Source organism: Malus sylvestris, chromosome 13, assembly GCF_916048215.2.
Source record: "Malus sylvestris chromosome 13, drMalSylv7.2, whole genome shotgun sequence".
NCBI lineage: Eukaryota > Viridiplantae > Streptophyta > Magnoliopsida > Rosales > Rosaceae > Malus > Malus sylvestris.
The window spans coordinates 29187428-29247480 of record NC_062272.1 but is presented as its reverse complement, the minus strand read 5'-3'; the positions used below and the strand labels follow the sequence as shown (position 1 = coordinate 29247480).

Here is a 60053-nt window from a genome sequence, read left to right as displayed (position 1 = left end):
AGTGTTAATTAATCAATCGTTTTGATGGGAAACGCATTGTATGAAATTAATTTCAACGATCCAACCGTCAAACGTGTTTTTATATGCTTCAAGATCTCATACGCCAAAAATGGCAAAAGACGAACATGCAGAGATTAAGTAACAAGACAAAAAATTTCGACGGTTATAAACAAAAAATCACGATTTAATGGTAGTTTTAACTCCGATTTTGATGATTTTTTACAGATACACTCCTTGACCCTATATGAATACAATGAACTAACTCGATCGTCAATTTAAAGTATTTACACAAGTGGATACCACAAAAGCTTAAGTTATACTTAATGAAAATATAATTGAACTCTAAGTGTTAATAAATCAATCGTTTTCATGGGAAACGCATTGTATGAAATTAATTTCAACGATCCAACCATCAAACTTGTTTTTATATGCTTCAAGATCTCATACGTCAAAAATGGCAAAAAACGAATATGCAAAGATCAAGTAACAGGACAAAACATTTTGACGGTTATAAACGAAAAATCACGATTTAACGGTAGTTTTAACTCCGATTTTGATGATTTTTTATAGATACACTCCTTGACCCTATATGAATACAATGAATATATTCGATCGTCAATTTAAAGTATTTACACAAGTGGATACCACAAAAGCTTAAGTTATACTTAATGAAAATATAATTAAACTCTAAGTGTTAATAAATCAATCGTTTTGATGGGAAACACACTGTATGAAATTAATTTCAACGATCCAACCGTCAAACTTGTTTTTATATGCTTCAAGATCTCATACCCCAAAAATGGCAAAAAACGAATATGCAAAGGTCAAGTAACAGGACAAAAAAATTTGACGGTTATAAACGAAAAATCACGATTTAACGGTAGTTTTAACTCCGATTTTTATGATTTTTTATAGATACACTCCTTGACCCTATATGAATACAATGAATATATTCGATCGTCAATTTAAAGTATTTACACAAGTGGATACCACAAAAGCTTAAGTTATACTTAATCAAAATATAATTAAACTCTAAGTGTTAATAAGTCAATCGTTTTGATGGGAAATGCATTGTACGAAATTAATTTCAACGATCCAACCGTCAAACTTGTTTTTATATGCTTCAAGATCTCATACGCCAAAAATGCCAAAAAACGAACATGCAGAGATCAAGTAACAAGACAAAAAATTTCGACGGTTATAAACGAACAATCACGATTTAACGGTAGTTTTAACTCCGATTTTGATGATTTTTTACAGATACGCTCCTTGACCTTAAATGAATACAATGAATATATTCGATCGTCAATTTAAAGTATTTACACAAGTGGATACCACAAAAGCTTAAGTTATACTTAATGAAAATATAATTAAACTCTAAGTGTTAATTAATCAATTGTTTTGATGGGAAACGCATTGTATGAAATTAATGTCAACGATCCAACCGTCAAACGTGTTTTTATATGCTTCAAGATCTCATACGCCAAAAATGGCAAAAGACGAACATGCAGAGATTAAGTAATGGGAAAAAAAAATTCAACGGTTATAAACAAAAAATCAAGATTTAACGGTAGTTTTAACTCCGATTTTGATGATTTTTTACAGATACACTCCTTGACCCTATATGAATACAATGAACTAACTCGATCGTCAATTTAAAGTATTTACACAAGTGGATACCACAAAAGCTTAAGTTATACTTAATGAAAATATAATTAAACTCTAAGTGTTAATAAATCAATCGTTTTGATGGGAAACGCATTGTTTGAAATTAATTTCAACGATCCAACCATCAAACTTGTTTTTATATGCTTCAAGATCTCATACGCCAAAAATGGCAAAAAACGAATATGCAAAGATCAAGTAACAGGACAAAAAAATTTGACGGTTATAAACGAAAAATCACGATTTAACGGTAGTTTTAACTCCGATTTTGATGATTTTTTATAGATACACTCCTTGACCCTATATGAATACAATGAATATATTCGATCGTCAATTGAAAGTATTTACACAAGTGGATACCACAAAAGCTCAAGTTATACTTAATGAAAATATAATTAAACTCTAAGTGTTAATAAATCAATCGTTTTGATGGGAAACGCATTGTATGAAATTAATTTCAAAGATCCAACCGTCAAACTTGTTTTTATATGCTTCAAGATCTCATACCCCAAAAATGGCAAAAAACGAATATGCAAAGATCAAGTAACAGGACAAAAACATTTGACGGTTATAAACGAAAAATCACGATTTAACGGTAGTTTTAACTCCGATTTTGATGATTTTTTGTAGATACACTCCTTGACCCTATATGAATACAATGAATATATTCGATCGTCAATTTAAAGTATTTACACAAGTGGATACCACAAAAGCTTAAGTTATACTTAATGAAAATATAATTAAACTCTAAGTGTTAATAAGTCAATCGTTTTGATGGGAAATGCATTGTACGAAATTAATTTCAATGACCCAACCGTCAAACTTGTTTTTATATGCTTCAAGATCTCATATGCCAAAAATTGCAAAAAACGAACATGCAGAGATCATGTAACAGGACAAAAAGTTGACGGTTATAAACGAAAAATCACGATTTAACGGTAGTTTTAACTCCGATTTTGATGCTTTTTTACAGATACACTCCATGACCCTATATGAATACAATGAATATATTCGATCGTCAATTTAAAGTATTTACACAGGTGGATACCATAAAAGCTTAAGTTATACTTAATGAAAATATAATTAAACTCTAAGTGTTAGTAAATCAATCGTTTTGATGGGAAACGCATTGTACAAAATTAATTTCAAAGATCTAACCGTCAAACTTGTTTTTATATGCTTCACGATCTCATACGCCAAAAATGGAAAAAAAACGAACATGTAGAGATCAAGTAACAAGACAAAACATTTTGACGGTTATAAACGAAAAATCACGATTTAACGGTAGTTTTAACTCCGATATTGATGATTTTTTATAGATACACTCCTTGCGCCTATATGAATACAATGAACTAATTCGATCGTCAATTTAAAGTATTTACACAAGTGGATACCACAAAAGCTTAAGTTATACTTAATGAAAATATAATTAAACTCTAAGTTTTAGTAAATCAATCGTTTTGATGGGAAACGCATTGTACAAAATTAATTTCAACGATCCAACCGTCAAACTTGTTTTTATATGCTTCAAGATCTCATACGCCAAAAATGGTAAAAAACGAACATGCAAAGATCAAGTAACAAAACAAAACATTTCGACGGTTATAAACGAAAAATCACTATTTAACGATAGTTTTAACTCCAATTTTGATGATTTTTTGCAGATACACTCCATGACCCTATATGAATACAATGAACTAACTCGATCGTCAATATAAAGTATTTACACAAGTGGATACCACAATATCTTAAGTTTTACTTAATGAAAATATATTTAAACTCTTAAGTGTTAGTAAATCCATCGTTTTGATAGGACACGCATTGTACGAAAATAGTTTCAACGATCCAACCGTTAAACGTGTTTTTATATGCTTCAAGATCTCATACCCCAAAAATGGCAAAAAACGAACATGTAGAGAACAAGTAACAAGACAAAACATTTCGACGGTTATAAACGAAAAATCACGATTTAACGGTAGTTTTAACTCCGATTTTGATGATTTTTTATAGATACACTCCTTGTGCCTATATGAATACAATGAACTAATTCGATCGTCAATTTAAAGTATTTACACAAGTGGATACCACAAAAGCTTAAGTTATACTTAATGAAAATATAATTAAACTCTAAGTGTTAGTAAATCAATCGTTTTGATGGGAAATGCATTGGGCGAAATTAATTTCAACGATTGAACCGACAAACTTGTTTTTATATGCTTCAAGATCTCATACGCCAAAAATGGCAAAAAACAAACATGCAGAGATTAAGTAACGGGACAAAATATTTTGACGGTTACAAACATTAAATCACGATTTAACGATAGTTTGAACTCCGATTTTGATGATTTTTTTTTTTGACAAAAATATTTTTGATTTAAATTTTAATAAATATTGTAATGAAATTCTAAACTGAAGGAATTATTTTGAGAAAACATGTTCATTTGAGCAACATCATATAGCATGCAATTAACAATTAAAGGCGGAATCATGCTTGTATGCACTCAAAAACAAAACATTACCATGAAATTCAAAGCCTAGTAGATTGGTGAACCAATAATCAACTCAAAACAAAGTGAGTTGAAATTAATACCTTTGTAGATTCCTCTTTGCATAAGCAAAGGCTAATCACCCAAAGAGATAGGGCCTTCATTCCTTGCTTCTTAGATCCATGGATTTGGATGGAAGAATAGGTTCTCCAAGTTCCCAAAATTGAGAACCTCTAAGTCTCTTCACCAAGGTTAGATTGTAGAAGAAATGAGTGACCTTGGAGTAGTAGGATTGCTAGATGTACCCTCCAAGGTGTTGGCCTTTTTAGAGAGAAAATGGAGAGACAATTCTCACCAATTTTCCCCAAAAATAAACCCTTTTATCACTTAATGATTATTTAGTTATAAAGTCATTTATATAGTCACTTCTTTAAGTGACCTAAATAACCAAAACCCTAATTCATCACACTATGGCGGGCCATTTAGGGGATTTTGGGCTTTAATGAATCTTCATTCATTAAATTGTCATACAACTTAAGTTAATGGGCTTGACGTTCGAAGCCCATTGGGCCTTAAGGTCCAAAACTATCCCGAAGTCTTTAACGAACTTATTCGTTTGATTAATTAACATATTAATTAATCCTTGCCATAAATAAATGATTAAACCATTTAATCATTCTTACTCATTTCCGTTTAATCTTCAATCTCCACCTTTTATGGTGTGCGATCCATTAGGTTCCTTTTAGCGAGGTAGTGGGCGATTAAAACCATTTTACATCGATTGTGAATTGAAACTATTTTCAATTCTCCCTTTAGTGATTACACACGTTTAGGGCTTCCACAAACCATGGTTGACGCCTAGCAGCATGTCATGATTACCCAAGCTAATCAGAAGAGGATAGAGAACCTATTCAGTTCGGGATTACAAATGCAATACGGTCCTTCTCTAATCTAATACTCTTGACCACATTGTTTGGTATGATAGTTTATTTGTTCATGTCTACTATCCAATGTGAATCGTTTGCTTATATGATTTCCTTGAATGTGATTTGGAACACATTCCACAATCTCATTCATACTCTGGCCAGAGATTCCAAATCATATCATAGAGTATTCTCCCTCAACTGTTTGAAGGTTAGAGATCCCTTGTTGCGCATTCACTTGTCTCCATGACTAAGTGGCTTAACCCCAACGATGCCGTGACACCCCGAGGGGGTGAATTAGACATAATCAAAGATTAAGGACTTAACCACAAGACAACTGTGATGCCTCAGGTCAAATGACTACTTTGCATTATCCCAACCATGAGTTCTCATGTGACATGGAATATAAGAACTCTTCGTTGATCACGTTCAGTGAACTCATTCTCTATTGAGCACCTACGTACTTGTCTTGATGTCACACACACCAATGACTCGAGACTAATCACTCTCCCTGAGAGAAGACATAGTACGTACTGATCTTAACGGACTGTCAACGCCCAATTGACAATCCTATGATCAGGAACGTTTAGGATGTGTCTACGAAAGAATGGTCTCATGAATCTAACTTCATTAGATTACATTCTCCCAATCACATATTCCTTGGACTTTATCGTTTAAGCATATAACATTTATATGAGACGGCTCAAACAATAATTTGTGCCCTTTATATGTAAAACTAGATTAGTTTAACATGTGAAATGTCCGTAAAGTATCATCACATGATTGGCTTTAGGGCACATTTCCAACATAAACAATAAATAATAAACCCCAAAAGTATTAATCAATATATACTATGTTGATTGATACCCACCAAAAGTATTCATCAATTTTGAAGGACCAACCAAAAGTATTCATCAAAAGTATTCATCAATATTGCAACGATGAGAGTGGTTCATTAAAATAAACAGGAAGACAAACTCCAGACAAGTCCTTCCCAATATTATCTTTCATAATCGACCACAAGCCAATATGCTTCTCTTTCTCCTTGGGTTCTGGCAAATCATCCCTCTTTTTCACATATGGTTATTTAATTGTCTTGATCTCCTCAACTCCATGCAATCGATCAGAAAAGAAAGAATCTCTTTCAAATATACAACAGGAAGCACTTCTTAGAGCATCTGAAGACAAAATAATTCATATCAAATTATGTATCTTTACTTAAACCAAAAGAAAGATTCTCTATCGTATACCATTTCCCAAGCCTTCTCATATGTGAAAACAATGAGTTCAACAAAATACTAAGATAATGGAAAGATAACTGACCACTAAATCTCCCATTCCCCTGTCCGTATGACTCACGCTCCTTTGTTTCATCCACTACTGTAGTTTCCAGCTCTATTTTTTCTGTCTGCAAAAGGAAATTTAGATAGGGATTTACTTTCCGACTAGCAAGATTTCGACCACCCCTTAGTGATTAAATGCACATGTATAAAGAAGAAACTTAGTGATTAAATGCATGGAAATACCTCTAATTGCCTCAATGACTCCAACAACATCACATGTTTACGCTGAAGACCCTTCATCTGATTTTGAAGCTCTGACACTTCTAAGAGCATAATTGACTCGCAGTCTTTGATTACCGGCTCACCAATTCCCTCCTGTGCTAATCTTAGTCTTAGCTTCTCTATCGAAACAACTATATCTTCCGAAGGTACCAAATCATTGCTCGTAAACACTCTAGGGAAAAGATCTTTAGCACCGAGCAGTGCCTCAATCCATGTAGCTCGATCCTCTTTGGTCACACACCTCAAGTGAAGAGTTTTAGTTCCTGTGAATATGGACAGCCGTTTATCATCTGATTTGTTGGTACGAATTAAAGAGACCTGTAAACCAGATTTTGAATCGCTAAACTTCTTCATATATACTATTGATGAGATGCTAATAAACAGATTTTGAATTGCTCCCAGAGAAAGGCTAGAGAAAGATGCCTAAATGCAATCAACAAGACTTCAAGGGATCAATCATGGCAACGAGACAACAACAAGAAAGCATCAAAATTTACGTGATTAAAAACCATTGGACCAAAAGTTAAAAAAAAATAAAAAAGGGAAAATTTGAAACAAAAGTAACACCACCAATATATAAATAATCAAATTAGTGCAGAAAAGTTAAACCAAACAGATCGTAATCGAAGACGAACAGAAAGGCCAGGAATACCTACGTTTTCAATGCTTAAGGTTGACTAGTAGAGACAATCTTGTTTGAGAAAACAGGTGAACTAAGCAGCCTAAAACACGACAGATCAAAGTAACTAATGTTTTTTGCAAGTTGTGTCACTTTTTTGCTGTTCTTCTACATGTAATTGAATTCTAGAATCCAGCTTTACATATAATCAACTAAAACCCAAAGCAAAAAAGAAGAGGCCATAATCCCTTTTGATCATTGAGCTGAAATCACTGGACGATTAATCAACTTGAGAATCCAAAAACACAACAACCCAAGAGGAAAAACCATTCAAAGAAGGAAACCCCACAAACAAAACAAGGAATAGATAGAGGGAAGTTGAGTGCATACCAGCAAGATGTGAGAGGTGGGTCTTGGTGGGTTTTCTTTTCTCTGTGAGCTTTGGAAGCAGAGCGTCAATGGAGAAACAGAAATGTTATATGTGAAAAGGAGCCAATATTATCCTTCATAATCGACCACAAGCCAATATCGTCAAGATTAGTCCCACATTTGAGCGGCTTAAAATAGAAATGTTATATTGCCAGAATTTTAGGAAGTGTAAGTGTGGGAGTCTAAATACTGTGAAGCTACTATATTTACCTTTTCAATGGCCACTTCAATACGTTTTAACAGGTCCCTTGCACTGGTTTTCTGTGAACCACGCAAAATGCAGATACCAAAATTTAAAATCTGCTCAACATCATCCCGAGAATCAAGAGATTCGCAAGCAAGTAAAAGCCTTGTGACATATGAAACCAAATTTGTTTTTTCATCACAGCCCCGACAATAGTATTCAGAATCCAAGCCAATGCTTGATGCGAAATATATAAGCACACAAATTAAACCCTCTTTTTATCAAATGTAGTAAAGTATGTAAGTAGGGATCGTTCTAGGCCGGGGATTAGGAGGGATTGCTAAATCACTTGGAAACTGACTTGAAAACGTAAAAACAAAGTTTAAAACACTAAACTAGACTCAAAGAATGCAAAACTATACTTTAAAATACTAAGATAAACAAAAAGATTCAAAATAGCAACCAAAGACTCAAAACTGCCTTAAAAACACTTTCTGGGCAGTTTTGGGACTCTAACACAAACTTGGACGAATTTTGGTTTTCTAATGAACTAAAACACTTAAAAACATAATCTAAGACAAGTTCTAATTAATATGACTCAAAGAAATAAGATGGGGTTGATTTTGGACGAAAATAATTAAATTAAGATAAGAACAAAGTAAACAGATTCTTAGACAAATTTGGGTGAATCAAAACACTTAAAACACACAAACTAAAGTGATTACTAACTAATCTAACACTTTGAAATAAATGGGAGATTGGTTCTTGACGAATTTAAAAACAAAACAAACTTTGTAAAACAAAACAGATTGTAAATGAATTTGAATGAAACTTATGGATGGAAGGCTAGCTAGGAGGTTCTTCTCCACACATGTCACACTTGCATACAAAACGATTTCCAGTTGCTTTTCGATAAACTATGAATACTCAACGCCCCAAATTAACCGTGAATTGCACTAATTAACCCTCAGTTTTTCCACAAGTTATTGGGTTGGATGATTGCATACGACAACCCAAACCATTCCCTACAAGTTCCCTACATGAATTGCATAATAGAGATACAAGCAAGAATCATTAAGTTCTATGAAAAACATAAGCATTGACAAGGCACTCGTTACTATGATTTGCATGAAACTTATGCCAAGAATTTACTTAACATGATTATGACTAGCAACCTTCACTACTTGTGAATATAAGTTCATAACGATTAGGTGAAAGTCCCTTATATTCTAGCGTCAAATTCATGCATGAAAATTAAGCGTGCACCCTCAACCAACATACACAAATCAGTTTTTATAGGAACGGATAAGTAAATTGAATTCACAACTTATGAATCACAACTGGATGTAATCAAATCATATTGCAAGCATGAACATAGTTTCGAATCACCCCCTAACTAAGAGTGGTTTAGTTCCTCATACTCACAAAGCAAAGATGCATAAATTTAGACATTAAAAACAAAGATAGAAAACACCTAGAAACGCTCCAACACTCCCAAGGCTTGGGCTTAGGCACGGCACCAGGTTTCTTCTTCTTTCTCCTTCCTTGCAAGCTGCGGCACTAGAGGTTTTGGACAGGTTTTGGGTGGTTTTTATGGTGTAGAATGGATGGGGAATGATATGGAAATGTTTAGGGTTGATGGGTGGTATGGCTAGGGGTGATTTTTGGCTGAATTTGGAGAGAATGGTGGTGGAAAACTCACGGCAAGGAGCAAGGATAAAATCTGTTCTTGTTGATGAATATGGGAGGTGGTATTTATAGGCTTGAGAGAGGACCACTCCATTTCCTTTGCATGTGCAGCTTGTGTGGGTGTGAGTTGTCATGTTTCCCCTTTACATCTACACACACATGCTTCATCATTTCAATCACCAAACACCCACATTTTCTGCCCATGCCATGTGCTCCATGTGTATGCTTTCTTTGCCATGTGTTTGCTGCCATGTTCTTTGCTTTGCCATTACACTTGCACACACACATGTTTTTTTGCATCATTTCAACCACAAAACACACACATTTTCTGCCATGTTTTCCTTTACATTTACACACACATGCTTCATCATTTCAACCACCAAACACCCACAATTTCTGCCCATGCCGTGTGCTCCCATGTGTGTGCTGCAACATTCTTTTCTTTGCCATGTGTTTGCTGCAACAAGGGGTTTATTTAAAGGGATAAAGGAAATAAAACCCTAGGTTAACTAGGTAAAAAGAAATTAAGTCTAAAGCTTCTACAATTTAGGGAAAGAAATCAGAAATTTAAAGGAAATAAGCTAAAAGGTGTGGCAAGGCTTTAAAGTAGATTAGGAAAGTGTTTAAATGCAAGATTTAGGAAAGAATGACTCTTCCTTGCACGACAAGGAAGAGTAATGGCAAGGGTGGAGCACATGGCTGGTTGCTTATTTTTGAACACTTCGTTCTTTATTTGTCTTGAATCCAATTCTTCACATCATCATTCAATCCTATGCTCATTTGATCTTCAATTTCGTCCATCTTCTTACCTCCAAGCATATGCAATCCATTTGATGCACAAAAACTGCTCCAAACGACTCCAAAATGCACATGTATGCATACTTTGTCCTTAAAACCTGAAAACACATAAAAGTGACTTTAAACACTAAAATAACTAAAGAAACACAACGTAAACGTACGAGAACAAGCCAATTAAGTCGCATAAAAATGCTCCTATCAATGCTTACTCCTACAGTGCCAGCCATGTAACATCGCAGGGCACAATCAATGTGGGCAGCATGCTCACATATGCTACCATCATGCATCAATGCTTCGCATCGAATGTAATCATAACCTGCACAGGATGAGTTTACAGACTTGCAACAAAGAATGCAACAACAATCACGGCAGAACTTAGTCTATGTGGACATCTACACCTGATCCAAATGAAGTGAATCCAAAATGAACATGTCAATTCATAATAAAAGCAAATGATTACATGCTAAAACAAAATGCAGCTTCAAAACCGAATGAGCATAAATACTAACATATCTGCATAAATATGACCTGATCCAAATGAAGTGAACAAACATAAGTAAATACATAGAACTCTGAATAATTTAGTCTATGTGGACATCTACACCTGATCCAAATGAAGTGAATCCAAAATGAACAAGTCAATTCATAATAAAAGCAAATGATTACATGCTAAAACAAAATGCAACTTCAAAACCGAATGAGCATAAATACTATCATATCTGCATAAATATAACCTATAACGAGTATAAATAACTTGTACTTCGTTGTTCAGATTGGTAAAAAATGGAAAATACCTTCAAACGATCACGATCATATTCTTCCCGTGCCTTTTTTAGTTTGACTTTGCCTCTCCTCAGCCCCCTGGTTGTTTCCTTTACAAGTTTATATTAATCCTCATCTGAACTACAGTAATAACTCTCGCTATCCTCACTACTATCATTTTCGGATTTCCATTCGTCCTCATCTTCGTTTGCCTCTTTCGGTGCATTGTATCGCGGCAGATCACCAAGGTCAATTGATATTTCGAATTCGGGAACTCTAGCTACTTCAAATGGTTCTTGGACAACATTAGTATCCCATAGTGTTTCTTCACCAATTTCTATCAAAGATGAAAACTGTTGGTCAGCGATGTTGTTGTTGTTGTCATCATGATCTAGTTCCGGAATATCATATAGCCCTCTTCGATCAATCTTCTGAACAACTTTCCAACCATTGCCAGCTTTAGGATCGTCTAGATAGAATATTTGTTTCGCCATAGTTTCCAAAATGTATGGGTCTTCATCGTACCAACATTTGGTAGTGTTTACTGATAGTAAACCATGGTCTCGCTTAACACTTGTTCAGTTATGTGGGTTTGTATCAAACCAAAGACACTTAAACAGTATCACTTGACATTTGTCTTTGTAAAGCAATTGTATTACACTAGTTAGTTTGCCATAAAAATCAATGTCTTCACTATCGCCAGCACCCGGGACATGGACACCACTATTTTGAGTACATAACTTGTCATCACGTGTTGCCCCCAAGAAATTGATCCCGTTGACATGACAACTTGAGAACCATTCAACGTGAAGCGGTCCTCTCGCCAAGTTATATAATTCTTCATCGAAAGATGGTGAATTCAATTCTTTCAATTTGTTCATCTAATATAACATATACAAAAAGTTAACATGCTAGTGTAACTAAATTTAAAGACGGCCATGAACAATTTGGAAAAAATGCTCAATTCAAAACACATACAACTTACATGTTTGTGAAACCACGAAGGAAACAATTCACGGTGCTTCTTGGCATATAAATGTGAAGGATGTTCCCGCTTTATCAACTGTTCATGTTGTTCAAGGTATGGCAAAGCCTCGTCACAATTGTTGAGTATGAACCAATGCGCTACCTCCATGTCCTTTTTAGTAAACGATTCACCTTTTACAGGATCGCCGAATGGTCGCGCAATTTGGGCAAAAACATACAGTTTCTCTTTTCTGACACCACTGTCATTATTGCGTTGAGGGCGATTGAAAGCTGTCTCAACATCTTGAAGATACATTACACAAAAAGTAAGTGACTCATATGCGACCCATGCTTCCACAAGTGATCCTTCGGGCTTTGCCTTATTTCGGACAGACTTTTTCAACTCACCAAGATATCTGGACAAATAAAAGGTATGATACAAATTATTCAAAGAGTTCGTTGATCATGAATCTGTTATATATATATATATATATATAATATATTCATATATATATATATATATATATGCTTAATGAAGTACCTTTCTATTGGATACATCCATCGACAATTGACTGGTCCTGCAAGCAATGCCTCGTATGGCAAGTGAATCATCACGTGAATCATACTTGTAAAGAAAGCTGGAGGATATATCTGTTCGAACTTGCATAAGACGTTCACAATGTCGTCCTGCAATTGTTTAACATCCGACTTCCGCAAACACCTTGCAGTTAACTGTGAAAAAAATCTCGATAACAACACTATTGGTTTCACCACATCAAGAGGCAATAAGTGTCGAATACTAACCGGTAGAAGGCATTGGAGTATCACATGATAGTCATGACTCTTCATGTTTGAAAATTTACACCCACTTACGTTCATGCAATGCGAGATATTGGAAGCATACCCATCTGGAAACTTTATAGAAGAAATAAAGTTGAAAAACTCTTTCTTCCCATTCGGCTTAACTGTTAAAAAAGGATGGCCTTTCTTCAATGTACCACCAACTTTCTTCATCCACAAGGATGATCTAATGCCCATTCGTTCCAAATCGAGGCGAGCTTCGATCGTGTCCTTTGTTTTTCCTTCAATGTCTAGAATTGTCCCGACCAAAAGTATCAAACACATTTTTCTCAATATGCATAACATCGAGATTGTGTCTCAATTTTAACTTTGACCAGTACGGGAGATCAAATAACTTACTCTTGTGCGTCCAATTCAGATGTGTAGTTGGTCTGGGCTTACTGACCCCTTTGCCAAAATGACCAAATTCCAAACGATTTAACTGATCCAAAATCTCATCTCCGGACCATTCTCTTGGTCTTGGTTGAGTCTCTTTTGTGCTGTGGAAAGCTTTATCGTTGTGACGCCACTCGTTGTCCTAAGGGAGCCATCTACGATGACGAAGATAACAAACTTTTCTCGCATGCCAAGACGATGTTACGTTCTCCTTGCATATTAGACATGCCAAATAACCTTTAGTCATCCACCCAGAAACCATTGCATACGTGGGAAAATCGTTTACTGTCCACATCACTGCTGCTCGCATGGTAAACATATGCCCAGTAGATTTATCGTATGTATGAACACCGTTTTCCCATAAATCTTTTAGCTCATCAACTAATGGTCGCAAATAAACATCAATGGACTTTCTTGGATCTTTGGTAATTAATACAATCAACATCATGTATTCTTTTTTCATGCACTTCCAAGGTGGCAGATTATAAGGAAACACAACTACCGGCCAAATGCTGTGGGTTTGGTTTAGAACCCCGAATGGATTAAATCCGTCGGTGGCAAGTCCCAATCTTATGTTTCGCGGGTTAGCTGCAAAATCAGGGTACATCCGATCGAATTCTTTCCATGCCTCTCCGTCTGCAGGATGCCTCATCACATCATCAGTTACCCGTCTTTCTTTATGCCATCTCATATCGGTTGCCGTATGCATCGACATGTACAATCGCTGCAACCTAGGCTTTAATGGAAGATAACACATTACTTTTTGTGGAATCTTGGTCTTTCTATTCTGCGATATCATTTTAAACCTCAACTCATTGCATACAGGGCATTTATCCAACTGTATGTTCTCCTTATAGAACAATATACAATTATTTACACATGCGTGAATTTTTTCATACCCCAATCCGAGACCCTTCAACACTTTTTGGGCACTTTTATGATCTTCAGGTAAACAATTGTCCTTTGGAAGCATCCTCTTGATAACTCCCAAAAAGTAATCAAAACACTTGTTTGACAAACGAAACTTGATCTTGCCATGCATCAACTCCACAATTGCCGTGAGCACCGAAAAGTTCTCGCAACCCGGATATAATTCTTGCTTGGCATTTTTCAATAGTTTTTCATAGTTTTTGAATGCCTCACTGTCCATGGTTGGACGACTGTCATCTCCCCCTTCCTTATTGGTGTTGGTCTAGGCGTATGGATAAACGTCATTTAGAATATCCATAACTTGTTTATTAGGATCCACATTAGATTCAACAGTCTCCACTCATGTTATGTATGAAGATGAAGGTTGGTCTAATCGTTCTCCATGATGATACCAAGTAGTATAGGTCTCCATCATCCCATTTCTTACTAAATGAAATCGAACATTTTCGAATGTCTCCCTCATTGAGTTGTTACACCTCCTACACGGACATCGGATATGAGTTGAACCTAGGTTGTGTCTAGTTGCGAATTCAATGAACTCATCTATTCCATCCAAGTACTCAACAACACATCTATTATGATTCTGTATCCACCGTCTGTCAATTTTGTCTCCAATCCCAATAAAAGAACAAGAATTACAACAACTTCAACTATTGTGTTGTCACCTTATTCCTCCGGTAAGGGCCTTATCCCATTCAGGAATGCACAGTTATGTGCCGTAATTTACGATTCCAATGGATGAAATTTCGACGCGGGCAAATTTCGACAGCATCTCCTTACAGTTCTTCAAGTGCACGCCGTAGATACATAATATCCACAGTGTACTCGAAGAACATCAGGAAATGTTACCAAAATTTCCACTATAGAAACCTAATCCGTGAACCGCAAACTACAACACATAACTATGAATTCCCAAACTGTCCAAAAAATGGGACAATTCAAGAATTAATTAGACCGCAATCATGCTTTTGCATCCATGCACGAAATCCAACTAATTCTCAAACGGGAAACTAAGCTTTTCTTGAAAAAAGTGTACGAAGTTAAGTAGTATTAACTTCGTACAACACAAAATAATTTTGTACGTGATGTACAAAAATATGTGCATACAAATAAATTAAATCACAATAACTAGTGAAACTAAATAAAATAGATACAAAATATTAATACTTCTAAACTATAATGTTGATGGCCTTAGTTTTTATTTGTTTATACTAATTATCATAGAATATACATATTCTAGTTAGTTACACTCGAGTAATTTTGGTGGTGAGATAAATGTATTGTTAGAATATGAACACAAGTGTACGCGTATTTTGGCTAGATATTGGTTTTAAAAAATCTTATTGAAAGATGATTTGGTTGTCTTCAAGTTTACAAAGGATTGAGACTAAAAATAAATCCTGAATTACTTACTTGTATTAAAATTGGAAGACGATATTAATTTTCCACAAGGATTTAATAGGAGAATTGTAGCCATCGTTTATCTAAATAGGTATGGCATATGCTCACAAAAATCAACCCCCTCATTATTGAACTAAAACATGTTGTCTTAGCATTGAGAATTTAATAGTGATGATAAGATTAGCTTTGAAGTTCATGGCTTTTGTAGGTTTTCTATATAATTCTTAATTACCTGCGGTGCATTGGATTTACCCTTAATTCAACCGTATAGCACAAATTAAGGAAATTTCAAGGGGAAACCAACATTTCTTACAATTTCTTCTATGTAAATATATAAGTTAACCCATATGCAAAATTAATAAAGATTACTAAAGGGCATAGCAAGTAGGCAAAGGTACCTAATAGGTAAAATTAATAAGGATTACTTCAAAATTCAATCTCACAAAACTCAAACCATTACCAAAAAAGGGCATAGCAAGTAGGCAAAGGTACATATACAAAAATCCCATATGCAACATGAAGAAAATACCTTCAAATTCGTTCTTCAATGATAATTGTATACAAAAATCCTGTACAAAACAAATTTAGTAGTTTTAGTTTGAATTCTCAATTCAAAGTTACATATACAAAATCAAATCACTTACCGGATAGAAAAAGGTTGAGGAAGGGGGAGAATTGGAGAATGTTTTGAAGAGAGATGGGGGAGGGAGGTAGCTGCTGCAACTAGTTTGCAGTTTCTACCTCCCAAACTGATTAAGTGAAGTAAGAAAAGGTCGTTGACTTTGCGCGACGCCACATACGTCACGCAAAACAGCTTTGCGTGACGCATGTTCACCTATGTCACGCAATGCTATTTTGCGTGACGTATGTTGCATCGCGTAAAACCGTTTTGCGTGACGTAAGTGAACATGCGTCATGCAAAGCTGTTTTGCGTGACGTATGTGACCTTGCGTTGCGCAAAGTCAACGAAAAAAGCGGTAAAGCTATCTATATTTGGCGCCAAAATCTTGCGGGACACACAAAACTACGCGACGACAAGTTGCGCGACGTCGGTCTCCGTTGCGCAAAACAATTTTGCGTGACGTAAGTGAACTTACGTCGCGCAAAACACTTTTGCGTGACGTCGGTCTTCGTCGCGCAAAGACCGTTTGCGCGACATTTTGTGTTTAACGTCGCGCAAACATACTTTGCGCGATGAATTTGGTTGCGTCGCGCAAAGTGTTTTTTCTACTAGTGATACTTCCAATAAACTATTCATTTCATATTTCAAGGTTAGAAGTTGTAAAACATTCATGAATACTGATTTTGGGTTTTAATGTTTTCAATAGGTGTAAAGATAAATTTACGTATTGAATTGAGTTTATGAGGGTAGTTTAGAGAGTGAATTTGGGTTTAAAGAGATATTGATAGCTTAATAAAAAACAATATGGATGTAGAGAGTAAGTTAGGTGTAGAAAGAGGTTATATGGGATCAAATAAAATTTCCTATTGGAAATGCCCATCATTCTAGATTCATTGAACCTGCGATCTGGAAGCAAATATGGGGCATGAACACTCTCCCTAAGATCAAGTTTTTCTTCTGGCGAATTGTTAATAATTGTCTTCCAACTATGGAGGCCCCATTCCATTTCTCTCTCCGTGCCAATCCCCTTTACCCCATGTGCATGCAATTCCCAGAATTAGCTGGACGCATCCTTTTTTATGTCCCTGGACCTATGCTGTCTGCTTTGCTCCAGATTAAACTATCGCATTGATCGTCAAGCTGTTGCTTGCTGTTTCTAAGGTCATCGACGGAAACAGTGCTGCTTTGAATAGGGTATTAACTTTGGCTCTCTTTATCTACTGAGAAATTTGGAAAATCGGTCATTGTAGTTTTTACAACTTGGTACCTTCCCCCTATAGAACTTTGAGGCTAGCATCCGTGGCCTCTGACTAGTTCATCGGTGCCTCTACTGCCCACTTTCCGCCTCCCTCCCCCCCCGGGATCTCGTCCTCCTACCTTGTGGTCTCCCCCTCCATCCAATTTTGTCAAAGTTAACTGTGATGGCTCCTGGACTAAATCATATCGGCACATGGGGCTCGGGGTGGTTATTAGGGATACATCTGGCTGGCTCCTGGTGGATCAGGGTGGAAGGGGAACTGCTACTACCCCCTTGAAGCTGAGGCGCGTACTGCTCTCCTTGCTATGGAAACTACATCGAAAATAACCTTTCACAACTAATTCAAAATATCAACGAAGGAACAAAACAGGCTACTTTGACTATTTTTCCCATTATAATCCAAATTTGTAATATCCGCCATCGTTTCCAGTTTCTTAATTGGAGTTGGATCACCCGCCAAGCGAACTCTATAGCTAACTGGGTTGCATCGCATTGTAAAAGAGGGGATGTGTCCGGACGTCTGGGTTCCCAGACCCCCATCCGTTCTCGTTCATATTTTGTCCATCGACGGTCTTCACTGTCCTCACTAGGAAGCTGCTCGGGCTTTGGGTTTTCGTTTGAGTACGGCGACTAAAGCTACGCTTGAAGTCTCGATCACTTGTGCTCTCTAAGCCTAAAGCCTGTTTTCCTTTGTTTTCCCTGAAGTTTCCTCCGTCTCTAATGAAATCTTAATTCGACCCAAAAGAAGAAAAAAAAGAAAAAAGAATGAAGATGCTCTAATAGTTTTCCCATTCAAGTAAAGTTAGTTGAAGTTAGCCATATTGTGTGAGAAAGTGGCCAACCTCTCTCTCTCTTTCTCTCTCTTCATCATCATGGCCATCAGACGCACAATGACACACAGACACAAAAAAAAAAAAAAAGGAAAGAAAAGGCTTATACATCCCGCAAAAGGCAAAAGATGGGAAAGAAGAAAAGTAAAATTCATTCATTCATACCAGCAAGAACCAGATTCAAAGTTGTACAGAGAGAGAGAGAGAATAATAATTCCATAAACAACCACCAAAACATCATTTTAGTACTATTATATGTAAAAATAAATAAATAAAAAACAAAGAAAAGCCTTTTGATGTGGAAAAGAAACAAAGGAGAGGGAGGCTGAGAGACTTCTCTCTTCTTGCTGCTTCCTCTCTCTCTCTCTCTCCCTCTCTCTCTCTGTGTGTGTCTGTCTGTCCTTTTAGTTGTAGCAGCAGCAGCTGCTTTTTAAAGGGATCCGGCCGAGTGCTGTCTTTGGAAGCTTGGTTAGTCGTCTTGGAGGAGGAGGAGAGGAGGATATATAACGTACAGATTCCTTACTCGAATCATCATCTTACTCTATCTGTCGCTCCATCTAATTATCTTTATTTTAATAACTTTTGGGTTTATTTAATATGTTTTATGTCTTGGAGGAGGAGATGCATATAAATGGTTCTGAGTTTTAATGAATTTAATTTAATTATAAGAAAATGAAATTAAAAAAGAAAAGAGTATTACTGGCTGTGACTTGTTATGTGATTCTCCTGTGAATTCTTTCTTCTTGGGATCCCTCCCTCCCTCCCTCCCTCCCTCTTGATTTCATGTTTGTAGGAGTGAGAAGATTGTTTGTTGTTTGGTTTGTCTGTTTTTTCTTAATTTATTATTAAGGAAATTAAATAAGGAACGATGATGATGTCCTTAATTTCTCTTTCAAGGGTGTTTGTATTTGTGTTCAACTATACAATTAATTCACAATTCTACTTAATTACATAGAGGTTATGTACTCAAATATATAGTAGAGCAGCGTAGAAGCACCGAGTTGGAGTTTTGAATGAATCCATAAACTATTGCAAAATGTAACTTTCTCAAAGGCTCTTTCATATTCCTTTCAGGCAGGAACGCTAATGCTAGGAGCATGGGAAAGAAAAGGAGTTGGTTTTCCGCCATAAGGAGGGTTTTCGCGCTGCATTCCAAGGACAAGGCAGCCAATGTAAGAGAATATGGCCTATTTCCTTTTCCAGTGGATTTTTTCTGGATTTATATCACAACTTGTTTGAATGTCTCAAATAAGTAGACAATCCAAAGGTTGACCTTTTGGTAATTGTGGATCGATACGGGCTACATTTTACAAATTTTCTAACTTGTATATAAGTCAATTCTCCAGATGTCTCAGACACGAGTCAGCTGCTGGCTGTAATGAATGTTCTTGTAGTATTTGTACTAGCGACAACTGTATAGCTGGTTTCTTAGTATGTACAATATGATTGTTTCGCTTGGTTAGCGATAATACAATCATAAATTCATAATAGAGTTAGTATGTTCAGTTCAGTTCAGTTTATTCTATGTCTGCAACAAAAGAACGTTCAACTCAATTAGAGTGGTATACATTTTATTTCTACTTCTCAAGTGCATGGTCAGTTTTTTTCTGGTTTTTGAGCGCAGAGGTAAAAAAACATGCAAAATATTCGCTAACTCAAACTAAATCTCATTGTTAATCATATTTCAGGGTTCAGAGAAGAAAAACACAAATGAAAAGTATAAGGGGCTTGGGAAACTAAAGCATGGAGAGACCAATTCGTTCATTCCGCTGTTCAGAGAACCAAGCAGCATTGAGAAAATTTTTGGGGATTTTGAAAGGGAGCAACAAAGAGAAACTTTTAGGCCTCCTACACCTGATGAGCAACCAAGGACCCCGCCTTTTGTGCCTCCTAGAGTTTCTTCTCCGAGGCTTGCCTCACCAAGGGCTCCTTCTCCACGGGCTCCTTCCCCAAGAGCTCCTTCCCCAAGAGTGCCTCCTCCAAGAGCTCCTCCTCCAAGAGATCCATCTCCTAGCATCATTCATCAACATAAGGAGATTAGCTACAGACGTGAACCAACTATAAGGAACCACCATGCCTCAGCTACTAAAATTCAGGCAGCCTATAGAGGTTATACGGTAAGCTTATACTTTTCACCCGTTAGTACTCAAGGGTGGGGGGTTGTGACGTGTAATGTGAGAACTGGACTATAACAGGGTAGAGTTCAATATAGGAAAACCTAATTCCTGTATTCAGTTCATCTAATTGAACGCTTTCTAGTGGTTCTGTTCTTCCTGTGGCCGCATAAGACAATGCATAGGTCCGCCCTGTCAAAATAAATAACTCATAATCGGACATCGAGTTTGGAGAACGTTTTAGGTAAAAGGTACTAGATTAACCAATTTTCCCAAAATGTAGCCGTCAGAATAATATAACGTGATATCTAGAATCTTGTGTTTTGTGTCCTGGCTGTATATCATAAAGTCGCAAATTTTATGTGCATAATTAGTTTTTAGAAGCACAGCAGCAGTTCAAAAGTAAATGGTGTGCAAAGGCTCTGACTAGCAACCAGAGAAGAATTTGTTTTTTTCTACTTTACACGTTGAAGATTTATTTATAAGGTACATTCTGTCCCAGATCATGCTGCATCCTTCTCGGGAAGGTTTTGGTACCATGCGGAGTTGTCTCGGGCAATCACTTGATATGATTACATCTGGATCTGGATCAAGTCTAGGTTTTGATAACTACAGGTTATGAACTTCCTCTGACCCTGTAATGAACTTTGTCTACTTTTTATACAGGCAAGAAGAAGCTTTAGAGCTCTAAAAGGTCTAGTGAGGCTTCAAGGAGTAGTAAGAGGCCAGAACGTGAAGCGTCAGACGATGAATGCCATGAAATACATGCAACTCTTGGTACGGGTTCAGTCTCAAATTCAGTCACGTAGGATTCAGACATTAGAAAACCAAGCAAGACATCAAGTTCAATACAAGAATGACAGAGAAATGGAAAGCACCTTCACTAAATGGAAATTGAGCCAGCCAGTAAGTCTCCATTCATCGGTTTTTTATTCTATTCCTATCTGTTTCAGTTGGTTCCAAACGTTTAAGCTGATAGCTACGCTAGGGGCCCCTAAAACTTATATAAGGTTAATCACTAACGTTACACTCGCACATCCACACACTAACACTTCTTCATTTGTAGGTTAATATGGTAAAAAACTTGGGGCAAACGTGGACCTTGCGCATGTAGACCCACACAATTACGACAAACTAACGTGAAAAAGAAGATTACTTCTTCTGCTAAAAAAATGATAAGTAAACTGTAAACATATAAAAACTCCGCTACAATGTCTGTAATTTGGTTAAGCATAATATATGTATAAAACAAAGTAGTGCTAACAATTTCAATGATTGTGCTCTAGTCTGAGACGGCCAATAACGAGGAATGGGATGATAGCTTGCTAACTAAGGAGGAAGTAGAGGCAAGGTTGCAGAAAAAGGTTGAGGCAGTCATGAAAAGAGAAAGAGCAATGGCTTACGCATACTCCAACCAGGTATTCTTTCTGCACTAGTAACCCAACTGAGCTTCAGTTGGCTTTCGAGCCTTATTCCACCTGCATTCACTTTTCTGTTCAGATAGCAAAAAAGAACAATCTTCTCTTTTATGTTATAGTTTCATACCCTATAAAACTCCTACGACGCACTATTAACAATGGCATAGATAGTAATTCAGTAATGCTGTGACAATATTGGAAAACATTGTTTGAACTTTAACATTTGTATATGCAAATTTTAAGAGTATTTGATTATTTTGTTGAATTGTTTGTACATGAATTGCCAATAGAGAGTATTGTTTATTGGACAATATATCTTCTTCAATGATGAGTGACCATTTCACCGTACAAACGTCCTAATCATAACCATTTGTTCTTTTTATCAGTAACTAAAGATTATCTCTAGAAAAAATCATTTATGCGTGCCGAACAGTTTGATGGCTATGGTAACAAGTAATATCATCATGATGGACTACTAATTTGTTGAATTCATAAGGATGACCGAACATCTTATAATTAAATGAATTTTTAAGGGATGAACGGCTCTAATTATATGACATTTGTAGAGTAAAATGATATTGCATCGTTATTGAAGGAGGAATGGCTCCTTACATGATTGTATTACTAGTTTTCTTTTCAATGCATGGGTTACATAACAGTGGTAAGGTGCACCCACCATTAACTATATCATCATCACTTCCCTAGTGGCCAAGGTTTAACCCACTAATAATATCTTAAGCTTGAAGGTGTTTTATGGGTCAGGTCAGTTGCACAAAGTAGTGTGCCTGCCTCCATTGACCTGGAATTCGATTCCCTTTCCCATATATTAGAGCAGCTTAGCATATCGTTTTGTAAAAGAACAACGAAAAAACAAAATAACATAGTGGCTTAAGGGGTTAATTGTTTTCCTTGATGCAGTCTTTAATGCAATCAATACTTATTTTATTTCTTGACGATGCTTCTTGCCTCCATTGACCTCGAATTCGATTCCCTTTCCTGTAGATTAGAGTAGCTTAGAATATCGTTTTGTAAAAGAACAAAAAAACGAAAGAACAAAAGAACATAGTGGCTTAAGGGGTTAATTGTTTTCCTTGATGCAGTACTCAATGCAATTGATAGTTATCATATTTCTTGACGATGTTTTGTATTTTTGTGTACCAAAAACAGCTGTGGAAAGCTACTCCAAAATCAGGTCAAACACCTATAGCTGATATCCGGTCTGGACAATTTCGGTGGTGGTGGAACTGGTTGGAACGTCAGCTCCCTCCGGTAGACCCTCCTGCAGGAACCAATGCGTTGAAAACTTTTCAGTTTACTCCTCCAAGACTAGATTCAGAGCGAAAGCCAAGCCCCGTGCCCCAGTCAAGCAATCAAAAGCCACATCCTTTTCCATTTGATAACAATCTTGACACACCAAAATCGTCAAGGTCAACCATTAATCTCACAACAATAAAACCAGCACGAACCCCGCCTTTGATTAATACGAGTAGGACTCCACAAGCAAACAGGTTTGGGATATCGAAGTACGCAAGAACACCTGGTGGTGGAGCTGAATCCCCTTTTGGTTTTCCACTGAAGGATGATGACAGCCTCACAAGCTGCCCCCCATTTTCAGTTCCAAACTACATGGCTCCAACGGCGTCAGCCAAAGCGAAGGCACGAGCTAGTAGCAATCCTAGGGAGAGATCTGTGGGGACACCAAGTAGTGAGTCCAAGAGAAGGCTTTCCTTCCCTTTGGCACAAGGCATTGGGTCTTTCAAGTGGAACAAAGCATCTTTTTTCTCTAATAACAAGGATTCCAGCTCTGAAAGGAATTTAGACAAGAACCAGTCTTTGCAATCTCTAGGAAATTCGAGCATAGATTCCACGGTTTCGATGCTGCAGGAGTTGGAAGGAAGCCATTTAACCGATTTGTGTGATTCATTTCCGTTTATTTTTTCCAACTTTTCTTGTACTTGCCATTCATTGTGGTGTTGAGTTTGTTATGAGTGTACGGTAATAGACTTGAGAGTTGCAAAACACTGATGTAAAATGATAAAAAGAAAGGAAATAATATGTGTGTCATGTGCGTGTATTATATATCTGTATAATCATGGTTTGGATTATTGGATGTAGCATGATTTGAATTTTGAAAAGTTTCATAGACAGTTTTATTCTACTTTGCATATCTTCGAAAATTCTTATGACTCTTTTTCAATGTACATAACAGGTGCACAACGTCGCTCGCTCGCCCAGTATACAGTTCTCAGTTGGTTTTGCAAATAAGCAAATATGAAGAATTAACCTTTGCATTTCAGCTCGCGAAGTCAACAATTTAACTTTGTCAAATTCACCTTCATCAGCTTGTCCGGGGGAGGAGGAAATGTGGGCGAATGTCGGGGTGGCACTTCGTACCAATTTGAAATAACTCGCAAACACAAATCGTTTCAACTTAAGTCTAAGAGCTTTTCTATTTAAACTCCATATTCTGTCAGATTTCACTCCACAAAGGCACTTTAAAGTCCAATTTTATCCTTAGTAATACCAACACACCCCACAAGAACTTGAGTGGAATTAATCAGTGGTTGAATGATAGTTAGGTTGAGTTCTGGATAGATAAGGTAAGATTTCGAGGATTCGGATGATTTTTTACAAGGTTCGGAAAATTTGAAGGATCGAAACTTGTGGCTGATTGAATAAGAAATGGATTGAAAGGATAAAGGAATTTAGATTCAGAGTCCTAGTACATGTGAGACACCGCCAAGATAGGGGTTCGATCGATAAATGATTGGTGAGGATAATTCTAAAATTATCATATGGGACTGAGGAATTGTAATTCTATTGGGATTCTACTTCAGCAGGCTTAGGCATCAGTAAATTAATTCGTATAAGTACAAGAGGATTGGCAATGCGGATAGGACCTTCAACTCAACGCACAAATCAATGCTCTATGCGAATCTTCTCAACCTTCCTAAGAAAATACTAACTCCACATCACAAATTCAGTTTGGTTAGACATGTTTAAAGTTGGCAGCCTACGGATGATTACAGTTTGATTAAACAAAATTTTCCGTAGACAACAGCTAAAGGTGACAATTTAGTTGGACAACACTGGAGTCGTAGAATTAGCTTAGTCTAAGAGTTTTGACAATTTGGTTAAATAGTAAGTTCTCATCTTTTGACTGGTTATCTATCCCAAGTCTTTGCCAGCGAGAAGTCTTTTATTCTTTCGTCGCACAAGGTCACTTCATTAGCTTTCTTGGTGAAGTGTAATGTTCTATGGTTGGATATCAAGTGACATTACGAGTATGGCACATCGACGACCGCTAGTATTCGCCCAACCAAGCTCAATTGAGAATTGGCACTCCCACATCATCAATCAACCACCGAAGGATGTAGTTAGCTCCTAGTTAATCACATGCTCGCCATGTAAGTTTTGTAACTTTTAGAGTCAATAGTAAGGTGTTTAAAAAAATTGGGGTTAAATCAGGCGTGGAGTTCAAAACCTTTTGGGAATATATAACTTGATTTGGAACAAAGTTCAACGAGAACAAAATAATCAATGCAATAGTTGGAACAATAGGAAACATCGAGAGGCTATTCACTCACCCATTTTTCCCACCCGTACCAAATGATTCCAGATCCATCCCACAACATAAAATACATTTTGTCACACATAAAGAGTAATTCTGGTTAACTTGAAGTCTTTACACCCAAAATTAGTTCCTAAACTAGCCTCACTTGTAAAAATCCCATCCCAACTCTATGATCCTCTCTCTACACCCACTAATGTGATAACTTTAGGCAAACTCCAGCACTTCATGTCCCCGAGCCCGTCCGGGATGAGCTCATACATATATGATGATAGATTCCACCTAAAGACATTCACAGAAGCGGAAGAGTATTATTCACATTTTTTATACATATATACAGAAACAAGGAGACAATATCAAATTCTATTGGATCATCAGCTGTACAGTATGAAAGCAAATCAAAGTCCCAATCTCCCGCTAAAAGGATTATAAATTTTTAATGTAATATTCATATGTACACTTGGGATTCTTCCATCACGTCAATCTGCCTAGTGCAGGGATCAGGAAGGAGGTGGGGTATGAATGGTGGTGGTACCAGGTAACATGGCTACTGTCACTACGAAGTATTCACAGCCAATAGGGAGACCATACGGGTTCAATCCTGAATTCAAGGTCAACCGGTCGGTTTCCATGTCAGATGTTAGGTTGTTCTCAGACCGCGTTGAACTAGGAGCCAATGGCTTCACGGTCTGCCGTTCGACATGCACAATTTGCCCAACAATGTAGTTAGGTTGATTTGGGAGATGATCAGTAAACAAGGCTACAGATTCAGCAGACAGGTAGTAGTTGGAGCAATTACGACTAATTGCCTCGTACTGCCCATATGTGTTTAGAACAAATGCAGCAATCTCGTGGACTTCCAAGCGGCCGAAAGATATCTTCTCTTTGTTTGCCTGCAGCAAGATTAAAAGTCGAATAACCACCTGTTAATTCATCACTCAGCCAGAACAGAATTCAGGTCACCCTTGATGCCTAGGTGTCAACTCACTAAACCATGAGCAGAGAAAATTACATTCAACCATTTAACTTTTATTTTGGTATCAGGTAACGGATATTTCTTTTCCGTTGAACAAAATATCCCTCTATTATCAATTACCTGCTTCTCAAGTTGATGCTTTGTGTACAAAGTTTTAACCAGCCCCTTCTTCTCTTCCAAATCCTTTCTAAGTTGTTCATTTACAGCTTCAACCTTTGGATACTTGTCAAGCAGCTCTTCACGGTGCCTTGACAAGAAACCAACTCTATCTGCCAGAGCCCGAATACATTTCCGAAATTCAACAGTACCATCATCTTCACTGCCGTTAATAGAACTGAAACAATTCAAAGTATAATCAGAGTCATCTCCCATTGTCAATAACTGAACTAAAAGTATTCATTGAATGGACGTATCCACAAAAATTCCCGCAAACATGGACATCTTTCCATCCATTATAGTACTTTCTAGTGGTTTTTTTTTTCAATGTACTTCTTTCGTTTCTTCTTCACATCAAAATGACCTGCTTTTGTTAAAAAAAATTTCAGGAGGAATGCTATCAAGGTTGCATGAGATATAGTGTCAGACAAGAATTACTGAGAAATACTAGAATTTGTTCAAAACAGTTAAAAGTAATAAGTGGTGTGGAAAACTTACTTGCCCAGAGATTGTGCCAAGGTGTGCAAAGATTCATTAAAACTAGCTACCCCACCCTGGGCATATACACAGCTCCTTAATCTTTCGAAGATGCCACGCATTTTCACAGCAGATGTGCGCAGCGCACTATACTCCGAGGCCCTGCGATCAGCCGCACAAAGATGGGTTTGAGCTTCCTCTCTTGCCTCGTGCAAACAATTCTCCAAGCGAGCACAATTCATCTGGCATGGGCAAAGCATGAAAATATACAATCAGAATATGGAAAAGCTAAGAACTAATAAAGCTAAATATAAGTTTTAACCACAGTTGTGTGCATGTGCTTTATGTAGCCATCAATGACTCAATGAGACACCGTCGTCATAATTGATGATTTTACCAACCACAACAACAACAACAACAACAAAGCCCTTTCCCACTAAGTGGGTCGGCTGTATGAATCCTAGAACGCCATTACGCTCGGTTCTGTGCCACGTCTTATGTTAGATCCAAGTACTCTTAAGTCTTTTCTTAGAGTCTCTTCCAAAGTCTTCCTAGGTATTCCTCTACCCCTTCAGCCCTGAACCTCTGTCCTGTAATCGCATCTTCTAACCGGAGCGTTAGTAGGCCTTCGTTTCACATGTCCAAACCACCATAACCGATTTTCTCTCATCTTTCCTTCAATTTCGGCTACTCCTACTTTACCTCGGATATCCTCATTCCTAATGTTATCCTTTCTCGTGTGCCCACACATCCAAAGAAGCATTCTCATCTCCGCTACACCCATTTTATGTACGTATTGATGCTTCACCGCCCAACATTTCGTGCCATAAAGCATTGCTGGCCTTATTGCTGTCCTATAAAATTTTCCTTGAGCTTCAGGGGCATACAATGGTCACACAACACGCCGGATGCACTCTAACCTTCATCCATCCAGCTTGTATTCTATGGTTGAGGTCTCCATCCAACTCTCCGTTCTTTTGCAAGATAGATCCTTGGTAGCGAAAGCGGTCGCTCTTTGGTACTTCCTGATCTTCAATCCTCACCCCTAACTCATTCGAGCCTCCGTTTGCACTGAACTTGCACTCCATATACTTTGTCTTTGACAAACTTAGGCGAAGACCTTTAGATTCCAACACTTCTCTCCAAAGGTTAAGCTTCACATTTTACCAACCAATAAGAAAAATTTGATTATTATGGTAGAAGTAGAATGAAAAATTAACGCTAACCAGCCTTCACCACAACACCGTTTTTCTCCTCAATTCCTGTTGAAGTTCGGGTTTTCCAGTGCTCTCCCTTCCAACTAGAGGTTTTCAACCACTTCCATATCTACAGTACTATTTTGTTTTACAACTGGTTACAATTTTCTTGAATGTATTACAGTAGTTACATAAATTCTAAAAATACTGTGTAATTCTCACTTCATGAATGTATCATAGTAGTTACATTTATCCTAACATATACCAAAGCTTGAGTCTCATTGTAGAATAAGACATGCTTTTAAAAATATATTTAATAGGTTTACTTCATAAAAATAAAACAAATCACAAAAGGGTGAAATATTCCCGTTCATCTTTTATCATAAACAAAATTAACACCTTGAAATCTCAAGCATTCAACCATGCTTCATATCCATGGAATCAAATCAATCCCTTCAACACCCCCAAAAATTTTGAAAATTTTTAGAATAATTCATGCTCGTAGTAGAGTATTGTAGCTGTATCCCAGTCAACAAAACAGAAAAGTTAATGATACTTCAATTTGAGTATCCAACGTGTTGGACAGTATTGTAGGGGTGTAGGTATCAGATACGCACCCTTCCCTACATTTCGAATATCTGGGGCAACATAGTATCTACCACGACAGCATAATCCATCTTTTTTTAAACTATATATAGATTAAAAAGGGCAGAACCCTAGGGAAATAAAAGTCGCTCATTCTTTGCAAGAATTGTTCTCAAGGAAACAAAAGCGGGCTAGGGATCATAGTTTAGCATTTTTAAATAGCAACTTCTATTCAACAGTCCATATTATGTTTAAAAATATTCAAAAGAAAAATACCAATCAGGTGAATTAAGTTCATCGTGACTTCAACATAAGATCATCTAAGAAACACCAAATACAGAATTTGTGCCACCCACAAATCCACTCGATGTGTGTGTGTGTGTGTGTGAGAGAGAGAGAGAGAGAGAGAGAGAGAGAGAGAGAGGATGTATTTATAAAAGAAAGAACAGAACAGAACAGCCAGATGCATGAGCTCAAAATTTCTGAGAAATGGTCTCTCGGAAAAAAAACATAAAAAAAGTGGTTGAGTCAGGAGTACCTGAGATTCATCAAGGAGTTTCCGATTTGTGTCCAATTCCCTCTTAAGTATAGAAACATCCTCCATAGTAGCTTTAAGCTTAATTTCTGTTTCACTCAACTGGTTTGACTTCTCTGAAAGTGCGGTTTGCAATTCCAACAACAGCTCCGCACTGACTTTGGTGTTCAAGCCTGGGTCAATTGCTGTTTCACACGGTATAACATTAAGAGGTTCAGGCATGCTTTCAGCAGTAGAACTGTTTGTCAGTGACATGCCCAGCTGCCCCACCATCTTTTCTTTCCCATCTTTACCACTGGCCAGCAGTTCTTCACGCCGTAGCTCTTGCATGGATGAATCCAGTGGATGATTTTGCATGGATGAATCCATTAGATGATTTCGTACTGCCGAAGAATCCATCATATTCTTATCTACCCCATCTCTCATTTTTCCAGGTTGCACATTGAACAGACCCAATTTTGCATCCAAAACACTAGAAACACAGGAAACCTCATCCATGGGCTCAGTATTAGATGAGCAAGGCATATGGGCTTCCCTACCACCTATGATTTCTTGCTTGCAGTCATCAACCTTATCAGACAAAATTCCAAATTCAGAGGCATCCTTATCATTTGAAATCTTCTGGCTTTGCAAATACTGATCAGACAGTCTCTGCTCAAGTTCTTGAATGCGTTTCTCATATGAAAGACACTGCATCTGCTTCACCCTAAGCATAGATTGTAGATGCTTTCCATATTCATCTTTCAGGTGCAAGGCTTCAGTTGTCTTCTCTGCGGCACTTTTCAATAAATTATCCACTTTACTATCATCCAATGATTCAAAGTCTACTTCAGGCCAGAATGAACAGATCACAGCTATTGCAGAAGCCAGTTCTGCTTTCAATTTTGCATTCTCAACTTCTAACTTACCTGTTCCAGCAATCTCTACCAACTCACCGCCTTCAAGTAGCTCCTCAGAGTCACAATTCTCAAGGTTATCCAATGTACTCTCGTCAGCACCAACCAAATGACAAGTTTCGTTAGACATAAAATATGAACCTCTAAACGCACTCTTGGAAGACAGTGGAGTCAAGTACTCAGGAGCATAATGGTCAATGTCTGAAATCTCAATATCAAGCAAGCTAGTATCAAAAGGAGCTATGTTGACATCACACTGATTGAGGGTATCATATAATCCCATGGATGCTAATACATCCCTGGGTATGTATAAACTGTGATCTTTCAAAAACTCCTCCCGTCTCCTGACTTCAGTCTCCCTTTTTGTCGCAAGTCTTTCAGCCAACTGTCCAGCCATCCCCATGTAAAGCTTCAAGGAAGCCTTTCGTCTGACTATTTCTGCTAAGCAGGCTCTATATGCAGGGCCAATCCCACGAACCAGTTTTAAGTCCAAAAATAGATCCTCTTGACGCACCATTGCCTCTCTAAAAACAGGAAATTGTAATTTTGCATCTTTAATTATGTAAGAAATATATGCTATCTTTTGCATATAATTATGGAGAAATACGTTCATTTCATTCTTTTTATCCTTGCAGAAGTCGAGGAGCTTAGAAATTGCATGATCACAAGCCTGCATCCTAGGCAGGTGATTTTTATCATGGACATCATACATAGGGCCCAAGGCTGAAACTGCATCATGTGGACAAAGTGAGGATGACAATTGGCAAGACAAGCAATCATCCACGACTTTCTTGACAGTATTTACATCTTTGCTGCATGAATTAAAATTGGTGAATCACTGATATTTAAAAGTAATATAACTAATTTAGTATTTCACAGCAGAAAATTGTTTATCTAAGTGCAGTAGTAAAATTTGAGAATCGTGGTTCCAAAGACCATAATATTCAGAAAGCTTTAGCAGTCCTGGAGGTTTATGACCCAGCCAGCTTCATATCTATTACGACATGCCTCCACCATAACAGGTGTATGAGTACATCAGATTGCTAAAATCATTCAAAAGAATACAAGTTCATGCATATATAAATAAAGAGAATGGCCACTTATTAAATGTCACCATACTAGAAACAAAAGGACAGCCACAAACAATAGAAATTGAGTTCTGCTATTCCCTCCCACTTGTCCTATATTCCCACACACATTAAAATATAAACGTTATTTACAAATTTATCCCCTACAAAATTTCCATTGACATAATGCTTTCCCCAACCTCCCCAAGACCAAACTGAGCAGAAAGGCCTCTTCATCGAAAAAGAGTCTTTTACTCGAGCCTTTCTTGTCATTTCATAAGATAAACTAGTCATTAATCATTAGAAGGTTATGAGCTTTGAAGCTAATGCATAGCATCATAGGAGGAAAATTGATTTAGTGAAAATATGAAGTAACTTCAGATGAAAACTCAACCACCTTATGGCTTTTGCTACCTAAAGGCTGCTGTACCAGCAGGCCCGTTAGTCTTTTAATTTCCTTGTTCTACAAGTATTAGGTTTACTTTTTTTCTTCTTTAAGGATTAGTTTCTTTCCTATTTTATTCGGTTAAGGTCTTTATAATTACATCCTTGTAACTCTTTGGAGACAGTTTTGGACGATTGAATCAAACTTGCTGGATCTTTGCTTCTCTCAAGTTTGTGTGATGCAACCTAACCCTAGGTGTGATGCCTTAGGCCTCTAGGAGTGATTCCTATAAACCCTACTGGTGCGGTGCTAGCAGTCTCTATCCTTTTTCTCATAATTTTCCTTCATCTTTCTTTAAGATTTCCGCTATGCCTTCTTCCTACAATTCATAAACTCAACAACACTCAAATTAGACAACATCCTCCCTTAATTGAGGTTGTCCTGACTAACTCATCTACTTCTACTTCATTAGGTTAAGCACTTATCTAGTGGTAGTTGTTTGTTTTAAGAAAAATCACAAATATTTGTATCTCTGTACAATTCAGTTGAGGAACACTGAAAAGCTTAAGGGTAGCAGACTAGGCAACAACAACAACAACAACAAAGCCTTTTCCCACTAAGTGGGGTCGGCTATATGAATCCTAGAACGCCATTGCGCTCGGTTTTGTGTCATGTCCTCCGTTATATCCAAGTACTCTAAGTCTTTTCTTAGGGTCTCTTCCAAAGTTTTCCTAGGTCTTCCTCTACCCCTTCGGCCCTGAACCTCTATCCCGTGGTCACATCTTCGAACCGGAGCGTCAGTAGGCCTTCTTTGCACATGTCCAAACCACCGTAACCGATTTTCTCTCCTCTTTCCTTCAATTTCGGCTACTCCTACTTTACCTCGGATATCCTCATTCCTAATCTTATCCTTTCTCGTGTGTCCACACATCCAACGAAGCATCCTCATCTCCACTACACCTACGTGTTGATGCTTCACCGCCCAACATTCTATGCCATACAGCATTGCCGGCCTTATTGCCGTCCTATAAAATTTTCCCTTGACTGAACTAGCACTCCATATATTCTGTCTTTGATCGGCTTAGGCGAAGACCTTTAGATTCCAACACTTCTCTCCAAAGGTTAAGCTTCGCGTTTACCCCTTCCTGCGTTTCATCTATCAACACTATATCGTTTGCGAAAAGCATACACCAAAGAATATCATCTTAAATATTAAGTTTGTGATCTTCGCTAGATTGCTCCGGTTATTAGTGTGGATAAGTATGTAAATGGATAGAGACAGGAAGCAAACACAAGATGTACGTGGTTCACCCAGATTGGCTACGTCCACGGAGTAAAGGAGTTCTCATTAATTGTGAAGGGTTTACACAGTATATAGGTTCAAGCTCTCCTTTAGTGAGTACAAGTGAATGATTTAGTACAAATGACATTAGGAAATATTGCGGAAGAATGATCTCGTAATCACGAAACTTTTAAGTACCGAAGTGTAGTATCGTCTTCACTTGCCTTATCTGTCTCATAGGTAGATGTGGCATCTTCTTTGGAAGTACTCTTCCTCCCTCCAGGGGTGGTATCTTTAACTGGTGGAGATGCACAAGGTAATGTATCAATTTCACTTGACGCTTACTTGTAGTTTCAGGCTTGGTCAAGCGCGATACAAACCATGTAGTAGGAGTCCCCCAAGTCGCCGAGCTAGGGGATCTGCTGAAAGAGGTGACAGACAAGGTAAGCAATCAGAGCTCCAAGCAATCAGTCCCAGATCAGAAGTTTGATTTCGAGTTCCGGCTGATTGTTATCCTTCTCCTTATCTTGCAGGTAGCATGAAGGATAAAGAGAAGAAAAGGAGAAAAGGTGATATGAGATACTTTTGCTTTTGAAGAAGTAACTTTCCACAGGCTTATTCTTGAACTGGGCTGGAGGGTTTTCTTGTTTCCGCCAAAGTATAAGGCCGACTGAAGAATTTGAGGGTCAAAACAAGTCCATCAAATCTAGAGTACGTTCGACCCTGCTGATATGGGATACTTTTGCTGTTGACAAAGTAGTGGATGTATCGGCACGTGTTCTGTTGCGCTTGTCTCCACATGCTTCCTTGTATCCTTCTCACTTGCCCTATTTGTTCCTCAGGCAGATGTGGTATCTTCTCGGGAAGCATAAGATGTTGAAGATGAGTACTCAAGAGCAATGTTGTTCCAGGCAATCAGTTCCGAACTGGAAGCTTGATTCCAAGTGCTGACTGATTGCTCTCTTTCTCCTTGTCTTGCAGGTAAGAACAAGGCCAAAGGAAAAGACAGGGAAAAAGCATGATATGGGATACTCTTGCTTTTAACCCTGATGATATGAGATATTCTTGCTCTGGTGTAGCTTGTTTGCAGAGGTATTCTCGGGGGGAAAGAAAGCTGAGTATTTCGAGAGGCTTCGTTGGGAGTGCCCTCTCAGATATGAGGAAGGGTTGAGCATTTTTACAGGTCTGCCTGTCCGTTGAGGATGGAGGTCGACATATATAGGAGTCTCCCTAACAAGGAGTAATACTATTCTTTTACCCTGCTTGGTCATAGCACGGTAGTGGGAGCTGCCAGCTTCATGTATTTTAACTCTGTCAGAGCACTTTGAAAAAATGGTCTGTGGTATCTGGAAAGCTGATGTTACGTGTGAAGATTACAGACAAGCTTTATCCAAGGAGATCTGGCTCTCGAAGTTGAGAAAGCGATGTGAGGATTACAGACAAGCTTTATCTAAGGGGCTCTCGAAGTTGAGAAAGCGGTGCCTCTTCGGTTTTCGAACAAGCAATCCTGTCGGGGATCTGTCTCTCGAGATTCGGAGAACGGTGCCTCTTTGATTTTTGAGAAAGCAATCCTGCTAGGAGTCTGGCTCTTGAGATTCGGAGAGCGGTGTCTCGTCGCTTTTTTGAGAAAGTAATCATGTTGGGAGTCTGGCTCTCGAGATTCGGAGGACGGTGCCTCTTCGATCTTGAAGCAAGCAATCTTGTTGGGAGTGTTTTCTCGAATGTGAGTAAAGGTTAGGCCTGTTTGCTAGTCTACCTTGCCACGGAGCACAGAGGTTGACACACAGGGACTTTCCAATTATCCAGCAGTGGTCCTGTTCCTTTACCCTTGTGGGTAATAATATGGTAGCTAGACCTTCAAAATTTATGTGTCTAAACTTTGTTAGTGCTGTTTCTTTGCTATTCTTTTACCCTTCTTGGTCATAGCGATGTAATGGGAGCTGCAAGCTTCACGTGTCTAAACTTTGTCAGAGATTTTTGGCAAAGTTATCTGTGGTACCCGTGAGCTGATGTTGCTTGTGGAAAGTGGATGATTGAACAGGAACATTCACGTGCTTTCTACTTCACCAGAAATCTTCGACATAATGCCCGTAATTTCCGCAAAGTTGAGTGTGCATGTGACAGGTGCTGACAAGGCTGAAAAAGCAGGTGCCTTTTCGTTTATGAGATCGGCCCTCGTGGTCTCTGAGCAGCCTAGCTTTTGAGAAAGCAAGCACCTCTTCGATTTCTGCAATCGACATTCGTGGTCTTTGAGCAGCCCAGCTTTTGAGAAAGCAAACGCCTCTTCGATTCCTGAGATCAGCCCTCGTGGTCTCTAAGCAGCCCAGCTTTTGAGAAAGCAAACGCTTTTTCGATTTCTGAGCAGGCGCCTCTTCGATTTCTGAAGCTCCATCGAGTGCAGATTTTTATAGAGGTTGGTATTAAGTTCCAAAGCACACTTGAATCTCCACCAGTAGAAGCTCCCTTCTTGCATTTCTAAGATCTTGATTTATCCGACCTCTTTTCTCTTCAACACCTTTGAAAATGTCTGGCCCCTCCGACCGTCGTTTTGACTTGAACCTTGTTGAAGAGGCAGCCACGCCTTCTCCAGACAACATATGGCGCCCATCCTTCTTATCCCCTACTGGTCCTCTTACCGTTGGGGATTCCGTGATGAAGAATGATATGATCGCTACGGTGGTGGCCAGGAACCTTCTCACTCCCAAAGATAACAGACTACTTTCCAAACGGTCTGATGAGTTGGCTGTTAAGGATTCTCTGGCTCTCAGTGTTCAGTGTGCAGGTTCTGTGTCTAATATGGCCCAGCGCCTATTTGCTCGAACCCGCCAAGTTGAATCATTGACGGCTGAAGTGATGAGTCTCAAACAGGAGATTAGAGGGCTCAAGCATGAGAATAAACAGTTGCACCGGCTCGCACATGACTATGCTACAAACATGAAGAGGAAGCTTGACCAGATGAAGGAATCTGATGGTCAGATTTTACATGATCATCAGAGGTTTGTGGGTTTGTTCCAAAGGCATTTATTGCCTTCGTCTTCTGGGGCTGTACCGCGTAATGAAGCTCAAAATGATCAACCTCCGATGCCTCCTCCTTCTAGGGTGTTGTCCAATACTGAGGCTCCGAATGATCCCCCTCCGGTGCCTTCTCTTTCTGGGGCTCTGCCGACTGCTGAGACTTCTCCTAAGCAACCTTTGTGAAGGCTCCCTCTTGTTTGTTTATTTTGACTCGTGTATATGTACATATTTGTAACTTCTTAGAGATATCAATAAATAAGCTTTGTTTCATTTCAACGTATTGTGTTAAATACACCAAAGCCTTCTTCACTAAGTTCTTTGAATTTTTCTTTTGTTGAAGCTTGTATGTTGAAGCTTTGTGAGTGGAGCACGTAGGTTGATGTAGTGTTCCCTTAATTTCCTAAGTAGGGAAAACTCTTCTCGATTGGAGACTTGAAAAATCCAAGTCACTGAGTCAGGTCGGCTATATGAATCTTAGAACGCCATTGTACTCGATCCTGTGTCATGTCATCCGTTAGATCCAAGTACTCTAAGTCTTTTCTTAGAGTCTCTTCCAAAGTTTTCCTAGGTCTTCCTCTACCCCTTCGGCCCTGAACCTCTGTCCCGTAGTCGCATCTTCTAACCGGAGCGTCAGTAGGTCTTCTTTGCACATGTCCAAACCACCGTAACCGATTTTCTCTCAGTTTTCCTTCAATTTCGGCTACTCCTACTTTACCTCGGATATCCTCATTCCTAATCTTATCCTTTCTCGTGTGCCCACACATCCAACGAAGCATCCTCATCTCCGCTACACCCATTTTGTGTACGTGTTGATGCTTCACCGTCCAACATTCTGTGTCATACAGCATCGCCGGCCTTATTGCCGTCCTATAAAATTTTCCCTTAAGCTTCAGTGGCATACGACGATCACACAACACGCCGGATGCACTCTTCCACTTCATCCATCCAGCTTGTATTCTATGGTTGAGATCTCCATCTAATTCTCCGTTCTTTTGCAAGATAGATCCTAGGTAGCGAAAACGGTGGCTCTTTGGTATTTCCTAATCTCCGATCCTCACCCCTAACTCATTTTGGCCTCCATTTGCACTGAACTTGCACTCCATATATTCTGTCTTTGATCGGCTTAGGCGAAGACCTTTAGATTCCAACACTTCTCTCCAAAGGTTAAGCTTCGCATTTACCCCTTCTTGAGTTTCATCTATCAACACTATATCGTCTGCGAAAAGCATACACTAAGGAATATCATCTTGAATATGTTCTGTCAACTCATCCATTACCAACGCAAAAAGGTAAGGACTTAAGGATGAGCCTTGATGTAATCCTACAGTTATGGGGAAGCTTTCGGTTTGTCCTTCATGAGTTCTTACGGCAGTCTTTGCTCCTTCATACATATCCTTTATAGCTTGGATATATGCTACTCGTACTCCTTTCTTCTCTAAAATCCTCCAAAGAATGTCTCTTGGGTCCCTATCATACGCTTTTTCCAAATCTATAAAGACCATGTGTAAATCCTTTTTCCCATCTCTATATCTTTCCATCAATCTTCGTAAGAGATAGATTGCCTCCATGGTTGAGCGCCCTGGCATGAACCCGAATTGGTTGTCCGAAACCCGTGTCTCTTGCCTCAATCTATGCTCAATGACTCTCCCAGAGCTTCATTGTATGACTCATTAGCTTAATACCCCTATAGTTCATGCAATTTTGTACGTCGCCCATATTCTTGTAAATAGGCACCAAGGTGCTCTTTCGCCACTCGTTTGGCATCTTCTTCATTTTCAAAGTCCTATTGAAAAGGTCAGTGAACCATGCTATACCTGTCTCTTCCAAGGCTTTCCACACTTCAATCGGTATATCGTTTGGGCCCACTGCTTTTCTATGCTTCATCTTCTTCAAAGCTACAACCACTTCTTCCTTCCTGATTCGACGATAAAAGGAGTAGTTTCTACACTCTTCTGAGTTACTCAACTCCCCTAAAGGAGTACTCCTTTCATGTCCTTCATTCAAAAGATTATGGAAATAACCTCTCCATCTGTCTTTGACCGCGTTCTCTGTAGCAAGAACCTTTCCATCCTCATCCTTGATGCACCTCACTTGGTTTAGGTCCCTTGTCTTTTTTTCCCTTGCTCTAGCTAGTTTATAGATATCCAACTCTCCTTCTTTGGTATCTAGTCGCTTATACATATCGTAATAAGCCGCTAACTTAGCTTCTCTCACAGCTTTCTTCGCCTCTTGCTTCGCTCTTTTATACCTTTCACCATTTTCATCGGTCCTATCCTTGTATAAGGCTTTACAACATTCCTTCTTAGCCTTCACCTTTGTTTGTACCTCCTCATTCCACCACCAAGATTCCTTTTGGTGTGGAGCAAAGCCCTTGGACTCTCCTAATACCTCTTTTGCTACTTTTCGGATGCAACTAGCCATGGAATCCCACCTTTGGCTAGCTTCCCCCTCTATCCCACACACACTGAGTGATTACTTGCTCTTTGAAAATGACTTGTTTTTCTCCTTTTAGATTCCACCATCTAATCCTTGGGCACTTCCAAGTCTTGTTCTTTTTTCTCACTTTTTTGATATGTACATCCATCACCAACAAGCGATGTTGATTAGCCAAGCTCTCCCCCGGTATAACTTTGCAATCCTTACAAGTTATACGATCCCCTTTCCTCATTAGAAGAAAATCTATTTGTGTTTTTGACGACCCACTCTTGTAGGTGATCACATGTTCTTCTCTCTTCTTAAAGAAAGTGTTGGCTAAGAAGAGATCATATGCCATTACAAAATCCAAGATAGCTTCCCCATCCTCATTTCTCTCCCCAAAACCATGGTCACCATGAAAACCTCCATAGTTGCCTGTCTCCCTGCCCACGTGTCCATTTAAATCTCCTCCTATAAATAACTTTTCCGTCTGAGCAATTCCTTGCACCAAGTCTCCAAGGTCTTCCCAAAATTTCTCCTTCGAACTCGTATCCAACCCTACTTGAGGTGCGTACGCACTAATCACATTGATGAGTTCTTGTCCTATTACAATCTTGATTGCCATGATTCTATCTCCTACCCTGTTGACATCTACAACATCTTGTGTTAAGGTCTTGTCCACAATGATGCCAACACCGTTTCTCGTTCTATTTGTGCCTGAATACCAAAGCTTAAACCCTGAGTTTTCTAGATCCTTTGCCTTAAGACCAACCCACTAAGTTTCTTGTAGGCACATAATATTTATCCTTCTCCTCACCATAACTTCCACTACTTCCATAGATTTTCCCGTTAAGGTTCCTATATTCCACGTTCCTAAACGCATTCTACTCTCTTGAACTCTACCCTTCTGTCCTAGCTTCTTCACCATCCCCCGTCTAATAGGATCAAAGTACTTCTTTTGTGTGTCCTGTGTAAAGTTGATAGGAGCATATGCTCCCAAACAACTTTGAGTGGAGTCGTTCGAAAAGAAGTTTCTATGGCCCCCTTGCTCATTTAACACTGCATCCGGATGCCGATGGAGATATAGCGACCCTTGCTCACTTATCACTGTGCTCGGGCCACACAGCGCCCCACTTACGGGTGACGTCCTATAGCTTTAGTGCGATTTCGTTCTGGATTCATTGTCATAAGGATTCGACGTAACTGTGGAGTGCCAGCTGTCGGCTACCTGACGCCCTCCCCCTCCTCCTTTATCCGGGCTTGGAACCTGCAATGTAAGATAAACTTACACAGGCGGAGTTGGTAGCAGACTAGGCAATTAAACTAAAACAACGCCGTATATGAAATAATAACAAACAAATGATGATCCGACGTACACATGAAAGCACAAATACAAACCTCTAAATTAAATCTGGAATCATGTCCACCATATGTTCTTAACATGAGATATGTTACAATAATACGACTCATGCAACGTAACTGCTAACAAATTCTAAATTCTAAAAACAGATGTGGTTTTCAGCAACAACAAAGTTTTAAAATGATCAAATGAGCCCATTCATAAATAATCTCCAAATGATTAAAAATAACTTGACAGAGGAAGTTGAAAAGACAAATAGACAAAAACGATATATCTGATACATAATTATGACTGAAAACCAACCTCAAAGATTGCATTATACTCTTTTGCTCATGAATATATCTTTGGTGATCCTTAATTGTGAGTTCCAAATGCCTAATGGGCAGTGAAGCCCTGTTAGAAAACAATTCTTCGACTTTCTGCTTTACCTCACTAAACATCTGCTTAAACTGTGAAACCTTATTCTCAAACTGCCTGTGGGAACTGCTACAAATTTCTCCCGCTTTCCTCAAGGTCTCTTCCTTCACAAAATCCGATAGGCACTTCCAAGTGGCAGTCTCTAATGCAGGGTGAAGCTTGACAGATCTCAGTTTTTCTACATCCCTCCAGAGATTGATCAAAAGATCAGAATGACTTCGATGCTGTTGGGAATAACGCTTCATGAATTCTGTATAGGTTTGGTTTATCATTTTATAATATTGATCCAAATTACCCCTAGCAACCTCCACTGCCCTCTCTTGAACCTTCTGCTCCATCAAAAGCCTCTCACAGTTCTCATATTTTACTTGGGTACGACTGTAAATTGCATGACCCTTGTGGTAGTGGTACCTAAATTGCCTTTCATAAGAAGGCAAGGCCTTCAAAGCAGGGTCCAAAGCATCATCCAAAGGGTGAGGGTCATGTGAAGCTGACGGTGACTGGGGGTCAGCAGTGTCAAGAATATCAACTTGCTCAGGTGGAGGGAGCGAAGAATTAGTTTGCAGCCTTGCTTTATTGAATATAAACACTTCCCGACCATCAGCTGGAAGGTTATAAGCTGAAAGCGGCCTCTGTGGCGTAAGTTTCATATCCAAACACAGAACAAGCTGGTCATTGAGATTAATCCCAGCCATAGATTCAATATACCGCATAACTACCTCTACCAGTGTGGTTCCTTCACAATCAAGCTCAAATGAATGCCCATTCTCAGCAATATGAACCAAAAGCTTGCCCTGATGAACCAAACCTTCAGCCGTACTTGAACTCATCTTATCTCAAAACAAAGGATGCTCGACCACAAATTCAACAGAATCAAATATCCAGTACCACCTTATACATACAAGTACAAGGGAAGTTCCAAACCCAAAAGGTTAAATTCGATACCGCTGAACTCCAAGCAATAGAATTGAGCAAGCCACTTTTGTAGAATAACAAGCAACTGGAAAATTCCCGATATATATATCTTCATCCTCGACCGAAAAAAAAAATTAAAAAAAAAACCCAAATTATCACAAACCGATAAATTTAACCCAATTCTGAACAACCCACAAAAGATTTTATCGAAAAAAATTAACAAAACAAAAAGAAGAGCATGGAGGAAGGAGAATAAGCAAGACGTACCACCAAATTCATGAAAATCAGCCAAATCCACATAAAAAAATTGTCGAGATGGTCTCGAATCCTTCACGATCATCAACCCTCAAACAAATTTCAACAAATATAATCGACGACGACGACTTTCAAAACTGAGGAGGAAGAGGAGGAGAGGTAATCGAAAGGGATTGGTTACGTGAAGAAAAGACCTCACCACAAGCACAAGGTTTTCACGAAACCCTCTCCCTTTCACCTTTCACCTTTCACATTTCTTTAGTCTAAAGAAAGCATTGCAATTGACACTGTTGTTGACTGTTCATTGTACCTGAATTTCAGTTTATTTACAAGATTACCACTCGGATGCTTTTAACCAATTTCCACTTAATTTACAAAATTGCCACTCAGGCTTAAAAACCTATTTTTAGCCGTTGGCTGCATTTCACGTTTGACTCGGTGAGAGAGGGGAGGGGGAAATCACGCCTGACAAATTGGAGAGAGACAACAGCTGGGTGTGCCTCTGGCGAGCGGAGAGAGGGGGATAGAGCGACTACAGGAGGGAGACACAGGGCCTGACAGATTGGAGAGAGATAGGAGCTACGGGTTTGGACTGAGTGAGAGAGATATTTAGGTAGGTGCTCTGCCAGGCTCTGTCTACCACTAATCTTGATGCACACGTGTTGATGATCGTGGGAAGGGAAGAACGATGGTAAAGCTGGCCTTTTCCATTTCCTTCTCAAACCCTCATTGCCTCTTCCGTCTCCCACACCCTGCGAGAACGACGGTCTCGCCTCCATCCTATCATCCAGTCGACGCTACGACAAAAACCACCTTGGAGCCAATATAAAGGGGTATGAATTTGGATCTAAAACGAATACCTTTGTATATTTGGTTTTGTAGTTAATTTCACCTTATGGGTTTATGCTGGGTTTTAGTACAATTTTAAAGGGAGGTATAATCTGGTGAGGTTTCTCAAGACCATGCAGAAGGCAGGGCTTTATGCTCACCTTCGCATTGGCCCTTATGTTTGTGTTGAGTGGAACTTTGGGTAATTGTTTTCTCTAGATCTATAATTTTGGCTTTTTTCTTTCTTATTTTTTAAGATTTTCCACTCATTATATTTTCCTCTCCTAATTTTAGAAAAAACGTATTTAATTTTTCTGATTGTCTGGTTTGTAGGGGTTTTCCTATTTGGCAGAGGCAAGTTTTGATTTTTACTTTTCTTTTTTCTCACAGGGGGCTCTCGGAGAAGCATGTAATGGAGACCCCACTTCTGTCATTATCTTTGGAAGTATTTGATGGTCGACTGGATGATCCTATTAGCGTGTCCATACGAGGAGGTTTGTATTCATCTTTCCACTGTTTTTGGAAAAATGTGTAGAAATCATAAAGATGCTTCTGAAGATAGGTAAGCAACAATTTCTAAAATTTTAATGTAATCTTTTTTCATTATGAAGTTGTTCTAATGCTAATTAGTGATTTCAAACAAATTATGTGAAGTGAAAAGTGAAATTTTGTATGTTAAGCCACCACCACCTAGACCAAAAAATAAACACCCGCCACTGCTTTTTAGCCGTCGTCTCCTGCGATCCATTCAAATCTCCGATCGAAACAGGTATTTACTTCCGATTCCATTGATTTCAGATCGTTCAAATTTTCATCATAATTTGCAATCAATCTCCCAAATATGTTGGATTTAGGGCTTTGTATCTGAATTATTATTGAAATTGTGTGATGGGTTGAATGCAGAGAGAAACTTAGGGAAAGATGAGCGACGTATTCAAAGGGTACGAGCGCTACTACAGTGAGCTCTCCGCCAACCTCACCAAAAAGTGTACGGTAGCTGGTGCTCTCAATAGAGGCCAATTTTTTTTTCTCACTTTTCCTTATTTACTTATTTTTGTGAATTTAATATATACATGTAGTTGCGTTATATTTTGGATGATTTATGTTGTATTCAGTTGTGCTGGTGTCCTCTTCAACGATTACTTTTGTCTCGAAATCTTCCGTTCTAGCTCTCCATACAAAACCCAAATCTTTGGTTCTCTCTAACTTCCTCTTTCCTCTTTTTTTTTGGTTGATGTTAATCTCGCGCCGATGGATCCCTTTGATTTGAAATGGTATACTATTGCTACTTCATTTTGCAGCTTTATTATTTTCATTTGATTTTTATAATTTTTTGTATTTTACTTGCATTTAATTTGTTGAGATCTTTTGAATTCGGCTGCTTGAGTAATTAGAGATTTGGTTCCTTGGAGTGTCCTTAGGAGTAGCAGATTGAATCGATGAGATCGATGGCTTTGCCGTCTGGGATTCCGAAGTTGTTGCCGGATTTCCGACGAATTTCCAGCCCAGTTTGTGCGCGGCCTGTCTTCAGATCATAGTGAAGCGAGTTTTATTCAACTCAAGTACTGTATTTGAGTTTTAATTTTGGATTTTTGTTAATTTGGACGACACCCTAACAGTTTGGTTTTGCGGTGAGTTGTGGTGCTTTGTCAGGGCTTTCCCAGCTAAAAGGGGATTTTGCGTTTTGTCTCTTCAGTTGATAAACCTGAGATTTGACAGTAGCTAGAACGCCACTGTTACTTTTTGGGTATGTTTTCTGTCCTACTTTTTCCCAATTTGAATATGTATTCATAGTTGTCGGAATAAAACATATCTGTGGTTTTTGGGAAGAGCTGATGAATGATGGTATCTGTTCCTTCCATGTTAGAAGCATTTCGTGGTTTTATTTCATCTTATCTGCATGATTACTTGCCACCACCTCCGCTGTTTCCTGTATTTTCTCGATTTTTTTTGCCTGAACCAGATCTATCTGATTGGTCTAATTCTTAACTTCGTGTGCTTTAGTCTTAGATTTTGAATATTGAGAAATTTGGATCTTCATGTGATTTACCATGCAGGATATTGAGTCTGTATGACATCAATGAGGAGGACATTGATGGTGTCACTGATCGTTCTCAGCTTTCAACAGTAACACAACCATCTCCACTCCAGATGCAGCTACCCATATTAGAGTTGCCAAAAGTTTGTTCTTCTCCATTCTGTTTATTTGTGATATTCATGTAATTTCAAATCCAGCATAGGGACATTAGATGCTAATAATTGTGTTGCGTTTATCTAGAACCTCCAAGGTGTTTAGTGCTCCTGCCTCCACCTTTCTGGAGTTGTTATTGCGTCTACTTAGTTTGCCTGAGTCGGCATGAAATATCTTAGTTGTATCTTTATGATATTAAAGCAAGCCTATTTATGCGTGTTCAATTAGGTCTAGGTTTCTTCTTTATATAATGTGGTTGTCACATTCGTTGGAATTTCTGAACTTTTTGAGATGTGAGATATCTCCATAAAAATAATGCTCATCATATGACGGGTAATTTAGTAGAACAATATTGATACCGTTGCTTGAGTTGCGGGCATTATGTTTTCCTCTTCTAGAATTGTGACTCTAGGAGCTTTTTATGATTCACCATTTCTGTTTTGCTTCTGTGATGATATTTGGGTTGGGATTCCTATTTCAGTGTCGTTTTCTCCCATATCTATAGGATATCTTTGCCACAATTAATCACCCCCAAAAAAATTAATTGCATTGATTGTTTCCATCACTGGTCAGCGGACACAGGTTCTGTAGATCAGTTAGCATGTTTTGTTCCAATGTACTGTCAGGAACAACTGTTCCTGAGAAGTTCAAGAGTACCAATCAACTTTTAAAGTTTTGGATTTCAAAAGATTAATCGACTCCATAAGCTATTAATAACTTGATTCCATAGAGACACCGGAGGGTCCTAATAAAGCCACTCAATCTGCAAATGTCAAATAAAGGAACTTATAAGTCTTATATATCACTCACCCAACGCATATTACTTTGTCTGCAATGGTACTGAAATATTGGTATACATCCCAACAGTGAGCATACATTTTCAAATATCTGCCACTTCAAGTCTCTGTGTGTGTTGTTTACCCCAGACTTTGCACTTCAATTTGGTTCTGTTTTCTTGATGGTTTGATGCGTTTTGTGTTGTGTTTTTCGGTCAATTGACTAGGTTCATATGATTAATTCCCATGGTTTCCATGCCATATTGGTTGAATTTATTTTAACTATATTTATTTTTGGTGCAGCCATATCCTCATATGAACAACAAGTGGAAGGTTTACAGGACATTAACCAATTAGTTGGGCTATTAGTTCCTTTACTTTGTGGTGTCCCTATTGTGAGTGAAAAAAAATTTTCAGGTACTTTATAGTTAGGAAGATTTAATGATGCTTTTTCTATGTACTTTACTTTATTATGTTTTGATAAACGGAGGTTCAGCAATAGGTTACTGAAATTATCACTTATATATATAACCTCCACCACAAAGTAATTTCCCAAGAAATGTGTAGTACTTTGTCTTCTGGGTTAGTGTTCTCTAATTTAGATTAGACATTAGGGCTTTGAGCTTGGTAAGGTTTCTTTTCTTGATGCACCTCATTTTTTTATTTATTGTTTTTCTTTTTGGAGTTTTTGATTTACAGATAAATTCAACATTTAAATTCTCTTTTTGTGATCCTGTAGATTTTGTCTCTGTAATCAGATGGTTGATATCGATGTCTGATTTCGTTCTTCTTCACTTTCAAGAAGCACCGGTGTTTATTGAAGGTATATAATCCGTTTAGACATTTAGTTTTCAATGTATCAAGTATTTTGTGTTGTTAGTTTTTTGTTACTTTTGTTGCTGCCTGCCTTTTTTTTCTATTTTTTTTCGTTTTTATCCGCTTCTCTTTTACTTTTGTGCAACCCATTGTCCTCAATTTATAATCTTTCGTTGGATAATTTGATCGCCTAATGTATTCTCAAGTGATATCTTTGGTTTTAAACTGTTCTAAACAATTTAATCTTTAAACTGTTCTAAACAATTTAATCTTTAAATTGTTCAATGTTAACCCCAACATTTTATTTTCATTCTGTACGCATTGGAACCAAATTTAATTGGTGCTAAAAACGTACAGAGCCTTTAACTATACCATGAATGCAATGTTAGCCAATAAATAATTATAATAGTAACTTTGTCATGGGCTATAATCATATCCAGCATCGTTCCATGATTGTTACCAACCTTTAAAATCAAATTTAGCATCAGTATGTTTTACCTCTCTGTTTCAATCTCATCCACTAGCAGCTACAATTTTGTATTAATCACCGTTATCGATTGTTCTTAATATATGATCATCAGATCCCAATATGTCGACCGTCGTTTTCCCTACCTTATCGTATGTGAAACGATTATATTTGCACTCACTTTTATTTATTGGAAACAGTATTTGTGTCTCTCCATATCCAATCCTTGGTGCAAAATGTTTACAATTTGAATCCGTTTCAGCTTCCTACAGCCAAATTGGAATCAATCTGAAAGAACTGGGTCTATTCGCGGTCTTCAAGGTATAACATTGATCACTCTCAACTTTAAATTTCTTTTTCAACATTTTTTCCTTTTGCATTTCTAAAAAAAAAAACCTTTATTCAATATATACTGATTTGAATCCGTTTCAGCTTCCTACAGCCAAATTGGAATCAATCTGAAAGAACTGGGTCTATTCGCGGTCTTCAAGGTATAACATTGATCACTCTCAACTTTAAATTTCTTTTTCAACATTTTTTCCTTTTGCATTTCTAAAAAAAAAAAAACCTTTATTTATACTGATTTGGTCACTTATAGCAGAAAAAAACTTCATCTTTTTTGTCAATATTTAAGTTTTTTTTATTTTTCTTCATGAACCAGGTCAGCCCATAACTCTGTAACCATCCACGTATAGAACTTATCCATTTTTGTCATTGTGGTATTCATACAAATTTACTCTTATTTTTTGAGGTGTGATTGGTCTTAAAACACAGGAACCAGAATTTAATTGATCCCATTGTTCTGTACACAAAAATTCCATCGACCCAAAAACCTCACGTGGAAAACAAACGTATTTACCTGTTTTTTTTTCTGCTTCTCCTTAGTTTTAACCTATTTTTTCATTTTTTTTCCGCATCATTCTCTCTTTTCATGATTAGTTTTAGCGCACAGTTTTTAAACCTCTTAAACCCTGTTCGTTTTAGTGTTTTGCTTCATTATTAACATTCATTTGGATTTGTGATTGATATCAACTTGGTCAGGTTTTCATTACTTGCAAAGCATCTTTAGAGTAATGCCTTTAAACTATGTCAAATTTTCAATGAAAAACCTTGAGAGCCTTATTCAGTATTTGGCGATTAGATGAAACATCAACATAATTTCCCTCGCTTTAACCGATTCTCTGTGATTAAAGTCTGGAAAAATACAGTGAAAAAGATGCAGCTTTTTTATGGGATTGACAATTTTCGGCTTAGTTTTGGCTAAAAAAGAATTAGAGTGTTACTTAGTAAGTTGAGTTAACAGATTTGCAAGATGCAACAGAGCACATAGGACAAGTTTTCAAACGAGTTAAGAAGATCCAGCTGAAAAGAGCATACAAGATAGAGAACTGGTATGCTACTTTGTCTTTGTGTTGGATTTTGATGTTTAGGTTCTGCTGCTCAGTAGACTTTATAGTGTTCTAAATCTGTTTTGTAAATGTGCTAAAAGATTGGACATGTTATTGAATATTAGCCATGTAGTTTGAATTGGATATGTGATTGAATATTAGGTATTTAGTTTGAATTGATTTGGATATGTGGTTTATTGAATTGGAATTTGGATATGTGCTAATTTGAATTGGATATGTTGAATTAGAGATGTGCTACTTTGAATTGGAGTGTGCTATATTGATATATGATGAACTGATGGTTACAGAACACACACGCACACACTCACCAGTCGTCACATACTCTGGGGCTGCATAACCATAGGTTCCCATGACTCGCGTCGAAACATGAGTTTTATCACCCTCAGGACTATCTTTCGCAAGTTCGAAATCCGAAAGCTTGGCATTGTAATCCTAAAATAACTCATTGATTTAACACATGAAAATTGTGCATTTTCATAATTAAAGTTTTAAATTGTCATCATTTTGTTCAAATGCACCATTTCCGTTTTGTTTCCCTTCTCTCATCTTGCAAGCACTCATGGTGTCCATTTCCTTTTAATTTCGGTTAATGCAGGTTTTGAAATTTGTGATGATCATTTTCATATTTCTATAAATTTTGAGAGAAAAAAGCATGTGAAAAACCACATTAGTCTCTAGGCATAAATCACATTAGTCTAATTATGGCTAGGATAAAAAACCATGTCATAAACTGTGGCTTGGTTACATTGCAATTTCAATTTGGGATTTGAATTTATTTACAAAATTACGATCCTTTTTAAAATTTAGAAAAGAGCATGTTAAAAGACCATTTTTCTTTACAGGAACTTGAATAAAAAGTAGGCCATGAGTGAAAACCAACCAGCAAAGATTATTATGGTGATTCACTAATTTAAACATAAACTAGCTTTGAGAGTCATGCTCACCCATTGTTGGTTTTCCTTGCGAGCATATTTCCTACCCAAAGTTTCCCAAACTGTGTTCTCAAACCGCTGCATCGGCATATCTTTCCAACTTCTAATGGTCTTTGGTGCTAGAACATCTTCTAACTTCATTCTAAAAAAATTGATTCATAAGTAAAGACACCTAAAAGCAGCTAAGTAAACAGTTTAATCAAGAAGCAATTCAGAAGTAGAACCAAATAAGCCACAGTCCAACTTTCGCACACCCTCCGGCATAATTTAATATCAGAAACCGTCTCCTGAATTCAAGTTTGCCTAGAGCTTCTAATTGTGTGTGCCCATAGTGTCTTTCTTGGTCTACAACCAAGGACTGATTAGTGAGAGCTTCAAAAATAGATAGTTATCATAAACAAACAATTGATCACGATGATGTTTTTTGTAATTTGGGTTTATAGTGCTTCTAAATGCTGTTTTAATTGAGTTTTCTGTGTTTGGTCGATTTGTTGTTGCGGATGGGTGATACGTTTTTTTTCTTTCAGTTAAGAAACGGTGCCTTTCAGAGTTTGTAATTTTTTGTTGGGGTTTTTTCAAGCTGCTGTGTTAAAGGTATATGATGTGTTTTTTTCTTTTCGCTTTATTCTTGCTGATTTGGGATGGTTTTTACATGTTTTCAAAGGATGTTAGTGTTCAAGCTCTGCTGATATTTTATTCTGTTCATTTTGATTTTGTTTTTCAGTTGTGGTTATAGGATTGTTTTCTCTTTTTTTTTTCTTTTTTCCCCCTCTGTACAGCTTTTCAAAAATTCAACTGTTGTTCTCAATTTGGTTATTTGAACCGAGGCCAGTTAGGCTGTGCCTTTGGAAGGTCTCACTGCTTTTAAAGTTGAATGGTGCTAATTGAATATAATGCGTTCATTCTTCAATGTGTGTGAGCGTATGTGTATGCAGTGTATGCAATGTATGAGTGCATGCAGTGTGTCACTTGGGCCTTTGGCTTTTTGAGGTATGTTCATTTATAGAGATTTTGTAACTGTATTATTGAATTTTTAATGTATGCTTGGATTTTAAAGGGGCACCGTATTTATGGGTTGTTGTACGATTCTAGGGAGATAAAAGAGGGGATGGAGAGGTCATGCTAAGGAGAGTATATTACTTGCCACTGAGGAATATACTTCATATAATAGCAATGTGATGATGTGTGGCATGCTTTAACTAAGTGATATTTTTATGTAGTAAGAAAGCCATATAGAGAGTCACATTATTTTTTTTTTCTTTGGATTTGGTAACTGAAATTTTGTGTAAACTAATGTTTCATAAGAAACAGAACTTTTTTGGAAACCATCTCTTTCTAATCAAAGACTTTCTTCGCACTCATTGTACAATGTGTTTATATGCCAGCTCACTTGAATATATATAAAAAAAACTGTTTGTTTATAATTGTGTTGAATTTATTTAACTTAAATGTGTTTTATTCATCCGATTACACCTGAAACAATAGGTTCCCGCAGCAACGCGCGGGCATATTTTCTTGTATATTATATATCATGCCCACACACCCACACCCGCCACTCCGCCGTCTCCGCTCTTCCTTCTTCAGCAACCCTTTCTCTAATTTTTTTTTTAAATTTTAATTATGAAAAAAACGCTCGTGTTGAAACCAAGGAAGAAAAAATCGATAATATCGGCGATATTTCGTTGATATTATCGTTTTTTTGGGGGTCCGATATTTTTTTAACTATCCAAATGATTTTCGTCAAAATATCGCGATATTATCGATAATATCGATAATATCACGATATTTTCGAAATTATCAATAATATCGCAATATAATATCAAAAAATACTTAAAAATGCTGAGAAATCTCAACACATACTACACTTGATCATAGCCCAAAGGCCGAGCAAGACATGCTTTTCTCAGCTTGGGAATGTGGCTTTTATAGGCCTTCTTGCTTGCTCACTGCCCTCGCGTGGGCGATGTGGGACTCGACCCAATGGGAGAGAAAATCAGAATTTCGGCCGGAAATCCACACCCACTTTAAACAGCCATAACTTTGTCAAAACTCAACAAAATCAAGTAAGACAAAAACAAAAGTTGTAGCCCTCGAAGAGACGAAGAGAATGGTACCTCACACGACATTTGACTCGTCGTGGTTTGGCCGGAAAATGCCTCGAAAGCCACTGAGGTCGCCGAAACTGGGTAAGATTCAAATGAGTATAACTTTTTCAATACTCAACGAAATTGAGTGAAACAAAAAGGAAAGTTGTACTACTCGACGAGACGAAGAGATTGATACCTTGCACGCCAGCCAACTCACCGTGGTTTGGCCGGAAAACCAAAACGTTTTGCCTCAAGGGTTGGTACATGTGAACTTGTGACTCCAACTGGGTAAGAGCCAGATCTAATTTGGGGCCTTCTATCCTATATTTGTGGACAACCATCAAATGCTAAAGATTAAACAAACATAATATGTTCTACTGCTTAGCAAAAAAAGCTACAAACTCTTTGCTTATCAACAAAAAAAGACAAGGCCTTGCACTAGATATACTTTCAAATTACGTTGAGTAGCAACCTGATATATGTATTCGGACGAATTATTAAACAATTGACACACTCCTGGCTTCCAAAATTCAATTCTTTTACTTTATATAAACTTGAAAAAACATAATCGACATCCAAATTAAAGTTTAGTCTTATTCAACGTATTGATTTTCAATCGTTAATTGATATACTATAATTTGAAACTTCAACGCCTAGACGCATGCTTATGTGTAAGAAATTTAAAGTGTCAAATTCGGCACATTATTCTTCATCATTTTATTCACTTCCCTTTTTTTTTTTTAATATCCTAAATAAAACCTCCCAATATTGTACTAATTAATTATATATAAATGATTATGGTGTGTTTAAACTTCTTTCATTAATTACTACATATTTTCTACACTCACAATGTTTGCCAGCTCGCTATATAATCAACTTAAATCAGTTAAATCCATCATGCAATGCATTTCCTTCCATTTTTTTGTGATAAACTAATAGATAATTGACTAAATAAACATCCTGCAAAGTTTCATTAAAAATTTCCAAGTTTTTCTTACAATTTCCGTGGTTTCCATGTAATTTTTATCGATATCGATATTATCCCGATATTTCCATCGATATTTCCGTATTTTCGGACTACCGATATTTCTGATATTACCGATATTTTCTTCCTTGGTTGAAACCAAATGATACACAAATTCAACTAACTTCGTCACAAAGCCAAAAGACCAGGTGTACCAGTCAATGCCTTTCCAATGGTAAATTAGTAATCAATATTAATCTAGTTTGGGATCCAGACCGTTGGATTAAAATCCAACGACTACATTTATTATAACTTTTAAAGATGCCCTCTATTTGTAGCTGTTGGATCAAATTTTAACAGTCTAGATCCCGGACTATGTGGATTTGGTGGAAAGGGATCCGGAGATCCAGATCCCATTATTAAGACTCATACCAATCGAGGAGAGTACCATTTTAGGAAAGATATCTAGAAAGAAGATATTGCATCCTCTTAGGAGTGTGATTAATTGCGGCGCACGCCAATCCTTAAATTGTAAAGACTCCAAGGTTATAGGAAAGGAAACCTGTTGATTTCTTACTGGACTAGGTTTCCATATGTTGTTGAACAAGCATGGTCAATCTTAGCGAAGTCGCCAAACTTCACCCACTAATCCTGTAACAAAGTGATGGTGACATCGCTACTCCATTTAACCAGCTTTGCAGCGGAGGTTGTCAAGTACATGACTGGATTTCTGAAGTATGCATATTCCATTTCGCCTTACTCCGACCTGGAAGTTATGATCCCACAATTGCGCCTAACTATACTCCAACTTGTTATGTATTTAGGTGTATTAACTTGTGAATCTTGTCATCAGTATCGCAAAGACGAGGATTGTATCAATTGTGTGTGAATAGAGAACGAGGCACTATATGTTACTTTTTCTAGTTAAATTCAACTGTCAAACTCATTTGATCTCGAAACGCGACAATCTGTATTCAACGGTGGGATAACTTTGAAATTCTTCTTTAAATATCCTCACATCTCTTCACTTGTCTTCTCTAAAATCCCAAATTGCTTCTGTTCAAAAGGCGCTTAACTTTTTCCATATACTTGTTTGAAATTCCTTGATTTTCATTCATCTTCTTCCAAAAATTCTTTACTCTCTCTTCAATGGCAGCATCTTTAAGGAAAGCTCCCATATCTACCACAAATTCACTCTATAACCTTCCACTAACAAAGGTGATCGCCCAAAGGGAAGGTCAAACTTTAGTCTAACGCCACCAGGACCTTCTCAACCATTGCAAGGTCTAGTGTGAACCAGGCTAAAATACTTAAGCCGCCTTGCCTGAGCCTTCCGACCCCTGCGTCCATGCATTATAAAGCACCCTAGTACTTGGATCTTGGCCTGAGGCTTCCATTATCTGATTTGTTAAAAGGTATTTTGATTAGTTACAATATGGCCCTTTGCAACCTGGCTCCCGTTGCTTTCAGACTTGTTACACCCAACCCCTAATTATATGTATAAGTACGTGTTTTCCCAAAAAATTTAATGAAATTATGTATTTAGTCCCATTTTCTTAACCAAATATGGACCTTCTATCTTGATTCTCAAACTCCCTCAAACTGCCACGTGGCAGCACCCCAACTCACTCCCTTTCCTTTTCCCCACCCCGAGACCTTTCTCATCTCTCACTTTCTTCACTCTTTCTCTTTCTTCACACACACTCTCTCTCGGAAACTCTCACACTCTCCAGAGCTCCGAGAGCTCTCATTCGCTTCCTCTTCGAAAATTAATCAAATCCATCAGATTAACCATATATCTAGAGTCCTTAGGGCTTGAGGAACTCAGCTATAACCCCGCTTGTATCATTTGAACACCTCTGTGTGTTCTGCCAATTGAAGCCGAGAGCTTCAAATGCTCTAAAACTCAAACCCAGGTGAAACTTGTGTTCCTTCTTCAAATTTCTGGGTTTCCATCTTGATTGGGGACGAGTTTATGTTATTTTGGACTAAAATTCGAGGGTTCTAACCTTTGTAATTCATCTGTGCATGCATGTTAATCTATGGCGACGAATTCCAGCAATTGTAGTTGAGTTTGAAGTCGGTAAGGGTTTGCAGTACCTCTAATCTCCCTCTATCTTGTCATTGATGAATATGAGAGGGTTTCGGGTGCACTAATACAAATGCATACTCATTTCTGTTTTTAGTCTTCGACAAGAGAAGGAGGACGAACTCCGGCAAGGAACCCGTCGAACTTGGGGGTCGGACCTATGACAATTTTGTGAGATTTTTGTAAGGTTTTGGAATAGGAATTTTTGATTTCACACCTACATGCATCTTTGTTTTATTCCCTGAAAACCAGTAACGAAAATCTGACTTTAATTTTTAAGTCCTTTAACCTCATTCAGAAGGACTTTGATCTCATTCTCTTCAATCGATGCAACAACCGTATGAGTAGTATCATCCTTCTTTTCTTGCGGTATTGCATCTAATTCAACTGAAATACTAGCCAAGTCTTCCCAACTTTAAGATCCCTGAACCCTGCCCCCACTGTCTCGTCAAAGTCTGTGCGGCTTACGCTAGTGGTCGTAAAGGCTGACGACTCTTCATCCAATTAGGTTTACGACGAAACCTAGAAATCGATCACTCAACCAATTTGAGTACCTCTGTTACTCCGGGTGAAGTTGAAAGGATGACGCAGCCGCTGTTGATGATCAGGTCTTTTTTTAATCGGTTGACCTTCCCGCGAATGCTAGTGGGCTTCGCAATGCGAACTATGCTCATGCCCTTCTTCAAGTTGTCATTGCTCCAACATATTACAAAGAGATTTATTCATCTTTTGAACTCTTCCTTGCGAGATTCCGTGAAAGTAGTATTCCTTTTGTCTTTATCGTCTATTGAATGACCCTTGGTGTGTTTTCCCTTTTTCTCACAAGGTTTCTTGGGCATGTTCATGTCTAGACTGAAGTAAATCTTATCAGTCAAGTAAAGCGAATTCGTTAACTCGAGGCTACTCATTAAAGCACATCAGAAATCAATGGGCAACTGCTTGCCATAATGGAAGGGCATGCAGTCAGGGCAAGGAATTTGCTAAACCAGGCCACCTGCGAAGAGAACAAGGGATACAACTTCAAATATATATCAGATTATGCTTGACGAGGTCACTGAGAAGGCTAGGACCCTAACTAGATTTTGGTGGAGATTAAGAAGGCTAATTTCGACATCCTTGACCACTTGAGGAATGAAACCTTAGACTTGGAAACATCTGATGAGGAAGGCTTTGGCGCTGATGAGGGGGATGATCCGCCAAATAGGGCTCCTGTGCAAGGAATGACTTCTACACATCCTGCAGCTAGTGTCAAAGGGAAGTTTATCATGGTAAAGCCTGATTCTAGAGAAGGAGATCACTTATTACTTTTTCCTGAACATTTGTTGCGAGGAAGGGGCTTGTCATTTTCCATAACTTTAAGCATTTTGCTCTTTTCATGAGACTTGGGCTCCTTTGCCTGCTAAATTGATCTGATGTTTTCGTCATGTCTAATTTTGATAAAGTAGTTCTACTCAAGTCTTTGAGCTAGTCTAAGTAGAATACTTAGGATTTCTCAATTCTTGCTTTCGCATAGCGGAATATATTTTAGTTCATCAATCTTTTTGGAGTAAGCTAACTCTGAAGTATGGGTAATGAGGCAAAAAATGGGTAAGTTTATAGGCCTATGACGGAGCTCGAAGCCTCTAGGCAGTGTTGATTTGGAGAAACATTACCTTCCAAACTAGTGTTTATAAAGATTTTCATTGTGATCATCGGAAAACGACCTTACTCTAACACTAGGTGCTAGGCCATGAAAAACTCTTACCCTAGACCTGCTTTTATGCATTGATTGAACTAAGATGAGAAATTGTTGAGTAATACATTGAATGTCCTTTAGGTCTTCGGGGTCTTCTTTTTAGACTAGCTTGATTGTCTGGCCTTCGTATGCTTGTTTGTTCACCTTAATCCACTATGGGTCGGGAGATTTTAGAGATTGCAATGTGTTATTAAGAAGAGGTTTCCTTCCTAGTTTGAATTTCATGTCTATCCTTAGTGAATCTTAAGCAAAAGTTCATTAAGGACTAAGTCGCTTGCTTGTGGGTTGAAAACATATTGGAATCCTTTTGTCAGACCTTAAGCATCAGACATGAGTGTTTTCAATCAGATTACACTTAGCTGACTTGGCTAAGGCCATTCCGAGTATTGGATCTCATTTGGAATAAAATTCCTCTTGAGAAACCTGCTTAAACACATAGTGCTGGATAAATAATTGACTTAGAATGCTGGTCCGAGATAAATGTAATTGTACTATTGGTTAGGACTTAGAGCCATTCCCCAGATGATCATTCCCTCGAGTGGCATAGAGCCCATGTTTGAATGTTATAATACACACCCCTTAAGTTGTATAAACTTTCTAAAGGCTAGGTGGTGCATTGGATTTCCATGTCAGGGCACATGTCCTCGTGCCCATAGCCCGCCTATTGTAATTGTGCATAATAAGGCTAGAACTTCCCAAATTGCTAACTGAACACTACATAGTGGCTAAAGAAGATTCCTTTAACACTATCATTTTGAATTTTCAGACTTGCAATTATGCGAATTTCAAAACTGTGTGTTATTTGGGATTTTAGGGTATTCCCACTATTGCAAAAGGAAAAGAACGAACAAGCGAGACAAAAGTCATTGCATAATTAGACATGTTTATACCATATTTAGGGCATCGTATTTAGATCTCGTACAAATACTCGGGGGACTTAAATGTAATTATGTGGTAAAGGAAGGGGCAAATATGTAATAAGTGAGGAGTCCTTATTCTATAAAAGGACCCCTCACCCTCATAATTAGGGAAGGCCAATTCCTAAAGCTCCTTACCCTCTCTCAAAGCTCTCACTCTCAGAGCTCTCTCTCCCTCAAATAAATACATAATCAGTGTGGACGTAGCCCAAACCTTGGGGTGAAACACAATACATCTTGTGTTATTTACATTACTTGCAAATTCACGGTCGGATTTACTTTGTACCAAGACCTCCAGTTTTGTGTATCAACATTTGGCGTCGTCTATGGGAATCGATACGAAAAGTTGTGTCGGTTCTTTTTCATTTTTTCACCTTCGCCATGAATCTGCAAAATCTGCAAAATCAACACTGCAAAACCCAAGAACCCAAAAAACCTCCCTCTTTGGCTTTTCCAGAAAACCTTCGTAGGATTCTCTCTTTCTCTCTCATCTCTGCAAAGTCCAGCTTCCATACGAAAACATGGCTCGATTACCATCAATGTTTAGTTTCTCTACTAACCATCATTGGGCTACTAACAACTGGGACCAACTGTACGAACATCGGCTACGTTGTCGACCTCAACACTCGTTGTTCTTCAGAGCTCAAGGTCACCAGCGCCGACGGAACTGAAGGAGTCGCATGCAAGAGCGCATGCAAAGCATTCGGCCAACCGTAATACTGTTGCAGCGACGAGCACAGTTCACCTGACACGTGCAAGCCATCTCAATACTCTCAGATCTGCAAGAGCGCGTGCTCGTTGGGCGTTGTGTTTCTTTACAGAGCGCTGACGAAGAGCAGCGACGAGAAAGGGAGAGGTTCCATGGAGAAGGAGAATAAGAGTGAGTGCGTGAAGAGCGTGATTGTCTCCAACGGAGAAGGCAGATCCACTGACGATGACGTCGACGTCATCATCATCAGTGCAAGTGTCACTGGTTCTAAGTGGTGGAGGATAAGCTTCTGCAGCAGCAGCTGCTGCTGGTTCCATACCAGTTTACGCAGCAAGCAGTTCTGACCTAGGAGTTGAAGATGCCTAATGAGGAATCAGTGAGTCCAGTTCTGATGGATTGAAGTACTGCTAGGTCTGATGGGGAACAAGGGGAGCTCATAGTAGAGACAACGGCGGAGCGATTTTGCGAGAACATTCTAGTACTATTTGGATCGGTCAACGCATTCCAGTACCATTCTGCGTTCAGGGGTTCCGTGTTGTCTCCTATGATCTGGGGATCTACATCTTCAATCTCTTGATCGGTTTCTTCTCCCTGAAGGTTGACCCGCAGCTTGAATCTCAAAAGTAGCGACTCTTCAAATTTGACCAATTAGGATACCGAGTCTTCGTCCTCCTCGTGCCTTTACGCCATGAAAGTCATCGACAAGGAGGCTCTGGTGATGAAGAAGAAAGTGCAGAGAGCCGAGATAGAGAGGAAGATCCTCAAAATGCCTGACCACCTGTTCTTGCCCACTCTCTACGCCGAGTTCGAAACCTTGCACTTCTTCTGCATCATCATAAAGTACTGCTCCAGTGGCGACCTCCACTCCCTCCGCCACATTCAGCCTCACAAACACTTCTCCCTCAACTCCGTAAGGTTCTAAGCTGCGGAGGTCCTGATGGCGTTGGAATACCTCTACATGCTGGGAATCATCTACAGGGACTTAAAACCTGAGAATGTGCTGGTCAGATCGGACGGTCACATCATGCTCTCCGACTTTGACCTCTCACTATGCTCAGACACAATCCCTGCCAGCTCAACCACCAAGTAAAGAAAAAGAAAGGCCCATCACTCCAACAAAAGCAAAAGCAAAGCAGAAAAGGGAAAGTAAAAGTAAAAGCAAGTGAGTGTGTCTGGAGGGGGAGAGATCAGGGTAAAGGAATAGAAAAGAAAAAGAAAAAAGATCATGTCGTTGGGAGAATATTGCAGAAAGCAAAAGAGAAAGAGAAAGCAAAAGCAAGGAATAAACACCCCGCCAGAATGATGTGATTTACTTTTCTTGTCTTTGTATGATGTAATTTATTTTTCTTATCTTTTGGAGATATCTGTATAAACCCTATCAGAGGGTAATAAACAAAAAAAAAAAGAAAAAAAAAAGGGCAAAGCCCAAAGCAAATGGGCTAGCATGTTGTGGAGGGCGAAGGCCCATAAACCTGAAATAGCACCAACCAGGTCATCAAAAGTACGCCCAGTACTCCACAATTATTCGGCAACTCGTCGTTATTACCACCAACCAGGTGATCAAAAGCACGCCCAATACTCCACAATTATTCGGCAACCCGCCACTATTACCACCAACCAGGTGATCAAAAGTGCGCCCAGTACTCCACAATTATTCGGCAACCCGCCGCTATTACCACCAACCAGGTGATCAAAAGTATGCCCAGTACTCCAAAATTATTCGGCAACCTGCCGCTATTACCACCAACCAGGTGATGAAATGTACAACCTGTACTCTAATATCATTTGGGAACTAGCCATTCATGCCATCAACCAGGTGATGAAATGTACAACCCGTACTCTCCTTCATGCCACCAACCAGGTTCTCAAAAGTACGCCCAGTACTCCAAATTATACATAAGCATTACTCATGTCATTCATACATAAACATTTATGAGCATCACTCATGACAATCATACATAAACATTCATGACCATCATTCATGTCAACATTCATGAGCATCACTCATGTTAACATTCATGAGCATCACTCATGGCAACATCCATGAGCATTACTCATGTCAATCAACATAAACATTCATGAGCATCACTCATGTCAATCAGCTTCAAAAGCTTCATTTACAGAGCTTTAGCTTCAAAAGCTTCATTTAGAAAAGCTTTAGCTTCAAAAGCTTCATTTACAGAGCTCTAGCTTCAAAGCTTCACTTGCAAAGCTTCACCTACAAAGCTTCAGTGCAGGGTATACAAATACCGTCTCCAAACAACTGCCACTTCGGCCCATACATGGATTCAATTTGAAGTCTTCAGCCAATAGACTCTATTGACCGAAGACTTGGGGGACTACATTATGTACCATATATTGGGCCTCAACTGGGCCTCATGAAAAATACTTGGGGGACCTAGCCCATCACTTATGTATTGAGGAGCGAGCCCTTATTTTATAAAAGGGATTCCCTTACCATCATTAGAGAGCATCGCTGCTAGCTGAGCAACCGCTTTGCCGCGAGCATCAACTCTAGCACATTATCCATGTATTGAGGAGAAGGGACTCCCTCACCTTTAACGCCACAAGCCGAGCCAACCAAAGCAACATAAGCCACGAGCCTAGCAGCCTCGCAGCATGTGCTACTTCTAGTTGAGCATCATTTCAGATTGAGCACCGCCTCATATCGAGCATCAGTTCAAGACAACATCTAGTTACTTTGGCCCACACATGGACTGAATTTCAAGTCTCCAG

At 38.4% G+C, this 60053-nt stretch overlaps 2 protein-coding genes, 2 long non-coding RNA genes and 1 pseudogene across 7 annotated transcripts; 3 read left to right on the top strand and 2 right to left on the bottom strand.

The window, feature by feature from the left end:
- Window positions 1-10563: 10563 nt before the first annotated feature.
- On the bottom strand, window positions 10564-13178 carry LOC126594814 (uncharacterized). Of its 2 annotated transcripts, XR_007613435.1 has the most exons (4): window positions 12628-13178; window positions 12106-12502; window positions 11153-12001; window positions 10564-10674 (listed from the first exon to the last, which is right to left on the bottom strand). XR_007613435.1 is itself a non-coding variant. In XM_050261067.1 (3 exons), exons 1-3 carry the CDS (start codon window positions 13122-13124, stop codon window positions 11699-11701), a joined length of 1197 nt encoding a protein of 398 aa, XP_050117024.1. In that variant the 5' UTR covers window positions 13125-13178; the 3' UTR covers window positions 10564-11698. The 2 variants fall into 2 exon arrangements, 1 of the variants encoding a protein (XP_050117024.1); XM_050261067.1 differs by having other exon boundaries at window positions 10564-12001.
- A 5077-nt stretch (window positions 13179-18255) lies between these two features.
- Window positions 18256-24033, top strand: LOC126594813 (protein IQ-DOMAIN 14-like; annotated as a pseudogene).
- Window positions 24034-25763: 1730 nt separating this feature from the next.
- LOC126596283 (autophagy-related protein 11-like) lies at window positions 25764-41558 on the bottom strand. Of its 3 annotated transcripts, none has more exons than XM_050262812.1 (6): window positions 41411-41558; window positions 40115-41252; window positions 29395-31099; window positions 27097-27317; window positions 26563-26776; window positions 25764-26359 (listed from the first exon to the last, which is right to left on the bottom strand). In XM_050262812.1, exons 2-6 carry the CDS (start codon window positions 41056-41058, stop codon window positions 25967-25969), a joined length of 3477 nt encoding a protein of 1158 aa, XP_050118769.1. In that variant the 5' UTR covers window positions 41059-41252; window positions 41411-41558; the 3' UTR covers window positions 25764-25966. The 3 variants fall into 3 exon arrangements, with proteins under 3 accessions (XP_050118769.1, XP_050118767.1, XP_050118770.1); XM_050262810.1 differs by having other exon boundaries at window positions 40115-41228; window positions 41407-41555; XM_050262813.1 differs by having other exon boundaries at window positions 40115-41259; window positions 41411-41499.
- Window positions 41559-42915: 1357 nt separating this feature from the next.
- LOC126596284 (uncharacterized) lies at window positions 42916-44562 on the top strand. Its single transcript, XR_007613936.1, has 4 exons — window positions 42916-42995; window positions 43130-43500; window positions 43648-43973; window positions 44284-44562. It is a non-coding gene; the product is annotated as an uncharacterized LOC126596284 (long non-coding RNA).
- A 1365-nt stretch (window positions 44563-45927) lies between these two features.
- LOC126596285 (uncharacterized) lies at window positions 45928-49738 on the top strand. The gene is made up of 5 exons (XR_007613937.1): window positions 45928-46016; window positions 46738-46796; window positions 46908-46966; window positions 47779-47866; window positions 49344-49738. It is a non-coding gene; the product is annotated as an uncharacterized LOC126596285 (long non-coding RNA).
- The last annotated feature ends 10315 nt before the right edge of the window (window positions 49739-60053 follow it).

What these genes read in the sequence shown, in the direction of transcription:
- LOC126596283 (XM_050262812.1), bottom strand. Translation starts at nt 41,058, where the DNA reads ATGAGTTCAAGTACGGCTGAAGGTTTGGTTCATCAGGGCAAGCTTTTG. An exon ending in AGTATAATGCAATCTTTGAG is followed by an intron (nt 31,100 to 40,114) that starts GTTGGTTTTCAG and finishes TAATTCATGCAG; the next exon opens with CAAAGATGTAAATACTGTCA. An exon ending in AACTCCTTGATGAATCTCAG is followed by an intron (nt 27,318 to 29,394) that starts GTACTCCTGACT and finishes TGCCCATGCCAG; the next exon opens with ATGAATTGTGCTCGCTTGGA.
- LOC126594814 (XM_050261067.1), bottom strand. Translation starts at nt 13,124, where the DNA reads ATGGGCATTAGATCATCCTTGTGGATGAAGAAAGTTGGTGGTACATTG. An exon ending in TGGATGTATCCAATAGAAAG is followed by an intron (nt 12,503 to 12,627) that starts GTACTTCATTAA and finishes TTATTTGTCCAG; the next exon opens with ATATCTTGGTGAGTTGAAAA. An exon ending in CTTCGTGGTTTCACAAACAT is followed by an intron (nt 12,002 to 12,105) that starts GTAAGTTGTATG and finishes ATGTTATATTAG; the next exon opens with ATGAACAAATTGAAAGAATT.